This window comes from Salvelinus sp. IW2-2015, linkage group LG4q.1:29 (assembly GCF_002910315.2).
Source record: "Salvelinus sp. IW2-2015 linkage group LG4q.1:29, ASM291031v2, whole genome shotgun sequence".
NCBI lineage: Eukaryota > Metazoa > Chordata > Actinopteri > Salmoniformes > Salmonidae > Salvelinus > Salvelinus sp. IW2-2015.
Window position 1 is genome coordinate 49,131,384 of NC_036842.1, and position 72,089 is coordinate 49,203,472.

The window sequence follows — 72,089 nt, forward strand, 5'->3', positions numbered from 1 at the left end:
GGCAGCGGCGAATCAGCACTAGGAGCTGCCTATACTGTGGCCAGGTTGGTCACTTRGTCTCCACTTGTTCCCTGCGGCCAGCAAAAAGTGACTCGTTAGTTGTGGGGGATATACTCTAACCAAATCGCCAGCCCATCTCCCCTAGACCCTTGCTAGACGGCACCCTTGTGTGGCAGAGCCAAGCTTTTCCTCTGCCTGCCCTTATCGACTCGGGCACCGACGAAGGTTTCCTGGACCGAGGTGTCGTTATCCAGTTGGGCCTGGACACCCCTCGATTCACCCCTTGATGCCAATGCTCTCAACGGACAGCTCCTCGCCCGTGTCTGAGAGAACTGTCCCTGTCATCCTGCGTCTCTCTGGGAATCACCAGGAAAGGATCAGTCTCCACATAATCGACTGCCCTCRCTTCCCTGGAACTTGGCTGCACAATCCACAAATTGACTGGACCACCAGAAAGGTAACCACTTGGAGTTCATTTTGTCACTCAAATTGCCTTTGTTCTGCACTTGCCCCTGCCTTGTCTGTGCCCCAGTCCTTTCCACAACCTCCGGACCTGTCATGAGTTCCTCTCTAGTATCACGATCTAGCTTCTGTGTTCAGCAAGCACCACGCCCTGTCGCTGCCGCCTCATCAGCCGTACAGCTGCGCAATTGACCTCCAGCCTGGAGTTCCTCTCCCCTGTAGCCTGTTGTATAACCTCTCTCGCCCCGAGCAGGAGGCTATGGAGGGGTACATCCAGGCTTCCCTGGCAGTAGGACATATCAGGCCTTCTGCCTCTCCGGTAGGTGCTGGATTTTTCTTTGTAAGGAAAAAGGATGGGACGCTGAGGTTGTGCATATACTTCTGTGGGCTGAATAACATCACTGTGAAGAACAAGTATCCCTTGCCACTCATCAGGTCTGCTTTCCCCCCCCTCAATGGTGCCACGGTGTTCACCAAACTCGCCCTCTGGAATGCCTACCACCTTGTCCGCGAGTGGAAACCGGCGTTCAACACACCACTGAATATTTGGTCATGCCTGTTTTCCAGAGCCTAGTCAATGATGTCCTGAGGGATGTGGTTTGATGCTTCGTTTTTGTGTGGATGACATTTTGATTTTCTTTCTAAGGACTCTGAGGCTCACCAGCAACATGTTTTCTAATGGCTGTTGGAGAATAAGCTTTTTGTTAAAGCTGAAAAATGTGAATTCCATGCTTCCTGTCTTTCCTGGGTTATATTATTGCACAGGGATGGCTATGTATGGATCCCACCAAGGTCAGGGCAGTCAGAGTGGCCTGCACCCTTAATCCTGAAGCAGCTTCAGCATTTCCTGGGGTTTGCACATTTTTATAGATGTTTCATCTGCAACTACAGCCGTCTGGCAGCACCTCTCACCACCACCTCCACTCTGTTCCACTGGACCCCTGAGGCAGAGGCAGCTTTCCTGGAAGTCAAGTGCCGCCTCACTTCCGCTCCGATCCTCACCAAGCCAGACCCAGAACTCCAGTTCACCGTGGAGGTGGATGCCTCCGACACCGGGGTAGGTGCTGTTCTGTCTCCACGTTCCCCCTGTGATCAGAAGCTCCACCCATGTGCATTCTTTTCCCGTAAGCTCTCATCTGCAGAGAAATTATGACATTTGTAACTGGGAACTCCTGGCAGTGAAGCTTGAGGAATGGTGTCACTGGCTGGAGGGTTCTATTCTCCCCTTCATCGTGTGGACGGACCACAAACCTGTCCTTCACTGGAAATGGTCAAAAATAAATWAAAAAAAKCTTCTTAGCAAATAGCAATTTCTCAAGCAATAATTTTACTAGGACTGTCTGGGAGTGGGGAGGGGAAAACTGAATGGTATCTGTTATTGGCAGAGGTTTGGCACTGTCTTTCTTATTGATGTAGCCCAGCAGTTTGCATGTTGGACCAGTAATCGGTAAAGTTTGCTAGTTCAAATCCCCGAGCTGCCAAGGAACAGTCTATCCATCTGCCCTTGAACAAGGCACTTAACCTTTATTGCTCCAGTGTTGCTGTCAATAATGGCTGATCCATGACCCCACTCTCCGAGGGTGTCTCGGGAGGAGTGGGATATGCAAGAAACATATTTCCAGTTGTAAATGTGTGAAACAGGACAACTATAAGGACCCACAATTTGACCTTAATATCATGTTTGCACAATTTTGTGAGTATCTAGCTACATGTCCCATTCACAGCCTGGATTCCACTACTCCCCTTTATAGTATAATCAGTATAATAGAGATGATATAGATATTATAATAATACAGAGATAAGAGGTATAATAGAGAGAATTTTACTGATCATTCTTGTACATGAGGGCACCTTGGTTTGATGGGAGCCGGATATATTTATGTACCGGGCCGGCCTAAATTGCATCATATCTGCTCTACTCTGCCAAAATCAGAGATTATGCCCCTGATAAAAAGGGGATGGGGAAAACAGATTAACGGTTAATCTGCAGGCTACTGAACCATTTCATTTCAATATCCCTTTAGACTCACACAGACTCACAGAACTGAAACATGCATTTCAAACTAGATTCACTCAGCCGAACTGTGTGATAATATTTCAGAACTCTCTTCAAGACACGGGTTAGACTTTGAGGGCAATAACAGCCTGTATCAACAAATGCTGAGGAGAGGAATATCGTGTAAACTATTGGAGAGTGTGGGACTCCCATCTCATCAAAGGCTATTATGTTACAGATAGTCACTGAGCCGGTCAATCTCTATTGTTGTGCTACTTTGTAAGGAGAGCAGCGGTGAGCGAAAGAAGCGGTTTTGAGGTCGGCATTGTTATTCGGATTGTTGACTAGTCAATTATTCAACACAGATCTACAAATGGCTATTTCCTTTGTGAAATCTGATTTTATCATCTAGTTTCTTGACCAAGTTTAAAGGGACGGTGGCTGCCAAGTCGGGTCTGAAAGAAGTGATATCGAGGAGAATCTGCATGGTTCTCTTGGAAGATGCACGCATCAATGCGGAAACGGCAGAGCTATGCTATGCAGTCGTCAACTTTTCTCTCTAGGTTTGAAAAACAACTTTTTAATATAGCATTTGAAAAACGTAATTCAAATAGTCATACCTAAACCACTCATATCCAATTGAATTGTCTACCCTTTATTGGCCTTCCCTACCTTTTCATATGCATGACCCCTCACATCTTAAATGTTAATGTCAACATTAGGATTATTAACAATTCCATAAGTAGACATATTAAAGCCTAATCATCACCATGTATCTGTAAATAATGCCATACAGTGCACTCTTAAAAATAAAGGTGCAAGTTGGAACCAAATAAGGTTCTTGAGAGCGATGCCATAATGGAACCATTTTAGGGTCTCTGAAGAACCATAAATGTGATGGTTCGTTAAAGAATCATACGAAAATCCAAAACCAGAAATGTTTTGGCCCTCCAGGACCAGAATTGAATAGCCCTGCTGTAGGGTTTTAAGCCTTATTTGCATATTTCCCAGGGTGCCTTTTGAGTGAATGGTAGTTACCAGTACCATCCATGACTGTTTGCTAGTGACAGAGATATGGTTGTTGCATTCATTCATTTTAAGTCCTGTGGGCTTCACCAAGTGAGATCCTAACTGAATGTGTTGTTATTCATTTTATTCTTTAAGGGTCTGATTCTGATCAGCAATAAGCACACGTAAATTAAACCTAATTCCCCTTTTATGCACTTTTCTCTATGGGTATTCTGACCTTGAACTTAAGCATGAGGATAGCATGGTATTCACCCGCTATTTGTTCGGGATGGAAATCAAATAAATTAAGGTCTGGTTGAGGTTTGTCTACAGATACACCATATTCTGACCTTGACTTAATTCACTAATAATTCCACCACCTTTAAGCGCAAGGAAACCATGAATAAGGTTTAGCGAATCTACCGGTTCCAAGTGGAAAAAGCATCTACTTTATTTTTTCCAAAAGAAATAACACAATTCTCCATAATTTAGAACTTGACTGTCTTAATGTATTAATGATAGGCTACCCCGACTTTCTCTGTTTCCTACTTATATCATGTTAAATATTAGCCACTATCAGTATCAGCCATCAGTAGGCCTAATAACCACACATATCCAACTGCCAATGTACTGTTAGTCTCCTTCAGTTGGTATAGCCTACATTATCATTTAATTTAATTACATTGTTTAGTTTACCTTCATTTGCTTCCTTTGTAAAAGCCGTCACAGCCGTGTGGTTGTTGCTGAGGATCATTATTAACAGTTGATAATATAAAAAAAGACATGTAGGCTAATTAAATCGTTATGGAGCTGAGATCCAAGCCTTAAGCCTTAACAGTTTTAACCCGACGCATGGCGCAATATTTGACCGTGTCATCGCGCAGTTCCATGGTTAGTGGAGGCAATAGATGAGGGTATTGCCTACTATTGTAACCTATTCGCCCTATTATAATTCTATGAAAACTAATCTTCCAACATTACCATGGGTTGAAGAACTGAATGTGGCAAATTTCTGAATGAATAAAACCACCCTTTCCATTCCCATGTGCTTAAATGCWTCCCTAAACCTAAATAATCAGAGTATTTTTAGAGTTTTTTAAAAATCTACCAATTGGTGATGAAGCAGATATTGAATATGGATACTTGGCTTTCTTTCATTGATGCCTAATATTCTGAACCCGTTCTCTCGATATATTCAAGTCTGTCGATAAAATTCTAACTTAAAAGTACACCGTATTTAAAGGGATGACTTAAGACAAATGTACTGAAAACTCTACTGTATAAAAACTCCACGAGAAAATCTGTTGGCCGGCAAGTGGAAAGGTTTTCTGTGGTTTAATTCAATTTATTCAGTGTGCAAGGTACCCACACCTTCAGAGGGCATTACGCGACTGAATAAGGTAAGGTTGAATACCAAATAGTGTGACGTGCGTAGGAAAGGCGTGTGTAAGAAAGCCGGAATCGGGTCCTAAGACAATAAAATGCATATTTCAAATTTATTTTGAGGACATAGTTTGACCCTAATACAATGGCCTAAAACTCATTGTTTACAGGCCACATCAGGCCTGCAAGTTACGTTATGCTGGCTCTTGCAAAATGATTTGAATTGTAATTCGTATTGGCATCCAGCCATAGTGGGGATATCCAACATTTTTGAATTTTTATTCACCCGCAACCTGCATTCAGAATGTTTGCCAGGTTGGAAAGACTAAGATATGAGACTACCTTAAACATCTAACTGGAACAACCATTTCAGTAACGGGTGCAATAAGAGTAAAAGACTGGAATAGTTTAGAAAAATGTATGAAACAAGATATTGAAACAAACAATTCTTAGAGTCAACCTGCAATAGAGCATGCTGGGAAATATAGATAATGATGGGTGTGGTTTTGGTTAAACTCTGGTGTCAACAACCAGAGTTGAACCAAAACCACACCCGTCATTGTCATACTTCCCTGGGGTTCTTTTACACCACTGAGTGTTAATTTAACTCCTGAATCAACACTATAAATGTTACACTGAAAAATCAACACAAGTTGACAATGGCCAATTTTCTGGGTGAAATGAAAGGGACACATCTGCAGGCTTCCATACATTTCAAGAACCTTTTAGAATTATGAKATATCGTAGATGCCATGTCAAGAACCCCACACTTCACAAATGTTATTTTTTGGGGCAAGAGTTCTCCAAGGAACCTTAAGAGCTGAGGAATAACCATTTAAGAACCTTTCTTTTTTTATGTGTATTATCATAAATTTTATCTAATCAAGGTATAGTTCCCCTTTTGTGCATGCTGCAAGTAAGTGCTCAAATGCCCATTACCAGGCGTTTCCTTTCCTTCTGTGGGATTGACAGGGTCAGTCCCCATGAGTGAATGTGTCACATTAGTCTGAATTATAGCCCACAGAAAGGTGATACTATGCCCTGCCAAGTGCAGCTGCTGCCTCTCCTCTCTTAGCTCCACTCAGGAGTACTGACCTTATGAAACCAGCGTGTAGGAGGAGCATGTTCTGTCGGGATTTGAAAGAGACAAATCGGATGAGATTAGAGTTGATTCTCCAGGCCGTGCCAGGATTGGGAAAGGGAAGAGGTCCTCTTGGCTACAGGATCAGGGCAGGCACTCGTTTGTCACCCCAACCACTGCTGATGCTCCATATACTCTGTCTCTGGCTAGAAGATCTGTCCATGCAGTGTGCACAGAGGCTCCCATAATCAGACTTCCAACACAGGCAGCTGAGTGGAAGCTACGGCCAAATGGGTTCTGCTAGGGAATGTGTGGAGCCAGCAGTGGATCTCTCAACTGCATGTGTCTTGTTTAATGACCAAATAAAGACAGTAAACTTGAGAGAGATGACATCAGCGTTGTTGCTTTGTTCTTTTGTTGGCCTTGTTAATGTTGGGGCCAGGAGGAACAGCTGGGATTCAAAAATGCCAGAAGATGGTCTGGTGTGTAAAGCCTAATATCTTACAGCAGAGAAAGCCTTTGCAGACCTACTGTTTAAGACTGTAGAGAAGAGATGCCACCCAACCCTGTGCATATACTGTGTATCCACCCTCCCTCCCTCGGGACTCTGTCTTTGAACACAAATCTCTCCTTTCCAACAACCTGAATCTGCCTGTTGAGGTCCCTACTCTTTCAACGCTGTCTCTGAACTATACATACTTTGTTTAACCAACAAAAACATATTAGGGACCTAATGCACCCTACAGAGAGCAAAGCTGTGCACCTAGCTTAAGGGTTATTATTGATGTCAATGCAAAAGTTCAAAGGCCTTCCATTTAAAGTCTGAGCACATAATCCTTTTAACTTTAATAATGAGCTTATTTGTCCTCCTAACACACAACAGGCATGGGTCCATATTGATCTTATTTTGTCCTCCTTATACACAATAGGCATGGGTCCAGAGACATGGAATCATCTCTGCTGAAGCCCAAGTTCCACCTGGACCTGTGGGTCAGTTTCACCATCCAGAACTGGCTGCTGGACTTCGGGAGGCCCATTGTCATGGTGAGTGAAATCAAAATCAAAAGTATTATTGACTTGAATGGCAYTGTCCGGTCTAGTGATTCTATTTACGTGGTAGACGACCCGACAGACCACAACTCAATTGGTTGTCGGAGGTTGTGCAGTAGCACTTTCATAATATGGCCTATTTCATCTTAAACGTCCAGACTGGTTCTAAAACAGTATGTGGTCACAATGAGTGGTTTATGGTAACTTTGACACAAGAAGTAACTACAGGTACCTAGTATCAAATGTCAAGTAGTGGTGCTTTTTTCAACAACACCCAAGAAACCACAGTAATTATTAGGTCATTATAACAATTACCATGTCATTTCTGAGTATATTCAATGCTTATTACATGTCCCTGTGGTGTATAGTTTTCCCCTCCTCTAACTGATAAACTGTATATCTTCAGATCATCCTCCCTCTAGAGTGGTTCCCCCTGAACAGACCCAGTGCTGGGGACTACTTCCACATGGCTTACAACATCATCACACCCTTCCTGCTTCTCAAGGTAACCAATCATGGCACACAGAGACAGGGTGGTGTTTTTTAGACACACCATAGCGATACGTTTCAAAACTGATACGAAAAGAAGTGTTTCTTGTTGGACAAGTCCGGGTAGTGCATTCCTATTCTAGTTAGTTTTCTTKCTCTTGGTGCCTAATGAACACYAGCCACGACAACCCAGTTGAATGCMACATGATGAGGGCACGCTGCTGTCCCTCCAACATTGGTTTCTCATCAGGCACTCTGGCAGTTTATAAGGGACACTTTGAAGGCATTGACATTAACTTGCTAAAGCAGATGCCAGCTCCACTCAGTCAGGCCAGTAACGGGAAGGTCAGACAGTCATTTACTCGTTTAATGGAACATCACGCTCTCTGTAGCCAATYTGAGTAAGACCTTTAAACAGGTCAACATTCACAAGGCCGCAGGGCCAGACGGATTACTAGGARGTGTACTCGGAGCATGCGCTGACCAACTGGTAAGGTAAGTGTCTTCACTGACATTTTCAAACTTTCCCTGACTGAGTCTGTAATACCTACATGTTTCAAGCACCATATTCCCTGTGCCCAAGAACGCRAAAGTGACTTSCKTAAATGACTACCYACCCGTAGCACTCATGTCTGTAGAAATGAAGTGCTTTGAAAGGCTGGTCATGGCTCACATCAACACCCTCATCTGAGAAACCCTAGACCCACCCAAATTTGCATACCGCCCCAACAGATCCACACATGACACAATCTCTATTGCACTCCACATGGCCCTTTCCCACCTGGACAAAAGGAACACCTACGCGAGAATGCTGTTCATTGACTACAGTTCAGCATTCAACACCATAGTGCCCTATGGGCCCTATGGGCTCTGGGACTAAACACCTCCCTCTACAACTGTATCCTGGACTTCCTGACGGGCCACCCCCAGGTGGTAAGGGTAGGCAACAACACATCTGCCATGCTGATTCTCAACAAGGGCCACCTCAGTGATGCATGCTCAGTCCTGTACTCTCTGTTTACCCATGACTGTGTGGCCAAGAATGACTCCAACACCATCATTAAGTTTGCCGACGACACAACAGTGGTAGGCCTGATCGCCGACAATGATGAGACAGCCTATAGCCTGTACAGCCTATAACCTGTCAGTGTGGTGCCAGATCAACAACCTCTCCCTCAACGTGATCAAGACAAAGGAGCTGATCGTGGACTATAGGAAAAGAAGGGCCGAGCACGCCCCCCTTCACATCAACGGGGCTGTAGTGGACCGGGTCAAGAGCTGGTGTCCACATCACCAGCAAACTATTATGGTCCAAACACACCAAGACAGTCATGAAGAGGGCAAGACAACYCCTATTCCCCCTCAGGAGGACAAGACAKCTATTCCCCCTCAGAAGATTTGGCATGGGWCCTCAGATCCTCAAAAAGTTCTACAGCTGCACAGTCGATAGCARCCTGACTGGTTGCATCAACACCTGGTATGGCAATCGCTCGGCATCCGACTGCAAGGCGCTACAAAGTGTGGTGCGAACGACCCAGTTCATCACTGGGGCCAAGCTTCCTGCCATCCAGYACCTCTATACCTGGCGGTGTCAGAGGAAGMCCCTAAAAATTGTCAAAGACTCCAGCCACCCCAGTCATAGACTGTTCTCTCTACTACCACACGGCAAGCGGTACTAGAGTGCCAAGTCTGGGACCAAAAATCTCCTGAATAGCTTCTACCCCCAGCCATAAAACTGCTGAACACTTAATCAAATGGCTACTCTGACTATTTGCATTGACCCCCTTTTTTGTAACGCTGCTGCTACTCGCTGTTTATTATCTATGCATAGTCACTTTACCCCTACCTACATTACATGTATATACCTCGATTAACCCGTACCCCGGCACATTGACTTGGTACCGGTACCCCCTGTATATAGCCACGTTATTGTTATTTTATTGTGTTACTTTTTTTTTTGCTTTAGTTTATAAAGCAAATATTTTCTTACTCTGTATTGATGGTTAAAGGCTTGTAAGTAAGGATTTCACAGTAAGGTCTATACCTGTTGTATTCAGCACATGAGACAAATACAATTTGATTTGTCRTGTCTCAGATGAAACCCATTCACACGTTGGACTGAGGGAGCTGAAAGATCATAGCTGTCAAGTTGAACAGAGAACATAACCTTTATGTCCCTGCTGGCCTGCCATCTCCCACTAATCCCCTTTTGAAATTGTCTCCAGAAGGAATTTCACTGCCCAATTCTCTCCCATCCCTCTCTAGCTGATCGAGCGTAGCCCCAAGACCCTGCCCCACTCCGCCGTGTACCTGTGCATCATCARCTTTGTGATGGGCGCCAGCATCCACCTGGTGGGTGACTCCATTAACCATCGCCTCCTGTTGAGTGGCTACCAGCTCCACTTGTCTGTCAGAGAGAACCCCATCATCAAGAACCTCCAGCCTGCCTCTCTGGTACTCCACCATGACACCCTCTATACCTCTCTCATACTCAGGAGCACTTGTCTTGACCAGCGGGCAAGCTGGTTTTAATTACACCTATACAACCAGTTTAAGGCTTATGTGGAATGATTATGTAATTTCAATCCGTTTTTCCAGGATGTGATTACAAGGTTGTAACAAAGTCATTTCATCCAGTTTTGACGTAAACCACTGTGTCCTCCTCACCCTTACCCCACACAATAACAAACCATTATCTGCCTACTACATTGTGCATAGTCAATAACACTGTGAAAGCTGAATGTAAAAGCTGTGAAAGTCAAGGACTGCCATACTCCGCTGAATACTGTGATATTGCTATATGGCTATACTGATACTGTGTGTAACTTTTTACATTGTTTTTGCTTATTGGAAAAGGCTTCTTTTTGTATAAAGACCAAATATGAAATTGTAGTACTCATTAGCATGATTTGATTGGATTATATTTAGGTAATTGCAGACATTCTAAACCTCTACTGTCCTCTTTTCCCCACAGATAGATTCATTTGAGCTACTTTACTATTATGATGAAAAGCTTGGCCATTCTATGTGGTAAGGAACACGTTTGCTCGAAAACTACACTACCGTTCAAAAGTTTGGGGTCACTTAGAAATGTCCTTGTTTTTGAAAGAAAAGCACATTCTGTCCATTAAAATAACATCAAATGGATCAGAAATACAGTGTAGACATTGTTAATGTTGTAAATGACTATTGTAGCTGGAAACGGCAGATTTTTTTATGGAATATCTAAATAGGCGTACAGAGGCCCATTATCAGCAACCATCACTCCTGTGTTCCAATGGCACGTTGTGTTAGCTAATCCAAGTTTATCATTTTAAAAGGCTAATTGATCATTAGAAAACCCTTTTGAAATTGTTAGCACAGCTGAAAACTGTCCTAATTAAAGAAGCAATACAACTGGCCTTCTTTAGACTAGTTGAGTATCTGGAATATCAGCATTTGTGGGTTCCATTACAGGCTCAAAATGGCTGGAAACAAATAACTTTTTTCTGAAACTCGTCAGTCTATTCTTGTTCTATTCCATGCGAGAAATTGCCAAGAAACTGAAGATCTTGTACAACGCTATGTACTACTCCCTTCACAGAACACAGAACTGTCTCTAATCAGAATAGAAAGAGGAGTGAGAGGCCCCGGTGCACAACTGAGCAAGAGGACAAGTACATTAGAGTGTCGAGTTTGAGAAACAGACACCTCACAAGTCKRCAACTGGCAGCTTCATTAAATAGTACCCGCAAAACACAAGTCTCAACGTCAACAGTGAAGAGGTGACTCTGGGATGCTGGTCTTATTCCTTAAGAAATCAGCCATTTCCAGCTGCAATAGTCATTTACAACCTTAACAATGTCTACACTGTATTTCTGATCAATTTGATGTTATTTTAATGGACAAAGAATGTGCTTTTCTTTCAAAAACAAGGACATTTCTAAGTGATCCCAAACTTTTGAACAGTAGTGTATCTTTACTGTACTGTACTGAATGACTGAATCAGATGAAAAAAAGTAATTTCCCCTTGCCCATAGCTATACATAAATTTATACCATTCAAACTGTGAATGTCATATGAGATTACATCGACGTGAAGACTGTCATAGATACATTGACATGATGTGCAGTGTTTGCAGCTTACCAGCATTTTAATCACTTTCAATTGTTTAATCTTCCCTGGGAAAAACACAATTGAACATGATTGAAAATGTGCCATTTTTCCTTCTCTTCCACAGGTATGTTCCCTTCTTCCTCATCCTCTTCCTCTACTTCACTGGTTGCTTCACACACATCAAGGAGGAGAAGAGGATGCCGCTCGCTGCTTGGTTTCTTCTCGCTCCCAGCGCCGTCTACTATTGGTCAGCCTCTTTAGTGTCACATCATACCATCACAGCCTGTAATGCTAGAATGTTTGTTTTGTTTCTGTCCGAATCCACTGTGGTTGAACACAATGACTTAGCCCTGGGCAAAGGGCAGGACACGTCAGTGTATCGTGTGTATGTGTGTTTTGAGGGAGGAAGGGAGGGAGCGAAGGAACTAAGGCTGCACTGTACGTTCTGATTCCAATGGACTCTTGTCCATTATTCACCACAGCAAAACTGACTCCCTGAGACCCTCTATCTGTAGAGTTCGTCATGGGCTGCGTTCACAAGGTCACACAGGTTTACAGAGTTACAGTATTTCCCTTCAGAGGTCTCCTTAATGCTACTAAAATGTAACATGCTGGAAGAGTTATCAGGTCAAATTAAAAGCACTGAAAGTTTTTAGGCAACATTTTGAATTCCTTTTTATCCTTCATTTCAACTGTATGGGATGGTTTCGCAGTCACAGATCATGCCTAGTCCTCGACTAAAAAGCAAGCTCAGTGGAGAATCTCTATTGAAAGTTCTTTTTAGTGCAAGGCTTAATATGTGTTGGGGAAACCTCCCCTATGTGAGAATATGAAATGTAGGAGTTGACAGGAAATGATTTCATCCATTGTTTTCAAAGTGGTTTGATACTTTGGGTCCATTTCAATGAACAAGGCAAAGAGAAAGTATGGCCCAATCCCAAATCGACCTGTAGACTTGTGGAGATCTGAGAGGATTTGACTGGTTTAAGCAATATAATAATAGATCCGCCTTGTACTCTGATAAGATAGGTGGAAGTGTCCCCATGCTTATATCAATTAAATACTCTCAGATCTCTACAAGTGCATTGATCTTAGGGTATAGGTGTCAATTGAGACAGATACCAAAAAAGGCAGCAGCATAAGACCTCCATTTCCCTCAACTGTTCTGCATAGGTACCATGACTGCGTCATGTGCAAGGCACCAAACGGATGAAAACTGTAACAGGGAGGGACGTAAGTAACCCAATTTTTGTTTTCCATTACATGCACTAAATGAACACAGCTCTACTCTGTACAGGTACCTGATCACAGAGGGACAGATCTTCATCCTCTTCATCTTCACCTTCTTCGCCATGACGGCCACAGTGATGCACCAGAAACGTAAAGGCTTTGTCCCCGATAGCAATGGGCTCTTCCTGCTCTACAGGTATAATAATAATAATAATAATACTGTTTCCTACATTGTTTGTTCCTTTAAGAATATTTGGGGTGGTTTCGTGGACACAGATTAAGCCTACTCCTAGGCTAAAAACCATGGACTAGGACTAGGATTAATCTGTGTCTGGGAAACCACCCCTTTATTTAAAGTGAATTGAGACCTGAGCAAAATGCATTTTAAAATAAACTTGACTTGACAGTTTCTCCATCGCCCTGGGTCTGGTCAGCGTCTGGGTGGCTTGTCTCTGGAGCGACCAGGTCCTCCGCAAGAAATACCGCGGGGTCATCTATATACCGGAGCCTTGGGCCTTCTACACTCTGCACATCAGAGACAAGAGGGCATCAGCTTGAGCAAGGCGAATTGCAGAATCGGTAATCTTGATCACATAATGAGTAGCTACTTTGGATGCAGGTGCACAGCAGAGACAATCAGCGTGTTGGATGGAATCAGTTTGAGCAAGCGAGGCACAGAATCACTCATCTTGATCACCCATAATATAATGAGTAGCTATCTGGGATGCGAGGTGATTTGTAGATTCTTCCCATTCCGACTGCAATGCAGTCGATCTCCAACACGCACAATCACTAGCTGCTCAAATGACTCACTCTAGTCATGTGTGCTGGGAGGAAAAGAAAGAGGGATAGAGCACGAGTTTACCTACTATGCAACAAAAATACAAAAGTAAGAGATGTTGAGAGGTACTGTACTCTTGGGACTGTGTCAAGAACTTGAATTATCTTTTTCTTTTTTTCTTCTTTTTTTTTTTACGGTTTAAGTTACCTAAGATAAATGAACTTGATTGCGTATGCAGATACAGATATGCAATTCCTCCATTGCTTATTTGTACAGAGAAGTYATGTGGTGTAATCAATGCAAGCCCTGTTGATTGTGTCATACGTCTCAGAACAGTAGAAAGAGCTGAGCCAGCACCATCTGGCAACACTGAATGGAGACTGGAGAAACTGAATGTATGATTCTCCTGGGATTCCTGCAGAGATGCTTTTTTGATCACACACACTCACCAGGGTTGGGGTCAATTCCATTTTGGGGTCAATGCCCTTTCCAGTCAATTCAGGAAGTACACTGATTTTCCTTGTTGAAAAGCTACAGAATAGAATTGACCCACACTCTGTCACTCACTCTATGCCCTTTATCAGGATTGAAAAGATCATTATAGTTTTATCAATGTCATTATCATTTTATCAATGATATCAATTTATCAAGTCATCTTAGCTTTTATTATGATGTGCACCACCAACACTGTGAGGAAATTTTAGCTGACAATGTTTTATTATGGCTTGACTAATATAAAATGTTTACCTTGATCTTTTCCACCTTGTTTCATACTGTGTGCTTGTAGAATGTAAAGGTACACTCAGCTAAATGACAGCACCAGAGTTGAGCGAGATGCAATACTTTGCTCTCACTGTCACACACAGTATCTGCGCACGTGCACGGGTTCAGTTCACACTGTTCACAGTGTGGTAGCCTGGGCACCAAAACAGCCGAAGTTGAGCCTCATCGCTTTTAGTTGTTTGCAGAAATTGACCCACTATGCTGTTTAATTTCTGCATCTACATCATATCGCTGAGTCTACCTTTAATAGAGGAAAATATTGCCTAATTATTTTCCTATATTCCAATGTATATATTCTATACTGTCCTTGTCCAAACTGTTGTTGTAGCCTATATAAAGCCATAAATATTGAATTATGTTTAGTTTGTGTTGTATGCTCACTCACACAAGTACAGATTGTAAGGTCTGAAATGTCCCAATGCGGCAACCTCAAACTGTTAGACATAGCTGTTATTATAACCTGGGTGGTTTGAGCCCTGAATGCTGATTGGCTGACAGCTGTGTTATATCAGAACGTATACCACGGGTATGACAAAACATTTATGTTTACTGCTCTAACTACATTGGTCACCAGTTTATAATAGCAATAAGGCAACTCGTGGGTTTGTGGTATATGGCTAATATACCACGGCTAAGGGCTGTATCCAGGCACTCTGCGTTGCGCTTAAGAACAGCCCTTAGCCGCGGTATATTGGCCATATACCACACCCCCTCGGGCCTTATTGTTTAATTATAGCCCTTCGGCCGCAAGATGGCGTTACTGTATTATTCCTTTTACGTTGTTTGTCATCTTATCTCCAAATTGAATGTGCACAGCCGACAATTCAATTTCCCCCAAGGACCGGCTCGTAAATAAAGCATCCACCATTCAGGCTACAATGGCATCAGTTTCCTCCTTAAATCAATGTAATGGCTCGTCTATGGAAAGAAACAGAAAATATGTATACTGTCTTAATAAAACACAATTTTCCACCACTATGCTAGAGTGGCTAATGCTACAACGGGATGTTGCTTACCACATTCAGCCAATCATGTTGAAGCAGTCTGTTTTCACCCCTGGTCTGTTTAAAAAATAAAGGTGGTGCTTACTAGTCAGAAGTTGGATCAAAGATAAACATTTATATGGATCTTATTAATGTTTTTTTTATCTACAATTATATTAAATTAGAAATTGATTTTAACATCTTTGTCCGTATTTGAAAAGACAATCAAGTCCTCCTTCAGAACACATTCAGCAAACTGGGAAAAGAAATTGATGGGCATTTCAGTTTTCCCCAACAAAATTGTGACACTTAAGATTCTAATTCGCAAGTATACAACAACACAGCTAAAATATAATTTGACAGTTCTGTTTTGCCTTTTAGTCAGTATACTTTCAGTAGGTTAATTGTACATTACTTATACTCTCATACTTACTTTCAAGGCAAAGACCCCACAAGAAGTAACATCTTGTTGGCATGGGTGAGGAAGGTACCACACGCCCATCTGGAGATATTACACCCCTTCTCTCTCAGGAATGATCTGAACATTATATGTTAATAACAGTACAACATTTTGAAAAACTTCCTTGATTACAATATAGAGATTAATAACAGAGGGGAATCTGAGAATACAGGGATTCCAGCAGGATGTGAGTTGAAGTAGTCAAATCTGGAGCTGACAAGGCTCTGATTTAGCATATTGGGGGATGGTGTGTTGTGTGGAGGAAGAAGCAGAACATTCAGGTTAGGGCTGGAATGTAAATGACATGTGATCATCTTGGATTATCTAACATCTGAGAATGGACAGGCATTCCCTCGAATGAAGAGCATCTTCGTCTTGCTGATTATGTGCTGTCATCCAGGTGGAAATGTCACCTGCATATCTGATGTAGGAAAAGAGATAAATTGAGTGTCCTGTGAATATGTTTATGTACATGTACATGTGTGTGTGTGTGTGTGGGGGGGGGTACAGTGGTTTGCGAAAGTATTCACCCCCCCTTGGCATTTTTCCTATTTTGTTGCCTTACAACCTGGAATGAAAATAGATTTTTGGGGGGTTTGTATCATTTGATTTAAACATGCCTACCACTTTGAAGATGCAAAATAAAAGAAATTGTGAAACAAACAAGAAATAAGACCAAAAAAATGAAAACTTGAGCATGCATAACTATTCACCCCCCCAAAGTCAATACTTTGTAGAGCCACCTTACTTGGGGTATGTCTCTTGGGGTATGTCTCTATAAGCTTGGCACTGGGATTTTTGCCCATTATTCAAGGAAAAACTTCTCCAGCTCCTTCAAGTTGGATGGGTTCCGTTGGTGTACAGCAATCTTTAAGTCATACCACAGATTCTCAAATGGATTGAGGTCTGAGCTTTGACTAGGCCATTCCAAGATATTTAAATATTTCCCCTTAAACCACTCAAGTGTTGCTTTAGCAGTATGCTTAGGGTCATTTGTCCTGCTGGAAGGTGAACCTTCGTCCCAGTCTCAAATCTCCGGAAGACTGAAACAGGATTCCCTCAAGAATTTGCCTGTATTAGGCCAATCCATCATTCCTTCAATTCTGACCAGTTTCCCAGTCCCTGCCAATGAAAAACATCCCCACAGCATGATGCTGCCACCACCATGCTTCACTGTGGGGATGGTGTTCTCGGGGTGATGAGAGGTGTTGGGTTTGCACCAGACATAGCGTTTTRCTTGATGGCCCAAAAGCTCGATTTTAGTCTCATCTGATCAGAGTACCTTCTTCTATATGTTTGAGGAGTCTCCCACATGCCTTTTTATTTTTTTATWWAAAAAAAAAAATTATCCCCTTTTCTCCCCAATTTTCGTGGTATCCAATCGCTAGTAATTACAATCTTGTCTCATCGCTACAACTCCCGTACGGGCTCGGGAGAGACGAAGGTCGAAAGCCGTGCGTCCTCCGAAGCCCAACCCAACCAAGCCGCACTGCTTCTTAACACAGCGCGCCTCCAACCCGGAAGCCAGCCACTCCAATGTGTCGGAGGAAACACTGTGCCCCCTTCGTTAGCGCGCACTGCGCCCGGCCCGCCACAGGAGTCACTGGAGCGCGATGAGACAAGGATATCCCTACCGGCCAAACCCTCCCTAACCCGGGCGACGCTAGGCCAATTGTGCGTCGCCCCACGGACCCCCCGGTCGCGACCGGCTGCGACAGAGCCTGGGCGCYAACCCAGAGACTCTGGTGGCGCAGCTAGCACTGCGATGCAGTGCCCTAGACCACTGCGCCACCCGGGAGGCCCTCCCACATGCCTTTTGGRGAACACCAAACATGTTTGCTTATTTTTTTCTGGACACTCTTCCGTAAAGCCCAGCTCTGTGGAGTGTACGGCCAAAAGTAGTCCTATGGACAGATACTCCAATCTTCGCTGTGGAGCTTTACAGCTCCTTTAGGGTTATCTTTGGTCTCTTTGCTGCCTCTCTGATTAATGCCCTCCTTGCCCGGTCTGTGAGTTTTGGTGGGCGGCCCTCTCTTGGCAGATTTGTTGTGGTGCCATATTCTTCCCATTTTGAAATAAATGGTGCTCCGTGGGATGTTCAAAGTTTCTGATTTTTTTTTTTATAACCCAACCCTGATCTGTACCTCTCTACAACTTTGTCTCTGACCTGTTTGGAGAGCTTTTTGGTCATCATAGTGCCGCTTGCTTGGTGGTGCCCCTTGCTTAGTGGTGTTGCAGACTCTGGGGCCTTTCAGAACAGGTGTATATATACTGAGATCATGTGACAGATCATGTGACACTTAAATAAAGTCCACCCGTGTGCAATCTAACTAATTATGTGACTTCTGAAGGTAATTGGTTGCACCAGATCTTATTTAGGGGCTTCATAGCAAAAGGGGTGAATACATATGCACGCACCACTTTTCATTTCACTTCACCAATTTTGACTATTTTGTGTATGTCTATTACATGAAATCCAAATAAAAATCAATTTAAATTACAGATTGTAATGCAACAAAATAGGAAAAACGCCAAGGGGGGAACACTTTTATATATATATATCTTGGTATATTTTTTTCAATTATTATTATTGTGTTTTGTGGATGAGGGGTGGGGGGAGGTTGATGGGGATAGTGGAGGTGATGGGGGTGTCCTATTGAGGGCAAAGGGACCTATTGGGGAGGATATTCTTCATGGAGGCACATTCAGTCATAGTTTTGTTTATTATAAATGTATTTATATTTTACTTTTTTTCCTATTATTATAACAGTTTACTGTAATTATGGATATATGCACTCATGTTGACTTATATATAGATATTTCTTTTTCACCCAGAGTACAATTTTTTATTTATTATTATTTTATTTTTTATTATTACTGTACCTACATTCTTAAATTAAAACAGATAAAGTGTAATTTAAAGGAAAAATCATAAGAGGGAAAAGCACGATGGGATGGTGGATTGAGGGATAAGGTAGAGAGAACAGTAGAGGGCTCTAAAAACTATTATTGCTGAAATAACCACTTCCTTTTGTGACTAGAGTCGAATACTTAATGTGGCACACATCAGAGATAGGTCACCAAAATTAGCATGACCTATAGCATGATAGGTCACCAAAATTATTCTGAAGTGTGTCAGGCCTTGCAGTCCCAAAATAGAAGGGGTGGGGGGTAATTTCGGCAGGCAAGAAAATGGCCTTGCCGACCCCCCCCCCCCCATTCTAATTTCCTTAATTTTGTACCTAGAGTCAAATACTTTCTGTGGCACACACTACTGGTTAACACAGAGGGCATGATAGGTCACCAAAATTATTCTGAAGTGTGCCAGGCCTTGCAGTCCCAAGATAGAAGGGGGGAGAGAATTTTGGCAGGCAATAAAATGGCCTTGTCGACCCCCCCCCCACCCCCCCTTCTAATTTCCTTAATTTTGTGGCTTGAGTCAAATACTTTCTATAGAACAAACTTCACGTCAGGATAGGCAACCGAAATTATTAATTCATGTAGGTGTGTTATATTAAACATAGAGAGAGAAAAATGTAGGCAAGCAATAAACATTTCAGAACAACTACTTGTCGAATAAGACATGGGAGAGATGACACATTTTTGCAAAGATATTTATTTATAGACTAATAGACTTGAAACACATAGCCAAACCGAAAACTGCAGACATTACTTGTGCCTCCCTCGCGATCGAACCGACAAAAATAAAATGAAACGCAGCCTAACTTGATCAGAAATCTCAACAAGCAAGCAAGTCGCAGCAATGAAGATTTTAGGGAGGGAGAATTTTGTCAGGGGGAGCTTTTCGGCACAACACCTGTTCTCGCCTACACATACTGTATTTTCCCAGTTTTATTTTCCTACGACGATCAATTAAATCGAGTTAAGGAGGAAACGGACACATTTTCAGCCTGAATGCAGGATGTTTTATTTACGAGCCGGTCCACGGCGGACACCAGTGTATTACCGGCTGTGCACATAGAAGTCGGACGTAAAATTAAAAACGATGTAAAACGAATAGCCTAATACTGCCATCTTGCTGCTGGTTGGGCTACTATTATTACTGATTTATAAACAATCTATAGTCCATAAACTACTTATGAATCCTTTGTCTTTTAAACTTTTAACGTAATATTGTTTGGTTACAAACTATATAAAAACGTGATGCCATTCTGCATCCATAGCTTCTTCCAGTTACGAATTTGAGTGTAACGTTAGCAGGCTAGGCTACATTTATCCAGCCCTACAGCAAACCAAGTGGTGGGTATTTCGGCGAAAACATAAATTAAGGATTGTGCCTTTATTGTGACAGACCGTTTCATGGTGATCGGAGATAAATAGCATAGTAGCCTATAGTTGGTGTGGGGTCTAGTTCACCATGTGCTCATGGCAACACTGTATCAATAATGCAAACTTCTAAATAAAGGTTACTCACGCAGGTAAAACAAGCGGACCTGACACGTCGAGTGTGTCTAGGAGCACTGACTGAGCGCAACCACGATGGTAAGCAAGTTATTCCAGTGAAATCGTTGTTATGTACAATAGTTGGCTCATAGTTAGATGTAGCATCCACTATAAATAGTTAGTTGCATATAAAAGTGACGTGCTTCTCTTGTTTTGTTACAGGCAAAGTTCCTGACTCAAGACCAAATAAATGGTAAGACGCGTTAGACTGTGTGCACATATTGCGCACGCTATGTTGAATTGGATAAAGGTGATCATTTTAGGCGAGTACGGCACAAGGCAGGATTGTTTATCACATGTCAAATTAATCGTGGGTATTCATTTAATTGAATTCCTGGTATGCACAACCTGTTTATAATCGTTTAATTTTGCGTTACTGTCTGAGAATGTCCACTATCTTGATGATTGCAGTTTGGATAGTCTCTGATCAATACTCAAGAAATTGGCGAATAAAATGAAAACTACTACATGTTCACAGAAGCCTACATTCCAGGACTACTTCTTATTGCTTGATGTTGATATGAACAGACTTTCAGTCCACGTAATTTTCCGTGTGCCTGCCACAACACAATGCACCCTATTTGTGTCAACGTTCCTGTTGAGAAGACACACACAATGCATCACTTATATCACCAGTCTTTTGATAGTTTCTTCTTTTGTTGTCAAATGTAGATCATTAAACTGTTCAACAATATTTTGAATAGGATGTTACAGACTGTGGAGGACTAGTTTACGTATACCAATATATAGCCTACTAATATACAATAATATGTCTGATTGGTGCTATCATGCATGCACCTAGCCCAAGATGTACTCTTAAGGTTCCTAACGTTACCTTTAGGTCCAAGGACATGTTATTTTCAGAGGTAGACTGACTCTGCCAGCCAAATACTCCATCTAAACGTGAATTGATTCTTGATTGCAATACGGTTCTAGAAACATCTCACATTAAACTGATTTCACAAATGCAAAATATACACTTACTGTTTTAACCAGCTTCATCACAGTTGCAGCCAACAGTATTTTTCAGTGACAACCCGTTTCTGGCGGCCTACTTCCGTTACACACAGGTGTTCCGAGCATGCTAGATAGCTAGTTAGCACAGGTGGTCCCTCTGTCTTCCGTAAACATGCGCTGTAACATGAATATATGGCCGTGTGGGAACACTAACCCTAACCTTATAAAAGGTGTGTATTAATTTCACCTTATTTAAAAAAACATGTTTTGCTGATATGAAAGATAAGGTCCGATAAGGTCTTTATGCTTCCAAAACCATACCGCAAGCAATTAGTGTTAATGTTCAGACCCAGACTTGGGGCTCTTAACAAAACTCCCCTGTACAGAAGACGCCTTCGTCCAATGACTCTTATGTATAATGTAATGGACCTGAGAGTCATGATCAAGGGCTAGTATACAGTGCACCATGCAACCCATATATATTTCTATGGCCCTTCTGTTTGCCTTTCAGTAGGCAGCCTGTGCTCTCCTCTGTGTGATTGAAGCAGATCCTGACGGCTGTAATCCTTCAAAGATTAATGAGCGGTGACTGCAGATACTGCCTCGATTAAGACTGACCTGTATCTCCCATTGAAGAGTATAATGCTCTAGTTCAGTTTAAGCCAGCAGATCCAATTTGCTTGCTTACAACTGCGCTAAGGTTGGACAGGCGTCCTGTGTAGATTAAGACAAAATATGGCTCCGAATACATACCTCAATCCAGGTATGAGAACTGCGTTGTACTCTGAATTGTCCCATTATCACAACTGTTACACAGAGAAGATTGAACAACTCTTATCTGCTAGCTAGCATGATCATTTTCTCAGTGTAACAGTTGGGATAATGGGACAATTCGGAGTACAACACATTTCTCACCCCTGGATTGAGGTCCGTTTTTCGAGCCTTGTCTCACGCTGGCTCCGTGGTGTCTTAATCTACACAGGAAGCTTGGGGATCTGTTGGCTAGTTCAGTCTGTGAGATGAACGGGCCTTATGCTTAACACAGTGAGTTTAACAGCATGCCTTGCCCTTAACTGCACACACAACTAACACCAACAACATGCATGATAGTCAATTTCTCTTTAACCTTCAACCATGAAAGACTACTTCCCTTCTAGTCTTTTTAAGAAACATTTGTATGTTGAAAATGCCTAACCACTTGTGTAATCTATTTGCATACACTTCAAAACAGACATACATACCCCACCAGACACGCCATGATTGGTTTCATCACGGTACCCAAACCAAAAACAGATTTAACTTAAAAAGAACAGATAAACATATTCCATCACAGCGCCTCTCCTCTTTCTAAATATTTCATTTAACTGTACTGTGTATAAGAACATGAATCTGTACAGTGACCTCCAAAAGTATTGGGACAGTGAGACATTTTTTGTTGTTTTGGCTCTGTACCCCAGCATTTGAAATGCACAGTGACTCTGGGTTTGGACTGTCAAGTGCAATTTGAGGATATTTTCATCCATATAGGTTGAACCGTTTCGAAATTACAGCACTTTTTGTACATAGTCCCTTCATTTTAGGGGACCAAAAGTATTGGGACAAGTTCACTTATATGTGTATTAAAGTAGTAAAAAGTTAAGTATTTGATCCCTTATTCACGCAATAACTACATCAAGCTTGTGACTTTACACATTTGTTTGATGCATTTGCTGTTTGTTTTGGTTGCGTTTCAGATGATTTTGTGCCTAATAGAAATTAATGGTAAATAATGTATTGTGTCATTTTGGAGCCACTTTTATTGTAAATAAGAATAGAATATGTTTCCAAAGAACTAAATAATAGGTCTTATAGCCTTTAGCCGTACCCTTATCCTTCTCCTCCTCTGTTCCTCTGGTGATGTAGAGGTTCATCCAGGCCCTGCAGCGCCTAGCTCCACTCCCATTCTCCAGGCACTCTCATTTGTTGACTTCTCTAACCGTAAAAGCCTTGGTTTCATGCAAGTTAACATTAGAAGCCTCCTCCCTAAGTTTGTTTTATTCACTGCTTTAGCACACTCCGCCAACTCGGATGTCCTAGCCGTGTCTGAATCCTGGTTTGGGAAGGCCACCAAAAATCCTGAAATCTCCATCCCTAACTATAACATTTTCCGACAAGATAAAACGGCCAAAGGGTGTGGAGTTGCAATCTGCTGCAGAGTTCTGTCATACTATCCAGGTCTGTGCCCAAACAATTCGAGCTTCTACTTGAAAAAAATCCACCTTTCCAGAAACAAGTCTCTCACCGTTGCCGCTTGCTATAGACCACCTTCAGCCCCCAGCTGTGCCCTGGACACCATATGTGAATAGATTGCCCCCCATCTATCTCCAGAGCTCGTACTGTTAGGTGACCTAAACTTGGACATGCTTAACACCCCGGCCGTCCTACAATCTAAGCTAGATGCCCTCAATCTCACACAAATTATCAATGAACCTACCAGGAACAACCCCTAATCAGTAAACACAGGCACACGCATAGATATCATCCTGACCAACCTGCCCTCCAAATACACCTCTGCTGTCTTCAACCAGGATCTCAGCGATCACTGCCTCATTGCCTGTGTCCGTAATGGATCTGCGGTCAAACGACCACCCCTCATCACTGTCAAACACTCCCTAAAACACTTCAGCAAGCAGGCCTTTCTAATCAAACTGGCCCGGGTATCCTGGAAGGATATTGACCTCATTCCGTCAGTAGAGGATGCCGGGTTTTTTTTTAAAGTGCTTTCCTCACCATCTTAAATAAGCATGCCCCATTCAAAAAAATGTAGAACCAGGAACAGATATAGCCCTTGGTTCACTCCAGACCTGACTGCCCTTGACCAGCACAAAAACATCCTGTGGCGTTCTGCATTAGCATCGAATAGCCCCCYCYATATGKAACTTTTCATGGAAGTTAGGAACCAATGTACACAGGCAGTTAGGAAAGCAAAGGATAGCTTTTTCAAACAGAAATTTGCATGCTGTAGAACAAACTCCAAAAAGTTCTGGGACACTGTAAAGCCAATGGAGAATAAGAGCACCTACTCCCAGCTTCCCACGGGACTGAGGCTAGGAAACATTGTCGTGACCGATAAATCCACGATAATTGAGAATTTCAATAAGCATTTTTCTATGGCTGGCCATGCTTTCCACCTGGCTACCCCTACCCCAGTCAACAGCTCTGCACCCCCCACAGCAACTTGCCCAAGCCTCCCCCATTTCTCCTTCACCCAAATCCAGATAGCTGATGTTCTGAAAGAGCTGCAAAATCTGGACCCCTACAAATCAGCTGGGCTAGACAATCTGGACCCTCTCTTTCTAAAATTATCCGCCACAATTGTTGCAACCCCTATTACTAGCTTGTTCAACCTCTCTTATCATCTGAGATCCCTAAAGTTTGGAAAGCTGCCGCGGTCATCCCCCTCTTCAAAAGGGGGAGACACTCTAGACCCAAACTGTTACAGACCTATATCTATACTACCCTGCCTTTCTAAAGTCTTCGAAAGCCAAGTTTACAAACAGATCACCGACCATTTAGAATATCACCGTACCTTCTCCGCTATGCAATCTGGTTTCCAAGCTGGTCATGGGTGCACCTCAGCCATTTCTCAAGGTCCTAAACGATATCATAACCGCCATCGATAAAAGACAATACTGTGCAGCCGTATTCATCGACCTGGCCAAGGCTTTCGACTCTGTCAATCACCACATTCTTATCGGCAGACTCAATAGCCTTCCTTTCTCAAATGACTGCCTCGCCTGGTTCACCTACTACTTCTCAGACAGAGTTCAGTGTGTCAAATCGGAGGGCCTGTTGTCCGGACCTCTAGCAGTCTCTATGGGGGTGCCACAGGGTTCAATTCTCTGGCCGACTCTTTTRTCTGTATACATCAATGATGTCGCTCTTGCTGCTGGTGATTCTCTGATCCACCCCTACGCAGACGACACCATTCTGTATACTTCTGGCCCTTCTTTGGACACTGTGTTAACTAACCTCCAGGCGAGCTTCAATGCCATACAACTCTCCTTCCGTGGCCTCCAACTGCTCTTAAATGAAAGTAAAACTAAATGCAGGCTCTTCAACCGATTGCTGCCCGCACCTGCCCACCCGTCCAGCATCACTACTCTGGATGGTTCTGACTTAGAATATGTGGACAACTACAAATACCTAAGTGTCTGGTTAGACTGTAAACTCTCCTTCCAGACTCACATTAAGCATCTCCAATCCAAAATTAAATCTATAACCGGCTTCCTATTTCGCAACAAAGCATCCTTCACTCATGCTGCCAAACATACCCTCGTAAAACTAACTATCCTACCGATCCTTGACTTCGGCGATGTCATTTACAAAATAGCCTCCAACACTCTACTCAGCAAATTGGATGCAGTCTATTACAGTGCCACCCGTTTTGTCACCAAAGCCCCATATACTACCCACCATTGCGACATGTATGCTCTCGTTGGCTGGCCCTCGCTTCATATTCGTCGCCAAACCCACTGGCTCCAGGTCATCTATAAGTCTTTGCTAGGTAAACCCCCACCTTATCTCAGCACACTGGTCACCATAGCAGCACCCACCCGTAGTACGCGCTCCAGCAGGTATATTTCACTGGTCACCCCCAAAGCCAATTCCTCCTTTGGCCACCTTTCCTTACAGTTCTCTGCTGCCAATGAKTGGAACGTATTGCAAAAATCACTGAAGCTGGAGACTCATATCTCCCAAACTAACTTTAAGCACCAACTGTCAGAGCAGCTTACAGATAACTGCACCTGTACATAGCCCATCTGTAAATAGCCCATCCAACTACCTCATCCCCACATTGTTATTATTTTTTTTGCTCCTTTGCACCCCAGTATCTCTACTTGCACATTCATCTTCTACACATCTATCACTCCAGTGTTTAATTGCAATTACTTCGCCACTACTGCCTATTTATTGCTTTACCTCCCTAATCTTACCTCATTTGCACACACTGTATATGGACTTTTCTATTGCATTGACTGTACGTTTGTTTATTCCATGTATAACTCTGTGTTGTTGTTTGTGTCGCACTGCTTTGCTTTATCTTGGCCAGGCCGCAGTTGTAAATGAGAACTTGTTCTCAACTAGCCTACCTGGTTAAATAAAGGTCAATTTAAAAAWWAAWAATAATAATAATAATAAAATAAAAAAAACTTCTCCATTAACGTGGATGTTATGCCACCACGATTACGAATAATACTGAATGGATCATAAATAATGCTGAATGAGAAAGTTAGACAAATATCATACCCCCAAGACATGCTAACCTCTCACCATTACAATAACAGGGGAGGTTTGCATTTTTGGGGGGGGGGGGGGGGGGGTTGATATTTGTACATCTGTAACTTTCTCACTCATCATTATTCACATTTCATTCAGGATTATCCGTAATCATGGTAGCATCCACATTAGTGTTAAAGTATTTAGAAACATATTCTATTCTTATTTACAATAAAAGTGACTCCAGAATAACACAATACATTATTTACCATTAATTTCTATTGGGCACAAAATCATCTGAAACACAACCAAAATGACACAATACATTATTTACCATTAATTTCTCAATATTAGAAAGATGTTCTTAATGTCTAACTTCTATTTTTTATTTAAAATGTAATATCTTATGTTGTTCTTGTCTATAACTGTTCTGTACTTACAGTGCATTTGGAAAGTATTCAGACGCCTTTTTCCACATTTTGTTACATTACAGCCTTTTTCTAAAATGAATGAAATTATTTTGTTTTCCTCATTAATCTATACACAATACCCCATAATGACAAAGTGAAAAAAGGTTTGATATTTTTACTTATTATTAAAAATAAAAAACAGAAATACCTTATTTACATGAGTTTTCAGACCCTTTGCMATGAGACTTGAAATTGAGCTCAGGTGCATCCTGTTTCCATTGATCATCCTTGAAATGTATCTACAACTTGATTGGAGTCCACCTGTGGTATATTCAATTGATTGGACATGATTTGGAAAGGCACACACCTGTCTATATAAGGCCCCACAGTTGACAGTGCATGTCAGAGCAAAAACCAAGCCATGAGGTCGAAGGAATTGTCTGTAGAGCTCCGAGACAGAATTGTGTTGAGGCACAGATCTGGGGAAGGGTACCAAAAYAATTATTCAGCATTGAAGGTCCCCAAGAACACAGTGGCCACCATCATTAAATGGAAGAAGTTTGGAACCACCAACTCTTCCTAGAGCTGGCCCCTTGGCCAAACTGAGCAATCAGGGGAGAAGGGCCTTGGTCAGGGAGGTGATCAAGAACCTGAAGGTCACTCTGACAGAGCTCAAGAGTTCCTCTGTGGAGATGGGAGAACCTTCCAGAAGGACAACCATCTCTGCAGCACTCCACAAATCAGGCCTTTATGGTAGAGTGGCCAGACGGAAGCCAATCCTCAGTAAAGGGCACATTGCAGCCTGCTTGGAGTTTGCCAAAAGGCAGCTAAAGGACTCTCAGACCATGAGAAGCAATATTAGAATCGAATCAAATTTGGTCACATACGCCGAATAAAACAGGTGTAGATCTTACCGTGAAATGCTTACTTACAAGCCCTTAACCAACAGTTCAAGAAATAGAGTTAATAAAATATTTACTAAATAAACTAAAGTGGGAAAAAAAATCAAATTAATCAAAAAGTAACACAAGAAATGTACATAACAATAACGAGGCTATTTACAAGGGGTATCGGTACTGAGTCAATGTGCAGGGGTACAGGTTAGTCAAGGTAATTTGTAAAGTCATGCATAGATAATAAACAGCGTGTAGCAGCAGTATAAAAACAAAGGGGGGATCAATGTAAATAGTCTGGGTGGCCATTTGATTAGTTGTTCAGCAGTCTTATGGCTTGGGGGTAGAAGCTGTTGAGAAGCCTTTTGGTCCTAGACCTGGCACTCCAGTACCACTTGCCGTGCGGTAGCAGAGAGAACAGTCTATGACTTGGGTGAATGGAGTCTGACAATTTTTTGGGGCCTTCTTCTGACACCGCCTAGTATATAGGTCCTGGATGTCAGGAAGCTTGGCCCCAGTGATGTACTGGGCCATACGCACAACCCTCTGTAGCGCCTTACGGTCAGATGCCGAGCAGTTGCCATACCAGGCAGTGATGCAAGCGGTCAGGATGCTCTCGAGGGTGCAGCTGTAGAACTTTTTGAGGATCTAGGGACCCATGCCAAGTCTTTTCAGTCTCCTGAGGTGGAAAATGTGTTGTCTTGCCCTCTTCACAACTGTCTTGGTGTGTGTGGACCATGATAGTTTGTTGGTGATGTGGACACCAAGGAACTTGAAACTCTCAAACCGCTCCAATTCAGTCCCGTCGATGTTAATGGGGGCGTGTTCGGCCGTCCTTTTCCTATAGTCCACGATCAGCTCCTTTCAGCTCACATTGAGAGAGAGGTTGTTGTCCTGGCACCCCACTGCCAGGTCTCTGACCTCAGTGTAGGCTGTCTCATCGTTGTCGGTGATCAGGCCTACCACTGTTGTCGTCAGCAATGTGCAGTAGCTAATCGTGATCTTAATAAACTAAACCTATTGAATTAGAGGGATTAGAACGCTCTTGAAACCTCTGACCATGGAAATTTGACAGGTAAACTCATGGGTACACAAAACATGTCTGACAGTCCATCTATTATGGCATAATTGACCTGTAGGGGGATGTCTGTTCTATTCATTCTATTTCTATGGTTTGACCTCAGGGGAATAACCATTAGAAGCCTACATAGACATACCTAGAAGAGCTGAGGAAATGTGACAACCTCTTCTTTCTCACAGAATTCAAGGAATGCTTTTCACTCTATGACAAGAAGCACAAGGGTAAAATTGAGGCCAAGGACCTGATTATAGTCATGCGCTGCCTGGGGGTCAGCCCCACTTTCATTGAGGTGGACAGACACCTGCAAATCTCCAAGATTGGTACGCATGTCTGTCTGTCTGTCTGTCTGTCTGTCAGTCAGTCTATGTGTCTGTCTGTCTGTCTGTCTGCCCGTCCGCCCACTTGTCTGTCTGCATGCCTGCATGCCTGCATGTCTGTCTTTCAATATCTTGTCATTGCTAAACTATCCCTTTCAATAAATACATTTTCTAATCAACAAATCATTTCATCGATCATTCAATCAATCACTCTCCCTCCGTAACACTAGATAAGTGCGGAGAGCTGGACTTCTCCACCTTCCTGACCATGATGCACCAGCAGATCCAGCAGGAGGACCCCAGAGCAGAGATTCTGGAGGCCATGAGGATGACGGACAAGCAGAAGAAGGGCTACATCCTGTCCTCGGAGCTCCGGGCCAAGCTCACCGGGCTGGGAGAGAAGCTCACTGATAAAGAAGGTAAGGGTCATAAAACACACATGCATACAAGAGTGTAGAGTGTATGTATGTGCATTTTGTTTGTTTGTTCAAACCCGCACATCCAGAATCACAAGTGTGCATTATTGTACCAATTTAACATTTCTATGGTAGTAAATGTAATTGAATTACTTTGTTACTTTATTACACTGATACTGTATATTCTGTTTGAACACTTGAACATTTGACATACAGTACCAGTCAAAAGTGTGGACACACCTACTCATTCCAGGGTTTGTCTTTATTTTTACTATTTTCTACATTGTAGAATATTAGTGGAGACATCAAACTATGAATGGAATCATGTAGTAACAAATCAAAATATATTTTATATTTGAGATTCTTCAAAGTAGCCACCCTTTGCCTTGATGACATCTTTGCACACTCTTGGCATTCTCTCAACCAGCTTCATGAGGTAGTCACCTGGAATGCATTTCAATTAACAGGTGTGCCTTGTTTAAAAGTTAATTTGTGGAATATATTTCCTTCTTAATGCATTTGATCCAATCAGTTGTGTTGTGACAAGGAAGGGGTGGTATACAGAAGATAGCCCTATTTGGTAAAAGACCAAGTCCATATTATGGCAAGAACAGCTCAAAGAGAAACGACAGTCCATCACTACTTTAAGACATGAAGGTCAGTCGATCCGGAAAATGAAGAACTTTGAAACTTTCTTCAAGTGCAGTCGCAAAAACCATCAAGCGCTGTGATGAAACTGGCTCTCATGAGGACCGCCACAGGAAAGGAAGACCCAGAGTTACCTCTGCTGCAGCGGATAAGTTCATTAGAGTTACCAGCCTCAGAAATTGCAGCCCAAAGACACCTCAGGCCTTCATGGTCGAATTGCTGCAAAGAAACCACTACTATAGGACTCCAATAAGAAGAAAAGACTTGCTTGGGCCAAGAAACACGAGCAATGGACATTAGACCGGCGGAGTCCAAATTTGTGATTTTTGGTTCCAACCGCAGAGTAAGTGAACGGAGGATCTCCGCATGTGTGGTTCCCACCGTAAAACATGGAGGAGGTGTGATGGTGTGAGTGCTTTTCTGGTTACACTGTGTGATTTATTTAGAATTCAAGGCACACTTAACCAGCATGACTACCACAGCATTCTGCTGAGATACGCCATCCCATCTGGTTTGCGTTTAGTGGGTCTATCATTTGTTTTTCAACAGGACAATGACCCAACACACCTCCAGGCTGTGTAAGAGCTATTTGACCAAGAAAGAGAGTGATGGAGTGCTGCATCAGATGACCTGGCCTCCACAATCCYTCGACCTCAACCCAATTGAGATGGTTTGGGATGAGCTGGACTGCAGAGTGAAGGAAAAGCAGCCAATAAGTGCTCAGCATATGTGGGAACTCCTTCAAGACTGTTGGAAAAGCTAGTTGAGTGAATGCCAAGTGTGCAAAGATGTCATCAAAGCAAATGGTGGCTACTTTGAAGAATCTAAAATATATTTTGATTTGTTTAACACTTTTGGGTACTACATGATTCCATATGTGTTATTTCATAGTTTGTTTTTACTATTATTCTGCAATGTGTCAACTTTTGACTGGTACTTTGTGTGGCAGAGATTGTATGACCGATGATTGTATGATTTTATGACCAGTAGTCATAAAACATTCAAAGACCAGTGATGAAATTACTAGATTTGATGAGTTATAATTAAGTTGTGTGGGTGTCATCTTCTCACTTCCCTGCAGTTGACGAGCTGCTGAAAGAGACTGGCGTGGGACCAGACGGATGTGTCCACTACGAGGAGTTTGCCAAAACAATGACCCTTCCTTCTACAAACTGCTGAGCAGCCATCAGGCCGGACACGATCATACTGTACCACAAAAGTGCACTGATTCAAAGCATCTGCATGCGGGCTGCCCACTAACAACATGTTGAGATGAGAAGTTATTTTTTTCTTTATTAGCTTTGAGGTATGTGTTTCTATTGTTATTACGTTTTCCTTATATTCCCATGATATAGATTTGTATGTTGAAGGAAGCAATGGTGTGCCTGGTTGAAACGTCTGCTCTTTAAATATTTAGCTAATACTAACTGGCATTGTTATAGGTTATCACTTTTACCAAGTAATCATTAAAAAGCCCACTGACATCACAAAGTAATGACATTGTTCTTATTGATACAAGAGCAACTTGATTTCTTGATAATAAATGGACCAATCATTTTGGGTCCAAACGTGCTGTAAAATTGTTTTTATGTAAATGTGAATACCCTTTGTAGGTTTGGATCAAACAATCTCTCATGGAGAAAATTTGTAAACCAGAGGTAGTTTACATGGTGTGTCAAAATGAATACGCCTTTTCTGGGGCCTGGAGTTTTTCCTGAGCTCATGTCCTGGTCAGCTAAAACTCTGGGTCCTATTCGTAGGATATGACAAAATAGCATTATTATAGATAGCTTCCCTTTTCGTCTGTGCTATGACTATAGGGCTAGGTTTGTTCTTGTCAGGTCATGTGAATTGGAAACACTCCTGGCCTAAAGTGGACCTTTCAAACTACCACAAATCMTATTATTCATTCCGAATCTGATATCAAAAGAGCCAGAGACTACAACTTCAATGGACAACATACTCTGTAGTTTAGTGAACTATTATAGCAGGGCTGAGCGTAATGCTTACAATGTCTTTAAATATTATAATATCTATACACACACAATGTTAACTCTTAAGTATCCTTTCACTTTTTTCAATTTTTGCCTGAAATGACATATCCAAATCTAACTGCCTATAGCTCAGGCCCTGAAGCAAGGATATGCATATTCTTGGTACCATTTGAAAGGAAACACTTTGAAGTTTGTGTAAATGTGAAAGGAATGTAGGAAAATATAACACAATAGATCTGGTAAAAGATAAAACCAACCGTTTTTTWAAATTGTATTGTACCATCATCTTTGAAAAATCAAGAGAAAGGCCAAAATGCATTTTTCCAGCCCAGCTGCAATTTAGATTTTGGCCACTAGATGGCAGCAGTATATGTGCAAAGTTGAGACTGATCCAATGAACCATTGCATTTCTGTTCAACATTTTGTGTCAAGACTGCCCAAATATGCCTAATTTGTTAATAACTTTGTTAAAAATTGTGCACTCTCCTCAAACAATAGCATGGTATTCTTTCACTGTAATAGCTACTGTAAATTGGACAGTGCAGTTAGATTAACAAGAATTTAAGCTTTCTGCCAATATCAGATATGTCTATGTCCTGGGACATTTTCTTGTTACTTACCTCATGCTAATCACATTAGCCTAKATTAGTTCAACTGTCCCGTGGACGGGACACCGATCCTGAAGAAGTTTTAAGCAGTGGACTTAAAAGAAAAAAGACAGGTTTCAATGTAGAAAACGATTTACATTTTGTCAACCTATTATTTGTTCATCTGACTGCAGTGCTCATCTGAAATGTATTCTGTGAGCTTTATGTAAGGCAGGGTTACATTATAATCCTACAGACGTAGAACCATTGKAGTGCTTTTTGAAAGAAATGGATTTTATGAATCATAAAAGTATGGAAAATACTGTAAGTATTAAATCAAAAACTAGCAACTATAATTGAAAGAGAGAACTATGATGAAATTATCTTTCAATAATTACACCTTTGATGTCATATACAGATAAAAAAAAGATCAATATTTGACTATCAGAATTTTTCTCACACATATATGGTTGTTCGTTGCAAGGGTTAATTTAACACTATACACCAGATTTCATCAACTAGATTCAGCTGCGGGATATTTTCTTGAGCAGATGATCGGGGGTCCGGAACATAATTACAAATCATTTATAGACAGCAAATTGACCTCAAGAAGCCGAAATCAATATAATGTTAAACATTTCAAACCTTGCTTACATTTGTATACAATCACATTTTTCTCTTTATTATGCGTGGGAATACTTGGGAATAAATGTCTTTAGTTAAAATCACTTGGAGCTGATTTCCTGATTTTTTGTCTATTATGTCAAGCAAATAACAACAACACCAATTAGGGAACCCTGCTTTACACAGTAGACTTTGTTACACTTTTTATTGAACCTTTATTTAATTAGGCAAGTCAGTTAAAAACAAATTCTTATTTACAATGATGGCCTATTGTGCACCTCCCTATGGGACTCCCAATCACAGCCAGATGTGATACAGCCTGGATTTGAACCAGGGACTGTAGTGACACCTCTTCGCAGTGCCTTAGACCGCTGCYCCACTCAGGAGCCCGAGTGACTTTAAATCATAAAACCAGTAACCTTGTGTTGTTGTCCTGGCCTCCATCTGGCCCACCAGATGGTTGGTTCTCTGGCACTCACTGTAGGAACTGATTACCTGTCAAATCCATATATTCAATCATTAAATCAACTACTTTCAACATTTTKATTGAAAATAATATCCCCCTTTTCATGAAGTAGATTTTATTGAATGCCACTTATTCTGTTGTACTATATTCCAACCAAACCTGCATTACCAGTTCATATCAGTAGGTGACACTATGCACTASCTAGTRMAAAAAGKCTGATGCCATGATGGCTGCCTGTCTCTGTGTTTGTAAAAGATGGTAGTGCTAGAATCCATAAATGGTTTCTTTCTGCATTAGCCATTTATCTGTTATGGTTGGACAAACGTGTAAATATTGTCTGTTTAGACTGCTCCGTGGTGGAATTTGTAGATGCATTACTTTTAAGACAGTGATATTTTCACCACAAACATTTGTGAATAATCACCAGCAGTGGAAATAAAATAATATGCCAACATTACTGGATCAACAAACTGGCTGACTAACCTTTTCAAGAACTTCAGAATCCCTTGTCTTTTGGTAGCAGCAACAGATCGTTTCATCTTCTTTACCCTGTGCCAAAAACATTTATTAAGAATCTAGATTTCCATCCAATTGGRGACATGTGCATATTAAAAACAATATGCACATTTTCCCACCAGAGATGTTTCCATCAAATTGACTTGTTGCAGATAAGACTGTGTGATGACATAGTGCACATAAAACCTTACAGTTAAATTCCCAAACGTACTGAATAAAAAATAAAAGTTAAATTGGTTTCCATTGCATTTTCAACTCTGCTGATGGTTRTCTCAAAATAAATGTGTTATATACATGTAGTGAGCTCACTCTGGTATTGGCACTTGCACTCGAGCCAGCAGCGGCAGATACATGAGATTATTATGGACTAAAGAGCAAGATCATTTTTATTTGTCAAACGGCCACCAAGCATCGACGGTCATGTCACTCGAATAAAACCCTTGAGCTTGATGCTCGTTCCAATAAATATCATCACCTTGCACTTTCACCACCCTGTGAAGTTCATCATCATTTATTTAATCTGTAGCCTAATAAACTGCATGCTTTCCTGGGGCTCCAAGTTAACTTCGATATGATGGTTATTAAATAAATATTTAGTCATAAAAGCACTTCCATCGACATTTCTCACATTATTAATTTTAGCAACACAAAAAGATCCGACCTTGTTTAAAGTATTTTGTTTTCTCGAGAATTTTAAAGTTGACCGAATTTTTTTCCCGTAAGGCCTTTCATAGCGTTTTTTAAACCGACATGTACTTTACCCACATAAAAAGGTTGGATGTATACCTGGTTAGAGAGTCAAAATTATAAACAAACTCCTGGTGGCATGATTGCATCAACCTAGCTAGCTAATGTTAGCTATCTAGCTAAGCTACTTAAATTACATTTGTAGTCTAGTTAGCTAGCTACAGATTGGATCATTCTAGCTCATTTTAGAGGACGACTAAACTGCTTTAATAAAGAGATACTTCAGGATTTTGCAATGTTGCCCTTTATCTACTTCCCCAGAGTCAGGTGAACTTGTGGATACCATTTTATGCTACCAGATACCCATAGACTTCCAGGCACTGCGCTAACGCTAGTTAGCATTGGCTTGTGAAAGTACCTCTAACTTTCTTCATACTGGACGAAGAAACATAAACATGGTATCCACGAGTTCATCTGACTCTGGGGAAGTATATAAAGTACCTCATTGCCAAAACCCTGAAGTATCCCTTCAACACATACCTTGTTTTCCATGAAAATTTGTGTTCGCTCTATCATGAGGCAGGCAACCAGGCAGGCAGGAGAGGAGCTGGTGCAAATGTAGTTGTTGACAGCTCTGGTTGATAAGGCGCTGTAGCTAAGAGACCCCTGTGACTGACAAGTGAATCCACCTGTCACATTGAGCATGGGGATTAATGCGTGAGTATATATGCGTTCAGTATATAAAACAAATGGGCTGAAATTGGGGAAGGTACTATGTCAACTTGGCCAATAAATAACACCTGCTTTCTTTTCCGATGCTAATCATTTTTCTATGTTTTCTATGACATGAACTAAGAATATGTCTGAAAAACGCTTTTACCAGACATACTCAGGCAAATGCTGTTTCGCCACACGTTTTCCGGCGGCTCTGACGTAAACATAAATGGTATCGTAGATTTCATTTGATACAACGTGATGCGTGAGATAACGAGCAGCATTAGTTCAAGTGCTTTGGACAAATCACAATTTTGCAGGTGTTAGCATCTTTCGATTTAAGGAAGAGTAGGAAAAATTTGGCCCATAAACTTGCCCGTAACTTGCAAAGAGGGAGTTGGAGCTCTTTGTTCCAGTTCCGATCCTCATTCGATCTCTTCTCTTAACATGTATGGACCCAGAATTTAAATCGAGCATCTGACCAATTACGCAAGACTTTAGTTCTGGGTTAACTGAGATTAAGCAAACATAGATTTGTATTGTGATGAAATCTTGTGGCTAACTATATTATAAACTCAGCAAAAAAGAAACGTCCTCTCACTGTGTAAATATTTGTATGAACATAACAAGATTCAACAACTGAGACATAAACTGAACAAGTTCCAAAGACATGTGACTAACAGAAATGGAATAATGTATCCCTGAACAAAGGGGGGGTCAAAATCAAAAGTAACAGTCAGTATCTGGTGTGGCCACCAGCTGCATTACATACTYCAGTGCATCTCCTCATGGACTGCACCAAATTTGACAGTTCTTGCTGTGAGATGTTACCCCACTCTTCCACCAAGGCACCTGCAAGTTCCCAGACATTTCTGGGGGGAATGGCCCTAGCCCTCACCCTCCGATCCAACAGGTCACAGACGTGCTCAATGGGATTGAGATCTGGGCTCTTCGCTGGCCATGGCAGAACACTGACATTCCTGTCTTGCAGGAAATCATGCACAGAATTAGCAGTATGGCTGGTGGCATTGTCATGCTGGAGAGTCATGTCAGGATGAGCCTGCAGGAAGGGTACCACATGAGGGAGGAGGATGTCTTCCCTGTAACGCACAGCGTTGAGATTGCCTGCAATGACAACAAGCTCAATCCGATGATGCTGTGACACACTGCCCCAGACCATGACGGACCCTCCACCTCCAAATTGATCCCGCTCCAGAGTACAGGGCTCGGTGTAACGCTCATTCCTTTGACGATAAACGCGAATCCAACCATCACCCCTGGTGAGACAAAACCGCGACTTGTCAGAGAAGAGCACTTTTTGCCAGTCCTGTCTGGTCCAGCGACGGTGGGTTTGTGCCCGTAGGCGACATTGTTGCCAGTGATGTCTGGTGAGGACCTGCCTTACAACAGGCTTACAAGCCCTCAGTCTAGCTTCTCTCAGCCTATTGCGGACAGTCTGAGCATTGATTGAGGGATTGTGCATCCTGGTGTAACTGGCAGTTGTTGTTGCCATCCTGTACCTGTCCCGCAGGTGTGATGTTCAGATGTACCGATCCTGTGCAGGTGTTGTTACACGTGGTCTGCCACTGCGAGGACGATCAGCTGTCCATCCTGTCACCTTGTAGCGCTGTCTTAGGCGTCTCACAGTACGGACATTGTAATTTATTGCCCTAGCCACATCTGCAATCCTCATGCCTCCTTGCAGCATGCCTAAGGCACGTTCACGCAGATGAGCAGGGACCCTGGGCAACTTTCTTTTGGTGTTTTTCAGTCAGTAGAAAGGCCTCTTTAGTGTCCTAAGTTTTCATAACTGTGACCTTAATTGCCTACCGTGTCTTAACGACCGTTCCACATGTGCATGTTCATTAATTGTTTATGGTTCATTGAACAAGCATGGGAAACAGTGTTTAAACCCTTTACAATGAAGATCTGTGAAGTTATTTGGATTTTTACGAATTATCTTTGAAAGACCGGGTCCTGAAAAAGGGGGCGTTTCTTTTTTTAACTGAATTTAGGTGTATTTGGATTTCATAACCACCCAAACAGATACATTAACTTGAGGCAGAAAGAGGTCAGTATTGCAACTGTTTACCTAATCTTATTAGGTAATATGACTGTAAAATTAACTTTCACAAATTGATGAAAATAAAGGCAGATAAGAAATGGCTTCAGTTACTATTATTGTACAACTATAGCCATTCCTTACTTAGATGTTCCTTTTGCAATTGTGAATACAGCTGAGTAAATGGTCAAAAAAAATTATTGGCAATATAATTTATTTGCCTTACAACATTGAGACATTGAGACCCAGAGTCTCTTTTTCAAGGGAGACCTGGCCAAGAAGGCAGCAACAATCAATACATTACATAATTAAAATATACTATCATGACACAAGGCGAGATCCAGATGCAGACACAGGAGGCAGATGGTTGGAGTTTTACAATGTAGGCAAGAGAACAATGTAGGCAAGAGAATAGTCGTGAACAGGCAAAAGGTCAAAACCAGATCAGAGTTCAGGAGGTACAGAGTAGCAGAAAGGCTCGTGGTCAAGACAGGCAGAATGGTCAGGTAGACGGGTACAGAGTCCAGAACAGGCAAGGGTCAAAACCGGGAGGGCTAGAAAAAAGAGAATAGCAAAGGCAGGCGTACAGGAAAACCGCTGGTTGACTTGGAACATACAAGACAAACTGGCACAGAGACAGGAAACACAGGGATAAATACACGGGGGAAGACAAGCGACACCTGAAGGGGGTGGAGACAATAATGAGGACAGGTAGAACAGATCAGGGTGTGACACATACAACAATACAACAACATGATCCAGTCTAAAAAACAGCATTTACACTCCTCTGTAACAGAGTCTCCCATCAATATTTTAAATTCATTCAGTGGCACTAACATATCTAGATGAAGCATGGATTGTAGACTATTCCATGCGTCTGGTGCACAAGAAGAGAAGGCAGTCTTGCCTAATACTGTGAATGTCCTGGGGACTTTATGTAGCAACCACCTAGCAGACTGGGTATGGTAACTACTGGTGGTGAAGGAGACCAGACTACAGAGGTAAAGAGAGAGTTTACCCGAAAGGGCTCTGTAGATGAACACATACAAATGTAGCTTTCTGCGCATATAAACTGAGGTCCAACCTATCATTTGGTACAATGGTGGTTGAGTGACTTGGCATTTGTAATAATGCGCAAGGATGCATGATAAACAGAGACCGGTCTTTGTAAGACAGAGGAGGTTGCATGCATATATAACAAGTCATCATAATCAATTACAGAGAGAAAAGTGGCCTGAACAAGCTTCTTTCTAGCCATAAGCGGGAAGCAAGTCTTATTACGAAAATAAAAACCCAATTTCAATTTAAGCTTTGTCACAAGATTATCCACATGAACTTTAAAGGACAGCTTGTCATCCAACCAAATATCTAGGTATTTGTAGGATGACACTTTTTTCAAGGGATAAGCCACCAGATGTGACAATGCTAAAAGTTCTAGCTCTGGTAAAGGTCATAAATTTTGTTTTTTTGTACATTCAAGACCAGTTTGAGACCATAAAGGGAGGCCTGCAGTGACTGAAAAGCAGTCTGGAGCTCTTCAACAGCCTGAACCAGAGAAGGAGCACATGAATATATGACTGTATCATAATTTTGCCGGTTGCATCCCATTTCCCAAATCATTCATAGAAATTGAGATCACAGGAGCTAACATGGAACCCTGGGGCCCACCTTTATTAATCTCAAGAAAGCTAGACTTGTGATTGTCAGTATATACACATTTTGTTCTGTCAGAAAGATAGTTCCTAAACCAATTTACTGCCCCTTCACTGACACCAATGTTTCTGAGTCTAGCTAGCAACAATTCATGGTTAACAGAATCAAAGGCCTTTGATAAATCCACAAACAGAGCAGCACAATATTGCTTTTTATCTAGTGCATTAATGATGTCTTTTGCCACTGCCATAGCTGCAGTTATGGTGCTGTGCCCCGATCTAAAGCCAGACTGAACCTCGCTCAGTATATCATTTTCAATTAAGAAGTGTTTTAACTGTGAGGTCACTAGCGATTCATAGACTTTGGCCAGGAGTTTAGAGATAGGACGATAGTTATTAACATCTGAGGGATCACCAACCTTTAGCAGTGGGAGGACATAAGCTCAAGTTGAAAATATGAGTCACAGGTTCAGTAATAATATAATCTGCTATCTTTAAGAGGTAGGGCTCTGGACCTGCAGATTGTTTTGTGTCCATAGCCTTTAGTGCTTTATAGACCTCAGTATAAGAAACAGGCTCAAAGTTAAAATGGTTCACACGAGGGCCTATATCATAGTTGACTATAGCCGAGCTTACATTAGAGGCTTGGGCCCCACCATTAACAGAAATAGAACCAGCAGATATGAAGTGCTTGTTAAAAACCTCTACAATATTGGCTTTATCCTTCACTTCATTAGAATCCATCATTAAATGGTCAGGAAGGCCAGAGGATACATTAGAACCTGACACTGATTTGATTATCTTCCAGAACTTGGTAGGGTTGTTTAGGTTCTCTGTGACTGCATTTAAATAGTAATCTGATTTGGACTTCCTGATCAATCCTGTGCATGTCACGCCCTGATCTTAGAGATCATTTTTATGTCTCTATTTTGGTTTGGTCAGGGCGTGAGTTGGGGTGGGCATTCTATGTTTTGTGTTCTATGTTTTCTATTTCTGTGTGTTTGGCCGGGTGTGGTTCTCAATCAGAGGCAGCTGTCTATTGTTGTCTCTGATTGAGAACCATACTTAGGTAGCCTTTTCCCACCTGTGTTTTGTGGGTAGTTGTTTTCTGTTTTTGTGTCTGCACCAGACAGAACTGTTTTGGTTTCGTTCGTTCTCTTTGTTTTTTTGTTACTTAGTGTTCAGTTTTATTAATAAATCATGAACACTTACCARGCTGCGCTTTGGTCCACTTCATGCAACGATGGCCGTTACAGTGCATTTGTTTCTTAGCGCTCTGAAGGAGGCCCAGTCAACAGGAGCGTTTATATGTCTAACTTGAGCTAGATATTTATTTTCGAATTAATTCTGCCAAGTTTTCTGAACCAGGGATTGTCCCTTCCACTGATTCCAAATTTCTTCAGAGGCATGCTTATCACAAATCGACACAAATGTATTATAATAATAGTCCCAGGCAGTGTCAACATCAAGAATCAGACTTACTCTGTCAATAGTATGGTACAGATCATGTAAGAACGCTTGCTCGTCAAACGGTCTAAAATATATTTTAAAAATATAACGTGGTTTGGCTTTGGTCATTTTTGTATTTCTAACACAAGCAATTGCACAGTGATCACTGACATCATTACAGAATATCCCAGTCGATGTGTATTTGTAAGGGGTATTCGTTAAAATAATGTCCAATAGCGCTGATTTGTTAGGTGGTCAGGGATTCGGTCTTGTAGGCGCATGAATTAATTGATCGAGATTCAGAGTCACACAGTTCTTTTAAAAGAATCCAATACAGATGTAAGCATGTCCAGGTCAAATCTCCTAAAATAATGAATTCAGAGTCATTTAACTTGTGCAAGACATCAGAAAGATGTGCGTCTCCCGAAGCCGAGGGCGGTCTGTAGCAGCAGACTACACTGATGTGGGAGTCCTTATATACGTTCACTTTAACCGCAAGCAATRACAAATGTTTGGCTTTGGTAATCGAGAGAATTTCAGAGGTGTTAAACTCGGATTTAACATAAATTGCAACCCCTCCTACTTTACTCTTCCAACCCGTTCTAAAAACCGTGTACCCATCAATAGAAATCCAGTTATTTGACACAGATTTATTTAGCCAAGTTTCTGATAAAACCATTACACCTACATTTGTCGTTTTGGCCCATATTCTAATCGTGTCTATTTTTGGAAATAGACTTCTGACATTAACACGCAAGAGGCCAAAACCTGCTCTGTTTTTAAAATCATAGGGAGTCGGTAGAGATTGCATAGTATCTACCGGCCCAGGGTTTGGTTGCACTTTACCAGAGACCAACAATAAAAGCATAACAATATATATGTTGCCCAATGCGTGAGGACTTGGTGGAGCAGCACCATTGTCAATAAAACGAACTGAGTTTTTCGACACAGAAAAAAAGAAATTCAATAGTTTGAGATTTTGGTAGTATGCCATCAAGTGTAGGTCCAGTTGCGTTTGAGAATGGTAGAAATGTAATTGCAGAGAGACCAAGTTCCTGGTGGTATTGACATGATGGTCTCGTCAGAGTGTTTGCAAATTGTAGGGCATAAGGCGAAGATAATTCACTCAACCATTGATCATTCAGCCTATTTAATCCAGGGTGGCATTGAGTAAAGAGGAGGCACAGTAACATATGCCGGTTTTTATAGGTATTTCAGCACAGGTGTCCAACGATCAGTAGACGTTGTGTAGAACAACCTAGATTTTCCCACCGCCCACGGTCCATCAGGTTTTCCAATCTGGTAAGCGCTTCTCCGCTCCGAGCCTTCAGTGCGCACCTGCGCTCGCGTAGCAGGCCTTGCGCGCAGACAGACGCTCCTGACTCGGTGAGCTCCAACTCCAGAAAGGTGTATAAAAAAGAAATGCCTTCTCAATCCAAAATGTAAAATAGAGACTGAGATCTAAAAATAATAGTTGTTATATACAGCATCCGCCTTCACATAAAAAGTATTTGCTTCTGTAAACAGGATCAGGGTAAGTAAAACATTTAAACTCTGATCTCAAGGATCACATATACAAACGGACAGACTGATTGGCTACCATCTTGGATTTGCCTTTCCACTGAGTATTGTTTACTCCTAGGCAATGCAAACTAGCATATTCAGACTTGGAGATGGCAGTAAATGAGCTATGAAATTGAAACCTATAGAGAAATTTCAGCGGACTTGGTACACTGAGTGTGTACACAGTGATGTTACAGTAATGTGCCTTGAGCAGTACAATAGTGTGTGTGTGTAGCCCTGAGGATCTCTATGGCCCTTAATAATCTCATAAAAGGTTGTCAATAGTTTCATGATCTCCCCCATTACTCCATTTCACGAATACCATAGGAATTTATATGGCATATACTTTATAGCCCCTCAGCCACGTAGACCCTTTCAGTGATTCTGTCTAATGTGAATCGACAGAGGCAGGTACACTGGTGTGTGGTAGATTATTAAAGTTATGGCGTTTGACTTTGTAGAGATTGACAGGTTATAAAAAGGGTTATAAAATGTGAAGTCATTTGTAAGAGATCAGGAGAACCTTAACTTGGAACACAACACCCATGTGGGTTGAAACTGGAAATAACCTGTTGTGACTTGCTTTTTTGTTTATTTTAGAATATTCATAACACATCATGTATAGCCCAATAATTCCCTTGGTTTTCTCCTAAATATTTAGCCGGTTTTGTTGTCTTGTCAAGTACACGTTGAGATTCAATGAATTATTTATTGACTATAGTGGCCCCTCCGTGGACATACTGGGTTAAGAGCTACACTTCATTTGACTATACTCCAGCATTTTGGATTTGAGATAAAATATTTCATATGAGGCGACAATATAGAATGTCACCGTTTATTTGCGGGTATTTTAATACAAATCTCTTTTTACCTAGTGGTGGAAAAAGTACTCAATTCTCATACTTGATTAAAAGTAAAGACGCCTTAATAGAAAGTGACTCAAGTAAAAGTGAATGTCACCCAGTAAAATATTACTTGAGTAAAAGTCTAAAAGTATTTGGTTTTAAATATACTTAAGTGTCAAAAGTAAATGTAATTGCTAAAATATACTTAAGTATCAAAAGTAAAAGTAAAAATCTGAATAATCAAAAAATATTTTTTAAGCAAACCAGACAATTGTATTTTATTTACGGATAGCCAGGGTCACACTTCAACACTCAGACATAATTTAAAAACAAAGCATTTGTGTTAAGTGAGTCTGACAGATCAGAGGCAGTAGGGATGACCAGGAAAGTTTTCTTGATTAGTGTGTGAATTGAACCAGTTTCTGTCCTACTAAGCATTCAAAATGTAACGAGTACTTTTGGGTGTCAGGGGAAATGTATGGAGTAAAAAGTGCATAATGTTCTTTAGGAATGTAGTGAAGTAAAAGTAAAAGTTGTCAAAAATATAAATAGTAAAGTACATATCCCCATAAAAACTACTTAAGTAGTACTTTAAAGTATTTTTACTTAAAAATACTTTACATCACTGCTTTAATCATTCAAAAATGAAAGCACATTATGTATCTAGTCCCTCCTTTTGAAGAAGTCATAAGTATTTGGACAAATTCACTTATTGTATATTAGCTCCTGCCAGTTCTGTCTTACTCTTGGCACTGATGTTTTTCCAAAATGTGTAATTTTTATTGTGTTGAGGATTTTCCACTTATTTTTGTTTAGTGCCAAACTTGTTAACATCACTGCTAAATTAGACAAAAATGGCCATGAGAAATAATTGTATTATGCAAATGTATTGGTTGACATATCAGTCGTTACATTTGTTTAGCGAAGAGTACACGTATTTCACAGGCATCAGTCACAGAAACTTTTATAATATTTACATCACACATGTTTCCAAAGGTCTCCTTGTAGTTCATAATAAAATAAGCCAATGATGTTCATAAACCCTGGCCATTGAGAGGCTTTGAAGCCACCGGTTGGCCATATTGGCACTCCCCAGTAGGAGCAGTCCTCCACAGGAATTAATGTAATTATACAGTATTTCAATTAAATGTTTCCAGGACACAATTACAGGCCCTGAATCAAGGATTTGAATATTCTTGGTACCATTTGATAGGAAACACTTTGAAGTTTGTGGAAATGTGAAAGGAATGTAGGAGAATATATCACAATAGATCTGATTTAAAGATAATACAAAGAAACAAACAAATGTTCTTTTGAAAAACAAATTGTACCATCATCTTTGAAATGCAAGAGAAAGGCCATAATGTATTATTCCAGCCCAGGTGCAATTTTGATTTTGTCCACTAGATGGCAGCAGTGTATGTGCAACGCTTTAGACTTATCCAATGAACCATTGCATTTCTGTTCAAATTTTTTTTACGACTGCCCAAATGTGCCTAATTTGTTTATTAATAACTTTTCATGTTCAAAATGGTGCASTCTTCTCAATAGCATGGTATTCTTTCACTGTAATAGTTACTGTAAATTAGACAGTGCAGTTAGATTAACAAGAATTTAAACTTTCTGCCAATATCAGATATGTCTATGTCCTGGGAAATTGTCTTGTTACTTACAACCTCATGCTAATCGCATTAGCCTACGTTAGCTCAACCATCCCATGGACAGGACACCAATCCCAAAGATCGGTGTCTTCGGGATCTTTTTTTTTTTTTGTAGTGGGGACAGCAACATTAACAATCTCAAAAGATGTATACTTTAAGGGGGGAAAAGTAAATATTTTTTCATTTTGTATACATCAAGTTGTCTGTAATACAATAAATGTGGCAAAAACAAATGTAGACATTAATAAATGCATTGCTATAGCTTCCAAAATATTTTTTTTACAACGGTGGGGGAGTTCCAAGATGGAGGCACAGTGGCTTCAACACAGCGCCACCAAAAAAGTAATCTAGTGTATAGACTATATAAATCCTTGGAATAGGCATAGGCTACAGTCACAACTAAGTAGTAACATGTGTAACCTGTTTACCCTCTTTATATGCCCAGAAAAAATGTCATGACAAGACCCGGGAAAATAGCCTATAAAAATTTTCCAATGTCGCACTATTGAAATTCCACAAAATACACAACATGCAGATTAGCGAAAAAATGAAAAACACATTATCCGAACAGGTTGTCACATGGAAGCCTTTAGCCTAGGTATTTACTTCACACAAAGTTGCCATAAATTCAAAGCACACACATAATTGACACCGCTACCCTCCTTTAAAGGTTTTCACTCCAACTCCAGTTGTAACTAATCTGATTCTTATCAACTAGATAATTATTAGAATCAGGTGCGCTAGATTAGGATTAAAGTGAAAACATACAGGATGGTGGCTCTCCGGGGAGGAGAGCTCTGCCCTACAGGAAACCCCTACAACAGAGCCTGTAAAATAACGTGTGCCTATTTGAGCTGTCATTGTGGCTCTCCAGACAGTCACAAATTTGATAGGCCTTTGCACAATTCCCTATATAGGCATCTCTGTCACAGTCTGTTAACAATTCAGAGAGGCATGAGTGAAAATTCTACTGTATAGTTGCTGCCCAGATGAGAGCTTCGGTATGCGTGATCAACAGACCGTATGAAAGTAGATATGGATATTTTTAGAGTTGGTCCCTGTTAAGATACCTTGATATTTTAAACTATTTATACTCTTAAATCTCCCTGTTGTTAATGACCTGATATTCTATCTGTATAATCAGCAACTTGATTTTGCCAAATATAGAATATATTATGTCATTAGTTGAAGGTTATCTAGCAAGCTTAGCAAGTTTGCATGATTCGACAACACTATACTCGGGGTGCGCTCTGTGCGTCCTGAGCGCGCTCTGTGTCGAGATATGCACTACATTCATTGAGGAACATGATAATGCTCGGAATGTATGGCTTTAATTCACAACAGTGTCATTGGCGATCAAAGATAGTTCATTACTAAATATCATTTTTTTGCTCTGAAATCTTTACATAGTGGTGCAGCCCAGTCGACAAGGTGGCACAGCGCCCTTATTATTAGGGGAGAACCCTGACATAGTGGCCATATCTTGGTTTTAAACGCTTTGAATTGGGCACTTCCGATTTTTTGCCGTACTTTCTGGGACTCAAGTGATACATATGAAGTATTCCCTGTACTGAAAGTTGGAAAGTTTCCCGGAAAATATTCATCCCTAGTCACAAAGTTACAAAGCATATGTTAATGAAATACTGTGAATTACTGAAAATTACTGACACTTGCATTTTACTTTGCAAAATGGAAATAACAATATTTTTCTCAAAATACACCTAGGCCTATACCACACTGACTATACCACACTTACACACTTACTACAACCAATAGCCATGGAAATCACCCCAGGTGTTCAGGCAGTAGCCAACGTTTTTGTTCGATTTAAAAACTGTCCAAAAGCGCAATGTAACGACAATATAGCATTGATTTAGCAAGGTCAATGGCTTTTCAATCATCTGTATTTCTGAAGCTTTACACATTCTGCAACAGAAATGTAAGGTAATTTCCGATTGAGCCGACATATACTGCGTTTACTATGAATGCAGGCTGCTAATGCGGGAATATTAAAAATTTCAATCAAGCTGTAACGCTGAACTTCCGCGATACAGATTCAATAGATCCCCAAGTAGGCCTAAACTTAAATTATGTTAGGTAGTACGCTATGTACATAGGTAGAAATCATTTTGAAGTCACATAGGGGCTGAGYCCAGTCACGGAGACAAATATTTGCTTGGCGCAGCTGGCATCTTATGCGCAATTTGGTAGGCTACATGACAGAATATCATTATTTATAAACTTAAATACTGTTCATTAAGAAAAGTTAATGTTCTCATCTTAGTCCTATGCATTGAGTCGAGGATAATACATTTGGTAATATGTGACTCTTTTGAACAGTAAAAAAACTAATTGTTTTACGAAGCGGCTTAGAGCTCTGGTTTTACGCATTAAGTTACCTTTATGGTTGGCTGTCCTCCGCTAATGCGTCACATTGACCATTTACAATGGACAGTGGACAGAGGTCGGTGTCTATGACATTCAAAGGTATTTGGGTGTCACCGTGGACAGAGGCTTTTAGAGTTGCAGAAAAGGGACGTATTTGGCAGCTGTTCGCAGGTGAGGAAACCCGCCAGAATAAATCCTTCAGCATTTTCCTGAACTCTCTTCGCATGAGACAATATAAAATTGGGTTCAAGCAACTATTGGCATGTGCCAGGCACACGGTCACAGGGAAAACATAGGTGTGAACCATATAATAAGACTTGTCCCAGTTCACCACATTAAATTTGACCAGGACGCCCCAGAAAGTGATGGCGTGATTTGGCATCCAACACAAAAAGAATGAAAGAACCACAATGGTAACGGATCTAGTGACTCTGTTACTCCGTTTAGGATGGTTGTTGTTCATACTCCTCAGGCGAACGAATCGTAGGAGCATCAAATAGCAAATGGTTACTATGAGCATGGGGAAAACAAAGGCAATTATGATTTTTTGTAAGTGATATAAAGCCAGCCAGTGCTGGCCCTCCGGGAACCGCAAAAGGCAGAGCTTCTCCCCAGCGATGTTTGTCATATTGGAGAAAATAGCCGTTGGCGCGGTGGCCACAGTGGCAGAGACCCAGAGACCTGCGCTTACCCATCTCACCGAACAATATCTGTGTCTAGTGCGGTCCTTTAGAGCCGAGGCAACGGACCAGTAGCGCGTGACACTCATAGCAGTGAGGAAGAACACACTCGCGTACATGTTCATAACAGTGACGGAGAGAATGATCTTGCACATCGCGTTCCCAAACGGCCAGCTGAAGTCCAGAGCAGTGTCCACCGCCCAGAAAGGCAGGGTCAGGACAAACTGGAAGTCCGTCATCGCCAGATTAAGAACAAAAAAGTGTATGGTGGACCTTTTTCTTCCTCGTCTCACTTTCATTAAGAAAACGACTAACAAATTCCCCACCAAACCCGCTGCGCAAACCACAGAATACACGATTGATATCATGATTCGAAGCGCTGGACTGCCGTCGGCGGTCATATCTATGTCCTCCAGGCTGCTGAAGCGGTCTGGGTCCGTAGAGGACCGGTTATAAGAGCTGATGTTATGGTTCCAAGTGTCCCCCATTCTTGGCAAGGCAGGTGCTTTTACGAGCAGCAAGTTAAGTGCCGTTTGCATATCCACTATTTCGTTCCAGACGTAAAATATATTCAAAAACAATTAAAGATACATAGTTGCAAACATGGTATGGTAGCATAAACTTTTCATATGTTCAAAACCGATTTCTGAAAGTCTCCATCTTCTCATGTAATGATGGTCCGTGCGCTCTGACCGCAAACTGGCTTTTAAATAGCCTACTGTGCCAGTGGAAGCGTCACCCCATAGGCAACGATTGGTTAACGTTCCTCTGATTGCTGATTGACATGGGTGTTTCAAGCCTGCTAAGGTAAAGGAACAGCAAGGAACACAACGTATCACAAGGGACTGGGGGAAATTCAACCAGGTAGCCTAGCAAAAAAGCGTTGGGCCAGTAACCGGAAGGTCGTTTGTTCGAGACCCCCGAGATTACTTAGTGAAAGATATGTCCATGTGCCTTTGAGCAAGGCACTTAACCCCCACCTAACTAAAATGTAAACCCCGGTTCATGGATAAAATTACAGGGAAAGCCCCCCCCACACACACAACCTATGTGTTGTGATAATTGCTTGTTTGATCTATAACCTGTTACTTCATATGCCTTGCGACCGTTATCTAAACGCCGAGATAATAAGAAGACACAGTGGCAGAATAAATTCAACCACACCTTTGTTTTATCACAACACCGGATAGCAAACTCTGTCCAGTGAAGTCCACAAAGCATATTGCATGTACAGTAACAAACAATTACATGACCTAGAGCATAGTCAAGCAAGTTCACGTTTCCGACATTTTCAGACCACTAAACAACTATTGATTTAGAACTACAGAGAGTTACCGCAAGTCTCAAAGAAAACAGCAGCTGCCTCCACTATTCCAGCACCATTTCAACTTCAACATTTCAACTTCATGAAATAACCCCTGCCAAGTCTAATACAGTGACAACTAAAAGATACCAAAAACTATTTAGTGCAAGCAAGGTATGCTAAATATGATGTGGCTGTCCATGTTTCTGATTTCTGTCTGCGTGTCCAGGGGCTCAACTTTGATTTTAGAAGTGGGTGGACACAGTATATTTTACAATTGTTATCTTTTGTTTGTTTTTTAGTCCCATCTTTCAGCTCCACTCAACCCCTCCCATCTATCTCTGAACACCATCCAGTTTTGATTTGCTATATATTTCTCAACTGTGCTGTTAAGTTTCACAAAAGTTCTGAACCTTTCTATTCTCATAGATTCTACATATTGTAAATTAAAAATAAACATTTTTAGTTAAGAGTGTTATTATATTATCGATCAATTGACTATACACCTATAACCAATAGCCTAACAAATGAACAACTCTTACAAATAAAGTACAAAGACAACTTTTGATTGTCTTTAAGACATCCTCAATATCAAATTTCAGCAAAACCGAGCCGCCTACACGCCCGACCCCTACCAGTCTAGTCTATAACTAAACTCTCTCCCCAACACAACTTCCTTCCCATGTTTTTATTTATGTCTCAAGCAGGGCCGTAATTAGAATGTATATTAGGGGGGGACATCCCCATCAAATACGCTCAAAATGTCCCTCCCCAATATATTGATATAAAAAATATTGGCTTTGGGGATGACCAGTGAGATATACCTGCTGGAGCGCGTGCTACGGGTGGGTGTTGTTATCGTGACCAGTGAGCGGAGAAAATCAGAGCTTTACCTAGCAAAGACTTATAGATGACCTGAAGCCAGTGGGCCTGGCGACGCATATGTAGCGAGGGCCAGCCGATTAGAGCATACAGGTCGCAGTGGGGTATATGGGGCTTTGGTGACAAAACGGATGGCACTGTGATAGACTGCATCCAGTTTGCTGAGTAGAGTGTTGGAGGCTATTTTGTAAATGACATCGCCAAAGTCGAGGATCGGTAGGATAGTCAGTTTTACTAGGGTATGTTTGGCGGTGTGAGTGAAGGAGGCTTTATGTCTGTGTGTATAACAGAACTGATATGGCAAACCCAGAGGACAAACCATCCCCCCAAAGAAAAATTCAGCCTACCACTGTTTTCAATGGCTGTCACTTTTATTATAAGGCGAAATCCTCCCAGCTTGCAGTTCCTAGGGCTTCCACTAGATGTCAACAGTCTTTAGAAAGAGTTTCAGGCTGGTATTTGGAAAAATGAGCCAGAAATAGTTGTTTTTATAGGTGGCTCCCATTTTGGCTGTAGTGTTTCCAAGCGCGCGGCAGAGAGCGCGTTCTTTGGTATTTTTCTCCGGTAAAGACAATAACGATTCTCCGTCTTAAATTTGATTGTTTATTTACGTATTAGGGTACCTAAGGTTTGATTATAAACGTTGTTTGTCTTGTTTGGAAAAGTTTATTAGTAACGTTTGTGATTCCTTTTGTATGCATTTTGATGGAGGGAAACTGGGTGGATTATTGACTGAAGCGCGCCAGCTAAACTGAGTTTTTATGGATATAAAGAAGGACATTATCGAACAAAAGGACAATTTGTGATGTAACTTGGACCTTTTGGAGTGCCAACAGAAGAAGATCATCAAAGGTATGACATTTATTGTATCGCTATTTCTGACTTTTGTGTCGCACCTGCCTGGTTGAAATATGTTTTTCATGCTTTTGTATGCGGGGCGCTGTCCTCAGATAATCGCATGGTGTACTTTTTCCGTAAAGCCTTTTTGAAATATGACACAGCGGCTGGATTAACAAGAATTTAAGCTATATTTTGATGTATTACACTTGTGATTTTATGAAAGTTAAATATTTATAATTCTGTAGTTTGAATTTCTCGCTCTGCAATTTCACCGGATGTTGGCCAGGTGGGACGCTACCGGAAATTTAGTGCGCATAAAGACAGCCAGTGTCACAAATTAGCTGCGATGACTCAGATTCAGGAGCCAAAGCCTGTTAATGTGCAACTTTCACMTGAGCTTGAAAGACGGCAGCAACAAGCGAGGAGAAATCTTATGAAGATTGTTGGGGTGTGAAGTACTTGGCACGGCAAGGTCAGGCTTTTCGAAGCGTTGATAAGGAGAGTGGGAACTTCAGCCAGCTTCTAAAGTACAAGGCAGAGGGCAATGCAGAGCTGACCACCTGGCTGAAAGGTAACTTAGATTTCATCAGTCCCCAAATGCAAAACTACATTTTGAAGCTGGTGGGAAATACAATCGTCAAAGAAATTGTGTCAGAAATAACATCAATGCCAGTGGTTCGGTTCGCACTTATCATTGATGGCACCCAATATATATCAGGAGTTGAGCAGGAGTCAATATGTTTGATGGCAACCAGGATATATCAGGAGTCAATATGTTTGTGCTTTGTAGATGCAGATCTACAACCGATGGAAGAATTCATGGACTTTACGAAGTGTCATCAACGACAGGGCAAAATATAGCCAAGATGGCATGTGATGTGATGATGCGGCTAGGGCTCCCTCTGTCCCAAGTTAGAGGACAAACCTATGAATGTGCCGCAAACATGGCAGCACGATTGCAGGGGTTGCAAGCCATTTTAAGGAAAGAACGACCGCTGGCTATGTATTGTCACTGTGGTCCAGACTGTGTGAACTTAGTTACGCAGGCTGCCTGTGTAGCCTCTCCACTAGTAAGAGATTCAATGGGTCTGGTTCATGAATTGGGGGGCTTCTTTAATCAATCTGGCAAGTTCAAGTTGTTTTTCCAAGAAATCGCTAAATCAAAGCAAGGTTTCACCTCGTTCAAACCTCTCTGTCCCACCAGGTGGACTGTTCGCACCTCTGCCATCCGCTCAGTTCTCAGCCAGTATGAGTCAGTGCTGGCAGTCGTTGAAGAACTAAGGATAATGGTCTTCATGGAACATTTCTAAAAGGGAACACTGTGCTCGGCCTTGTAATGGCTGAAGACCTGATGGGGGATTTGGAGTGCCTGAACACCCTGCAGCTTAGGAAACAGACCTTTTTAGGCATGTTGGAGGCTGTGGATCATGTCAAAACAAGCATGCAGGACAAGCGAACGGAGGAGCACTTTGATGTCTTGTTCGCAAAAGCAACTGCTATGGCAACAAAGTTGGACCTACAACCTATTCAGATGCCTCATATCCGCAAACCTACAAAGCGCTACACCGGTCAGGCTACAGCCCATATCCATCCGGATTTTTTTTTCAAATTTCATTTGCAGGTGGGATCCCCCTGCAGATTTGCCCCCCCCCCCCCCAATGTTGACTCCATGGCTACAGCCTTGGTCTCAAGGGACAGGTTTGGAAAACAAAAGTTGAATTAAAACACACATACACCTACACAATAACACACAGAAACAGTACACCCTCCATATAATTCATATCATAGGCCTAATAGTACTGTAGAGTTCTTTTTACTTTCACAATATAGCTGGGTCACCCAGTCCTGCCCCTGGGGGTCCACGGCCCTGTAGCGCCACAACACAACACACCCCACTCAGCTTTAGGATCTTAGTGAAACATTCATTATTGGTTTCAGGTGTGTTAGGCCAAGCCAGAGTGACAACAGTACAGCAGACCGCCAGGGCCAGGACTGAGCAGCCCAGCAGATAGGGATTGTCTAAATAGGTATCTCTCATGGGCATGTTTTCAATACAGACTCCTTTTGRCGTACAGTATTCCATATAAGGCATTCAGCCAGACCTTATTAAAGTTGCATAGCATACCATTAATCTAAAAACAAAGTGATACTGGTGATACTGTACATAACTTGACATTTCTTCAAAGCATTGTGGGAGGATGACCAACCTTCCAATTAATGGCAATGCATTTATTAGCCACTATAAATGCTAGGTTACACAGTTTCTTCTGATAACAGTCTCCAGTATCAACATTTCCAAGCAAACAAAAACAGGGAAAAAGGAGAATCTGTAGACATGTTGAGATAAAATAATATATTCTTTGTCAGAGTACAGCCAGCCTTCACAAGACCACAACATATGCAAATGTTCCTCCAGCAGAATAATACAAATTCTGAGTGCATGATATTCTGTTCCACTGGCATATAGTACATTCTATGGATGGTCTTAAACTGCATTAATTCATGTCTGAGATTATATGAACATGACTGGGCATTTTAATAATATGTGTATCCATTCATCATCATCAATAGCGTCTCTCAGGTCTTCCTCACATTTTGTTTTACATGTTTTGTGTCATTGGGAAAAGCCTCTATCAACCCTTGATACAGTTTGGAAATAAACATTGGAGGTTTGTCAGACGGCCTTAAAACAGCATCTGGTTTGTCCATTGTTTGGTGGACAGAGAGAATAAAGTGTTGCATCTGCATTAATTCACCTCAGTCACAGACTGGTTTTCCCTGGCTGCCTGACCCTGCGGAGATCCCTGTCACCATCTGATCCTTCTAAAATGAGGCATGACAAAGAATTACCTTGGTGTACAATTATACATTATATTATCCAAGTATAGAATCAATGGTTAAATAATTGAAATGACCATTATTCTCAGATCCCTGACTGTAGCTTTAAGCTTAAGCTGCTATCCTGTAGCTACTTTAGGTCTACCCATCAATTCAAGATGGAACTTTGTGTCATTCACTGAACATACTGCAAAATTCACCTGAGCTATGTAGACTAGTCTTCCCTGGCTGTCTGACCCCTGTCACCATCTGATCCTTCTAAAACACGATGAGCATAGTGTTGTGTACTGACTGCAGTAGAGGGCTGCATTCCCACGGGATGCCTGCGAGACCTGCGGGTCTCGACAGAGATCATTCAGTCTTCATTTTTCATGCCACAGGCGGGAGCGGGCGGTCGGTCGGACGGACAATGAAAATATTTTTGTTGTCCCACAGATTATTTTGAAACGGTCCTCTTTCTGCTTTGTATGCATTAGCCTACCTATTGCATTATTCACACACTCAGAATTCACTGCTTCAACTTCAGTAGCCTAACTCTCCTAGTTGGGCATGAGAGTGTGCCTAATACTGTATGTGTGGTCTCATTGAAATAGAGTAGCCTGCCTACACGATACAGATAATCACGACGTGGCAGTTAATTAACTTGAATATTAAATTAACTTAAATATGATGAAACTGTAGTTTACCACAGTGCCTGTAAATAAATATAGATAATGAAAGGAAGTGGAGGCCGCTCAAGCAACGTGAGTCGAAGTGGAATCAATTTTTTTAATCACTATTGAAAAGGAAAAGGCACAACGCGCACATACAGTGCATTCAGAAAGTAATTTTCCACATTTTGTCACGTTACAGCCTTATTCTAAAATGGATATAAAAAAATATAAAAAATCAATCTACACACAATACCCCATAATGACAAGCAAAAACAGGTTTGTGGTAATGTTGACAAATTTATTTAAAATAAAAAACAGAAATGCCTTATTTACATAATGTGACGACCCTCCCACTCTGTCTTCCGTATTCTCTCTTTGTTCTTGTTTCCTTATTAGGATGCCGGTGGGCGGAGTTGGGAGGGTCGTCAGCTACATAGGAAACACCTGGGCCCGCTGTGTGATAGGATAAATACACCACTTCCCCAGTCATGGAAGAGACTCTCTCCATGCAGACACCTTTACAGATTTTGTTGTGTATCTTGGTGGTTTTTGGTTGTTTGCTTTAGCACCTTTCAACACCCTGCATTATCACATTCATGCATGCAAAACACTCACTTACACTACTGATTACTGATTACACACACCATTGTATATTGTACTTAGTTAATAAATATATTTTGTTATTCCTTATCTCCACGTTGTCTCCCTTTTATTACGGGCTTTGAGCAGGTTCGTGACAATAAGTATTCAGACCCTTTGCTATGAGACTTGAAATTGAGCTCAGGTGCATCCTGTTTCGATTAATCATTCTTAAGACTTTTTGACAACTTGATTGGAGACCACCTGTGGTAAAATCAAATGATTGGACATGAGGCACACACCTGTCTATATAAGGTCCCAAAGTTGACAGTGCATGTCAGAGCAAAAACCAAGCCATGAGGTCGAAGGAATTGTCCATAGAGCTCCGAGACAGGATTGTATCGAGGCACAGATCTGGGGAAGGGTACCCAAAAATATCTGCAGCATTAAAGTTGTACTCGTCTGGAGGATACCTGGCACCATCCCTACGGTGAAGCARGGTGGTGGCAGCATCATGCTGTGGGGATTTTTTTCAGCGGCAGGGACTGGGAGACTAGTCAGGATCGAGGGAAAGATGAAGGGACAAAGTACAGAGAGATCCTTGATGAAAACCTACTCTAGAGCACTCAGGACCTCAGACTGGTGCGAAGGTTCACCTTCCAACAGGACTACGGCCCCTCAGTATAAACCTTACTGTCTGTCTCTCCAACATTTGCAACATTGTTTCAATATTCAAATTCGATCTCCAGCTGCCCATAGTAATGAACGTGTAGGGGTCATGAATTAGCTGGCATAATTTTTATGGATATATACAAAGAAATGTCAATTGAAAAAAGGTAAAATGAAACGAAGTGCAGCTAGTTTGCAGTCTTTGCAGCTTCAGTTTGAAGTGATTGTGTTAGCTGTGTTGTCGGCTAGCTCCTCTGCACAACAGTATCCTGACGAGGGAGCATATTTTCTCTGCCAGGCGAAATCGTGCCTCATTAGCTCATTGTGATGGATGTATCCAAATATATGTCACAAAAAAACAGCTTAACCAAATGCAAATGTTGCTACTGTTGTTATTTATTTTTATACGTTTAACGTGACTGTAAGTTAGCCGTAGTTGGCTAGCTAGCAAGCAAGGGATAAAACGTTGACTGAACGACTGGGTCGCATCTCTGGCAACCGTTCCAATAGAATGAATGACCAGCCGGCTTGGGTAGCAACCCTGGATTTGTGTTGGGACTATAAATTGTGGAAGGATGAAATAGTATGAATAAATTAATCATAATAAAACATTTTATGAAAATATGTCAATCATTATTTGAATATATTGGTAACCCATTGTATAAAAGTGATTATGCCCTCGAAGCTGATGTTTGGAGGATATATTGGCAGGTTTGCCGGCCCTCGACGAACAACATGTGTCAATATATCCTCCAAACACGAGTTCTCGGGCATTATCACTTAAGGTAACTACTGTTTAACTGAACAGAAAAAAAACGAAACTATTGTTTATTTGTAGTGCTGAGCTAGTATTGTAACTAACATGTAATGTTAGCTAAGGTTTCATCCCCTCTCAACTGAGGTGAATGAATACGCTACACTAGTGAGTAGCTACAACAGCCAGGTCAGCTCTGGCCTCTAGTTATCTGTSAGATAGTAATAATAGCCACCTGATATCGCTATCTAACAGTAGTTGTTTGTATGGACATGTTTGTAACCTTTGTTTTGTCCCGTTTCAGAAGTAAATGAACTTGGCAAGCTTTCGCCAGTTGATGAACCGTTATAGCGAGAGCTGGCCAAAAGTTGGCTTACATTAGCTACAGTGGTGGAAAAAGTACCCAATTGTCATACTTGTCGACATTAATACATTAATGGAAAATGACTTAAGTAAAAGTGAAAGTCACCCAGTAAAGTGCTACTTGAGTAAAAGGCAAAAAGTATTCCGTTTTAAATATACTTAAGTGTCAAAAGTAGACGTATTTGCAAAAAATATATTTAAGTATCAAAAGTATAAATAATTTCAAATTACTTCTATTAGGCAATCCAAGCAGCGCAATATTCTTGTTTTTTATTTTATTTATGGATAGTCAAGGGTACACTCCAACACTTAGACATTATTTAAAAATTAAGCATATGTGTTCAGTGAATCCGTCAGATCAGATCCAGTGTTGAAAACTGAATGTTAGTCTAAACTAAATGTGAGATAATGTCTAGAAGCTTTTTATAGTGGAGATCAAGTGTATAATTTGCCTGGCTGGGCTGATGAGACAGTGGATTGCGCATTTAACCAATCAGCATTCAGGATTAGACCCACCCGTTGTATAATGCCAGCTACATCAGTCAACTAAAGAGTAGCCAGTTTTCGTTCTGGTTCCTTTAACAACTTGGTGAAAGAGCGCAACATGTACACACTATGTTTAACTCTCCCATGCTGCTCCAGTCAGCCTTCCAGAAGCTTTGCCTTCACACAGCCTGTCAGCCCACTCTGCGGTGTCCATGTGTCCTAAATCCAGTCAGGTAAACATTCCAAACAACCCACCCGACTGCTCGGCAGCGTCCGCATGGTCCTAAAGCACGCCGTTGCTGAATTTTGTATCACATTCCAATGATAAAACTGGGGGTGTCAAAAATGTCAGGGGATTGTGTGTGTGTGTGTGTGTGTGTGTGTGTGTGTGTGTGTGTGTGTGTGTATGCGAGTTTGTGCAAGTAGAAAAACGTTTTGACTCACCCTACTTGTAGAGAAACACCAATGCCATCCTCATCTCTTTCATGTTGACGAAACAGTCTATCACTCTTTCATACAGTACACACATTAATCTTTTGTTGTCCTAGGCTACCTGGCTAAAATGCGTTAGCTAGTTAACATTAGCCTTCTACATCCTAAGTACATATTGAACTTCCATCATCTCAAGACAGGGGCACAACATTTGTATGAATTAATGGTTGGATCAAAATCGCCATTATAATCATTGGCCAGGGCCTCCCAAGTGGCGCAGCGGTCTAAGGCACTGCATAATTTAGCATTTAATCAGGGTCCAAACGGTATCAACTAACATGAGGAGATGCATGACGTGGAGTTGAAAATGATGTATGGATCAACTGTGTTACAAACGATAAAGAAAATAGCTTGCAAAGTGAATAAACCAGCTCCTTGATGGCATGATTTCCCTCTTGTAGTCACGCTCAGGTGCTGAAAGGACAGCGCATGTACACATCAACATTCCACCACAAAGCAGCTTCAAAATGTTTTTGATTTCGTGCACCAGACAGTGAGGATGTTATAGGCTTATAAAACAGGCTAAATCTTTTCACAAAGGATGGTAGGCCTTTATTGCAGAGTGCATTTTAAGTGTTCTAATAATCGGATTAGCCTAATAACCAATCATACGTTTGTTAATTGTGTATTTTTAAGTTATTGAGAAGTCAGATCTGTACTCCTATGCACATATACTTGAGTAAAAAAGTAAATAAGGGATTGTGGGAAAATAATGTATTTGAAGAAAAAAAACACCAACACTTTTTTTGTGCAGAAGCATAATCTATTTTCTGATTTATGAAAGTCCATACTTCGTTAGTGCAGCCGTAGAAGGTGGATTGTGTAGCTTATTATAGTCTTTCCAATGGGTATGCTATCTCCAGTTTCAATTTCACAGTAATATTTCACTGCCTACGTGAAAGACTAGACATGCAAATATACCAGCTGTCACATGTTGGCGTTATGCAAACATTAGCCCCCATTGTAACCAGGATCTTTCGCCGATGACAGATACAGTCGGGGGTAGGCGAACATATCCCATATCCCCTGATGTATAGCTGCTGTAGTATAGCTGCCATTTAGTTGATGGATTCCTTCAACCTGTTTCAAACATGTTATTTCTGTTAGTTATTTTCCTAGACAGTGGCATTGTAGAGTCAGTGAATATACATTTAGGGTACAGGAACGGGCCCAGGATTTAATGGCCCAGGTAGTATTGCACTTTCCCCGTAACCACAGGGTCTCGCCCTGGCAGTTCTCTCTTAATCGCTACATTGGTGGGAGTAGTGGGATAGTCCTCTCTCAGGCCGTGTTACCTTGTTTGCATTGGTTGTTGTGCATGGAACTCTTCTAGGGAGAGGGATAAAAGTGTAGCTTTCTTGTACATGTGTTCAGCCTACCATTGCCTTAGCCATGAGACCTGTGTTTTTATGGTACAGTATTACACTTACCCCTTATCCATAGGGTCACTGGTTCAAGGCCTGTGTCATCCTCAATAACTACAATAGTTCTGCACCTCAACTGTTGGATTTGGGGCTTGCGAGAAAGACTTTAAACTTTCCACGTCAGGTGCACTGAACTCGAAACTCTGGGTTTCTCTGCCCTTTAAACATTTTAAGCTACTGATAATCTTTTAATTCAACTTTTTTATTTTCCTTTCCCTAAAACAGTCGGAACACTAAGTATTTTAATGAGAAAATAATATTAATCAAGTGCATCATGTTCCAATCCTGATACCCAATGCAGCTGATAAACAAGCCTTTGGAAAATGTGAATTTGTTAACAGCTCATGCCTCACATGACTTCCTCCATTGCTTTGTCAAGGCTACAAAAGGAACAAGCTGTTACCACTAGTTCTTAGTACTTAGCCTGCTACGTGAGAATTATGTAGTGAATGCTTACGTGTGTGCCACCTTTATGAAAGCACAACAAGCTAAATGGCATTTGTGTGATAAGAAAAAGATAACACAATTCAAATAGAGGCCATGGTGCTCCCCTTTCATAATCCTGTTTGTTACTTTGTGTCTGTAACGCAGATTCAGGGAGTCAGGAAGCAAGTGCAGTTGGGGAGATTAATAACAAGGAACATGAAGATATACAAAACAAGAGAAGCGTACTGGACATGAAAACAAAACCAATACTGCCTGAAGACTGAGGCTACTGAGGGCTAAATAAAGGGAACGTAATAAAGGTGATGAGGAAGTCCAGGTGTGCGTAACGATGGGGAGCAGATGTGCTTAATGATGGTTGCCAGGTGTGCGTAATGCAGTGGCGTGCCGTGGGCCTGGGGCCTGGGCCTTCAGTGAGGTACTACACAGTCCCACCCGAATTAATCCACCACTTATTACCATCATTATGATGACATGGCTCTAGATACTATACATTTAGACAGAAACGCAGTATAACCAGGCGTTGCGTCACCTTGAAATTGACAAATTGACATTTTTGGGTAAACAGTGTTTACCCAAAAACATGACACAATCAATGAGTCTTTTCAATATTTCCCTTCACCTTTTCATTGTGCAGCTCCGTTGCTCCGTTGCCCTGCGCGCTTGTTAGTTGAGCTGCAGATCCACTCCGGTGTCCCCAAAAGTTTTCAAAAGCACAATTGCTTGTAAGTGCCCAGCCGTACTTTGGTGTCTCGTTGCTGCCTTGGTTAGACAACTCAAGTGTGCAAAGCCAGTGTGGCTCCAAACACCCAATCGATCACTTGCAAATAATAGGCATTCCCAGCAGTACAGTTTGCAGTGCTTCTCGGAGCCTGTGAGCCATTGACAGCGCWCGTAGTTGAAACTTTGAAAGTGGCTTTCCCGCCTGTGACAGGCTTTGTGGCGTCGGGCGACCTCTCCTTACAATGTCTAACTTTTCTTGAAAAGTTKGTCTTGAGAATGYCGTTATAATTATATCCTCGACCAAATCGATATCTTCTCCTCCTTCCGCCATTGTGGGTTGAAAAAAAAGCTTAGTAGTACGCGAATTAATTCGTTTATCAAATTCAGTTTCCTAGATCTGCATAGACCTGCCCATAGGACCTGCCTCTCAATATTGGTAATCCAATCAAAYGACGTGSACGCKCTACGRCTGCTAGCTGGCTCCTGTGTAACACTGGAGCCAGCRAGCAGGCGTACAATAGCCAACTCTAAAGCTGATTGGTTGACACWAAAMTTTKATTTCCATTCACTATAAGCTACAAGCGCCCGCACTGTTGATTCTGAAGGCCTGAGGGCAGATTTTAGACCCCTGGCAACACATGATGGCTGAATATGATTGGATAAAAGATCTAACATAAAGACCAGCACTCCAAATCTCAACCTGGGGCTGGAAGCAGTGCAACCAAGAGGAAAGCTATGAAATGAAGAGTATAACTCTTACTCTGGGGAATAATTTAATACATATTTGTGGGAAAATATATTTTAAAAAAAATTGTATATTCTGATGATGTTTAGGCCAGCAGAGAAGGCCTTGCAGGCCCTGACGGCCCACCACTGGCGTAATGTGGGTTGCCAGGACCGGTGGTTAGTAGACCAGCGACATCATAGGCGTGACAGTGTCCTTGAGAGCTTTTCAGATGCCATGTTATCTTACTTCTTACATAAATACAAACCATAAGGAATGCCTACACTTTCCTGAATGACTGAACATCACATCCCAAGGTGAAATGCACTAGTTCCCTTTTTGCACCTGCATTGTGCTCTCCTCTTTGTGATGAGGACATATTTAGGTTATGACAAGGAAAACATTGTACTGTTAAAAAATTACCCATAATTTCAAACGAAGGTTATGTATGTAACCACAGTTATGTGAGCCACTCGGCAGGATACGTTTCGAGTAAGAATTTCAGAGTAGTCCTTTGTACCGGGTAGCGCTGTGGCTAACCCCTTTAAATAGCAGCCGCAACACTACTCCCACCTTGTGTCCTTTTCGATGCGCCGTAGATCACGGACAAAGAGGATTGGAGTGATCCAAAAGCTCACATAACCGCGGTTACATATGTAACCTTCGTTAGGTAGCACTGTTTTGAATCATTCCAATATGGTAGCACAATACCAGATTKATCTGTGAACTAGGCATGGCCAGACAAGAGCAACATACCGTAGGACTGAGCTCAGGGCAGTCATGGTTGCTGTGTCCCTCCATCCCCTCCAGGGAAGTGGAGGCAACACCCAACACGGCAGTCCCGACCTGGTTGGCGGCAGCAACATTGACTCGATAGTACCTAGCATAAGTGCTAGACGACGCCCAACTGGCCGAGGCGCAAATTTCATCAAGGGGAACTCTTCCAAGTAGAGCCCACGATGTAGCTACTCCCACGATGTAGCTATTCTACTCTAGTAGAATGCGCCACCACAGCAGACGGCGAAGGCCGTCCGGCCAGCTGATATGCTGTAGTAAGTGTTCACAATCCAATGTGAGAGTCTCTGTATCGATAGGCTCTTCCCCAGACCTCTCTGACCATAACACACAAACAGCTGATCCGACTGTCGTATTATCTTAGTCCGTGTAACGTAAATGTCTAGTGCCCTCATCGGGCACCGCACGCGTCGGGAAAAACCAAGCCCACTCGCAGCCATTGGAGGTGCGTATGCGGACAAATGTAAGGGTTGATTCACATGTCTGTCAGACAGGACCTTCGGGAAGAAAAAGGGGTTAGGCCAGAGGATAACACTCCCCTTGTCTGCACCCATTCGGGAAACATTCAGCGCTCAATGAAAGAGCATGAATTTCTGTAACCCTCTTAGTAGAGGTAATAGCCAAGAGGAATACCACCTTCATGGATAGGTGCTTCAAAGACGCTAAACCCAGGGGCTCGAAGGATGGCCTAGAAGGGCACCACTTCAAGGACCCAGTTTGGCACCGTACAGGCTTTTGCTAACGCAGACGTCTAACTGCCTTCATAAACTTGGAGAGCAATGGGTGGCCACCCATGGGTCCTTCTGGGCCATCGTCATGGCACACCGAAATTGCTGCCAAATACACTCTCAAAGTAGTTGCCGCTCGGGCCGGGATCAAGCAGTGATTGTAAAAAGTGTAAAACCGTTTGTACATCACACAACTCGGGGGAAGGAAGTACCAGTGACTTGCTCAATACGGGCCAATTCTCGAAAGCATGTCCGCTGCCCAGTTCAAGACCCCAAGAATGTGCACGGCCCACAGTGACGCTAAGCGGGTCTGAGCCCACAGCAACAGCTCCCAAGCCATCTCGTGGAGGTGCCGTGATCTCAGTCAACCCTGGTGATTGATATACATCACTTAGTAAGAGCTCTGTGTTAGAGTGTGTAAGCGCAGAAGTATACCCGCAGCTAGCTAGCATCTCCATCTGGGTGCTCTGCTGTCCCCCCACTCAGTTTGGATTGTGCCATCTCGTGTGGGTTTTGTCCTTGTATTTAATTACTTGTGACAGTGTATCAACCTGGGCAATACTCAGTCTGGTTGGCCAGTATTGTGGRGCTGAGGGTTTGTCCTAGTTGTTTGTGTCTTGTCTGTCAACCGGAACCCTCCCGGTTAACCTTCGMGCTCGGGACCGCTCCTAACCCCGTAAGATAGGGAGTCTGTGTATGTTTTACAGTTCTCCCCGGAGAATGAGTCATGTGTTTCTAGACGCACTACGTTTCATCGCTCACAGGGTGTAACCATCCTGCCTAGACTCTTGTGTGTTCCACGGTGAATGAGCTATGCAGTAGCCAGTTTAACAAGAGCAGACCACTGCAGGACTAAGCACACTCCTTATATCCTGCCAACACACCCACGTATAGTAGAATAAACTATAACGTGGCGTGAGTTAGAGCCGACCCACATGTATAAGCAAAGATTGAGCTAACATGTGTGAGTTTGTGTGCTCCTCCCCCCACGATCAGGCAGTTCACACCATGTTCCCATCTCCTCTCCTTCAGATGAGACTAAGGCTGGTACTGTAGGTCTGTAGTATCTGACTTTTACAGTATTGCGCAGTGTATACTCCCCATACTACTATAGACACGTAGTAATGTCACACTTTTAGCTTGAATTTCACAGAGAAACTACATAACTATTATGGTGTTTCATTATGAGAGATGCGGGGTACCCCTGCTTATGGGGGATGCACACTCTGCCTGCATGACCTGTCTTGGGTTAGATCACGCACGGAGAGGGGTTAGAGAACCCAGTAGTTGTTTGGCCTGCACTGCCTTTGGAAAACGCATGCGTTTAGCATGCCTGGAGGGGATGAGGGCCACAGTACAGTCCTCCCCATCTGATGACTGTAGTCCCCCCTCTGGGGTGATGCATCGTCGTGGCAGCACCCCTTCGGCCGCTGTGGGACCACCCCTTCCAAACTAATTTTGTCTGAGGAGTTGATCCACCTCGAACGTCAGGCGGAAAGCCAGCGGGAGCAAGTTGATGCTTTACGGGGGGGATGATGATGGCGACAACGCCCTCTCTCTCCATGCTGGAGACGAGTTGTAGTTGGATGACAGTGCTTCAGTGTTCCGAGCATATCAGAGATCAACCCAGTCCACAGCGCCATCTGTAGGTGGGAGCACCACTACAGAGGACCCCGGTGGTGACGGAAGCAACACCGGGGGCTACCACTCTTGATATCAAGCTGGAAGAAGCACCGTCTATGGAAGAAGCTGGAAGAAGCACCCATCTGCCCCAAGTTAGCATTAGCTATCCGTGAATACTGGAGCAAGATGGGAGGGCGCTTCCATTGCGACAACCATACCAGGCCGTTGACTCTCCTAATGGATGCAGAGTCCTTGGGGCTAGACCACTATCCGGTGATGGATGCCATGGTGGCTGCCATGATCCTCCCTGACAATGAGATTGTTGGCAAGGTGCCTCACCTCAAACCAGGACCTGAAAGAGTAAGAGATGAACGGCTACAAAGCACTTTCGTGACCCTCTCCATCTCGTGGAGGTGCCGTGATCTCAGTCAACCCTGGTGATTGATATACACCACGGGTGTTGTCTGATCTGACCAGGACATGCTTCCCCTCCAAGCCGGCGAACCGCCCTGAGCTCCAGCACATTAATGTGCTTGCCACTCCATGGGGGGCTCATGCGTCCGCCAGCACCTCAGGAGGACTGACAGGGCCCATCCTTCTTAGCCGCGTGCCGCGGCTTGTAAGGGTGGTCCCGAGCCCGAAGGCTAACCTTGAGGGTTCCGGTTGACAGACAAGACACAGACAAATAGGACAAACCCTTACACACTAACACAGAGCTCCTACCAAGTGACTCCTCTCTGGAATGAGCTGAGAAAAGGAACAGTTGGGTGTAATGGAGCAGCAGCTATTTAATGGGGTCAGCCACAGCACTACCCAGTACATGGGACTAATCTGAAATTATTACACGAAATGTATCCTGCCGAGCAGATGGATACCATATCGGAGGGATCTAATACAGTGATACAATCATGTGAAGTGGCTTTTGCTCTTCAATGGAATCATCACATCCATTTTGAGCAGATTTGTCCGTTGACATGGCTTGATTGCAATCTTATATGTCTGAAGCAGGGTGAAATAGAAATCTCTCATTTGTCAATTTGCGTCTATATTGATTTGCTGTACAAGATTCCAATTTGAGACATCACCATTGGATGTCACCTTGATTTTCTACTTCACAYCATTCCAATTTGAGATATTAATCCTATAAATGCACATAAATAGAATAGCTTGTCACTCACAATAGAGAACTCTGAAGGAAAGTGGTGGGATCATGTAATAACCAAAAAAGTGTTAAACAAATCAAAATATATTTGAGATTTGAGATTCTTCAAAGCAGCCACCCTTTGCCTTGATGACAGCTTTGCAAAGTCTTGGCATTCTCTCAACCGGCTTGTGAGGTAAACACCTGGAATGCATTTCAWTTAACAGGTATGCATTGTTAAAAGTTAATTTGTGGAATATATTTCCTTCTTAATGCGTTTGAGGCAATCAGTTGTGTTGTGGCAAGGTAGGTGTGGTATACAGAAGATAGCCCTATTTGGTAAAAGACCAAGTCCCTATTATGTCAAGGACAGCTGAAATAAGCAAAGAGAAACATCAGTTATGGTAGAAAAATTACTAGATTATGTTTTAGTACTGTTTATGTATTGAATAGCTTTGATGGGTACTCTCTCATCTGTGTCTGTGGGACTGAGTTGGGCCTCTGGGGCTTTGCGCTAGCAATTTAATTATGACGGCTTCGTGATAAAACCTACAGCCTGCATTCCATAAAATGTGTTGGTGTTTGTGTACTATGAGGTACCAGGGAGAAGATGTCTCTGGTGTGGACAGCTGATGGGAGGAACCTTGTCTTAGGGGCCAAACTCTGGTTTCTATACAATTGGAAACCATAAGAACACGTTTTCTTTTCCGACATTCTCGTTGCCAGTGACCAGAAATCCTGCAATAATGACATACACCAGGTTTCTCTTCTACTGAACTAATAATGTTATTGGTTTCACTCGGAACCTGACATCTCTGATAACAGCCGGTTTATTATGCTGATTGATGTCTCTGTCCTGTTGTGACAACATGTCGATGATGTCGCCGTAGTTTTGTCTCTCCCAGTCATTAGTTGCGGAAACAAAAGTTTTTCGCAAATCATCATGTATGGATTGCATCAGCTAATGAATGATTACACTCAATTCCTCCAAAAATGGAGCATCTTCATCTTCCATGTCAGGTAACCCACTGTGTCTAACCACTTCTGCTCTAAACCTTTCTTCAAATTCCACAAATGGTTATTTTGGTTTTTGAACACATTTGGTTATCTCTCCCCAATTGGTGGTTGCATTGGTCAGACCTTTAAGGAAAACATGTATGGCTCTCCATCRWTCGGCCACATCTTGCTCTTCACCACCCACAGCTCTCTTAACCTTTTCTTCAAGAACACCATGTTCACAGTCAAAACAAAGGCTAATAACTGTAACCCGTCATAAGAATGTAGATTGTAGAGTTTCTTATAACGCTTCAAATGATCCCATGTTTTCATACCAACTTCTCGCGGATGTTTCAACATTTTTGAACATTTATCCAACTGTTTTGGAGATGATTTATGTGGGATTACTGTCACCAGAGGTTTGTCTTTATCACCTTTTACAGCCTGTGTTGGCCCAAGACATTGTTCGTCACCGCTGTCAGTATCTGTTGACTCAAAGCCAGGCCATGCTGACCAGATGCTGGAAACCCTTCATCCTTGCACAACTCAGTGTGAGGGTAGATTGAGGGAACAAATGGTCCACAGGTAGGGGTCAAGTATGATTTTACGACCCTTGCCTGTAATTGTTGAATTTCTTCTTTCAAGGTTTTGATCTGTTCACCAAGAGCTTTCAAACTATCCTTATCTCTCTTCAATGTCCTGTCATGATTCTCCAGAAAGAATTTCTCATCKTGTTTTCTTACTTCGGCTAATACAGTTAAAGACCACCGTGTCAAGGAATTAGACATTCTCTGTATTTTTCCCCAAGCTTTTTGTATATCAGACAGATTCCATATTCCATCTTTGTCAACAATGAAGGAATATTTCTTTATTATCTCTTGCCCACACTRCTCTACTTTGAAATGGTTCTTCATATCACTAGACAGTGAATTTAAAATCTATTTTATGCTCACATCCGGAGGAGCTGTTCCACCCCTTTTCCAGAGTGGTTTTTTCACTTAACAATGGCATTACATTAACTTTAAAACTTCTATTTAACCCCAAAATATATCCCCTTTTGAGGACTCAAACCTCTTCTAGAACACATTGTTTCTGTAGGGCCTGGCTACCCATAAAACGTATGTTCACTTCAAAAAGCTTCTTGAAGGCTTACGTTAACCACACGTGTAAAAATTCCTACTCAACTAGCACCTCACTTCTATGCAACAAGAAGGTTTCACAAAAAGAAAGGACTCTAACCTTTTAATAGAGGACTTGAACCCCTATAATAGAGAACAAATCTGTAACAGAGGACTCAAACCACTAACCGAGCAAACAAAGGAAGTTTGTAATAGAACAAAGGACTTGAACCCGTATACATCACAGATACATAACACTCATTGCATGCACTAATTTAAACCTGATTTGTTCTTTTAAAATGATATTGGTCTAGACTCACCCAGCAATTATGCCATCAATAAGGAGATTAAGAGGTGACTCCCTTGGTGGGTTGCGCTCAGCCTTCTCTCTTCTGGATCAACACACAGTTGAGTTTTTTCTTGTTGTTCAGACCAATTCATCCAGGTCACGGCACAAAATGTTAGCAGTTGATGTTATTCTTTAATAACACAGACCCCAAAGCCAATCAGGGGGAGGAAAATAGGTTTATTCAAAGAGGATAAATCATAGATGCTATGCATAGATGTTATGCTGAGAGGTAGATGGAAGATGGTTGTTCCTTCCCRGTCCTCAGTGATTCTCTCCTAGTGATTCTCTCCACAGAACAAAGGGACAGAATGTAGTTTATAACCCAGCCCTAGCTTGTGGTTGACCAATTAGAATTCCTTGCAATAAAACTGGGTTAATGGCCAAACAACAAGTATCCTATTTCAGGCTCACTGCATAGACAAATTCCTGCCATGTCTCTGACCCATTGCGCATTAAGTTTCCATTGATCGCTAGTACTCTATTGACTTCTCGTCCTCTGTCTCTGTATTGTGTATTTATCTTCGAAATATTCTTACACTATAAAATATTGTGTCTCAGTTCTGCTCGGGGAGCTCTCGGCATCACACTTCAGAGCGTGGGATCGACCAGCTTCGTTATTGCAGTAATTCATATTAAATAAAGATGATTGTTTGAAGAAATGACAGTGTCTCTCACTTGATTAGAATATTCCACGACACAGTCCATCATTACTTTAAAATAATGTCTGTGAGTATAACAGAACTGATTCGGCAGGCGAAACCCCGAGGACAAACGATTCAGGGGAAAAAATTATTGAGGTCATAGGATTTTCCAATGGTTTTCTATGGGATACCCTTATTATTAGGAACCTGGTTGTAGTTCTGATGGCTTCCACTAGATGTCAACAGTCTTTAGAAATTGTTTGATGTTTTTCTTTTGAGAAATGAAGAAGTAGTTCTATTCATTGTAAGTGTCACTCCAGGTGGACTCTACTGTTTTGGTGTGTGTGAACAGGAGCGCGCTCCATGTTGTTTTTATCCGGTAATAGAAACAGTTTATTCCGTCTTAAATTTTATCGATTATTTACGTTTTAGGGTACCTGAGGTTGGATTAGGAATGTTGTTTGAAATGTTTGGACAAAGTTTACAGGTAACTTATTAGATACTTTTAGGCATGTTGGGCGAGTTGAAACCGGTGTATTTTTAATCAAACGCGCCAAATAAATATAAATTTTTGGGACATAAAGAAGGACATTATCGAACAAACGGACCATTTGTGATGTTTCTGGGACATTTTGGAGTGCCAACAGAAGAAGATCTTCAAAGGCATTAATTATATCGCTATTTCTGATTTTTGTGTCACACCTGCCTGGTTGAAAAATGATTTTCATGTGTTTGTATGTGGGGCACTGTCCTCAGATAATCGCATGGTGTGCTTTCGCCGTAAAGCCTTTTTGAAATCTGACAAAGCGGCTGGATTAACAAGAAGTTAAGCTTTATTTTGATGAATAACACATATATCTTCAAGAATGTTAAATATTTGAATTTAGTATTTTTGAATTTCGCGCTCTGCAATTTCACCGGATGTTGGCCCATAAGAAGTTCATCTAACTGCACTGTCCAATTTACAGTAGCCATTACAGTGAAAGAATACCATGCTATTATTTGAGGAGAGTACACAATTTTGAACATAAAAAGTTAAACAAATTAGGCATATTTGGGCCGTCTTGATACAAATTTTGAACAGAATGCAATTGTTCATTGGATCAGCAAAAAAATACACTGCTGTCATCTAGTGGCCAACATGTATATTGCACCTGGGCTGGAATAATACATTTTGGCCTTTCTCTTGCATTTCAAAGATGATGGTACAAAAAAAATTCAAGAACTTTGAAAGTTTCTTCAAGTGGAGTGGCAAAAACCATCAAGCGCTATGATGAAACTCGATCTCATGAGGACTGCCACAGGAAAGAAAGACCCAGAGTTACCTCTGCTGCAGAGGCTAAGATCATTAGAGTTAACTGCACCTCATACTGCAGCCCAAATAAATGCTTCACGAGTTCAAGTAACAGACTCATCTCAACATCAACTGTTTAGAGGAGACTGCGTGAGTCAGGCCTTCATGGTTGAATTGCAGCAAAGCAACCACTACTAAAGGACACCAATAAGAGACTTGCTTGGGCCAAGAAACACCAGCAATGGACATTAGACCGGTGGAAATCTGTCCTTTAGTCTGATGAGTCCAAGTTTGAGATTTTTGGTTCCAACCGCTGTGTCTTTGTGAGACGCAGTGTAGGTGAACAGATCACTGCATGTGTGGTTCCCACCATGAAGCATGGAGAGGTGTGATGGTGCTTTGCAGGTGACTGATTTATTTAGAATTCAAGGAACACTTAACCAGCATGGCTACCACAGCATTCTGCAGCGATATGCCATCCCATCTGGTTTGGGTTTAGTGGGACTATTTGTTTTTCAACAGGACAATGACCCAGAATAGTCCTTACACAGCCTGGATGTGTATTTGACCAAGTAGAGTGATGGAGTGCTGCATCAGATGACCTGGCCACAATCACCTGACCTCAACCCAATTGAGATGGTTTGGAATGAGTTGGACTGCAGAGTGAAGGAAAAGCAGCCAACAAGTGCTCAGCATGTGGGAACTCCTTCAAGACTGTTGTCAAAGCCATTCCTCATGAAGCTGGTTGAGAGAATATAAAGTGTCAAAGCACTGGGTTGCTACTTTGAAGATTAAAATATATATTTTTGTTTTACACATGATTTGTGTGTTATGTCATAATTTTGATGTCTTCACTATTATTCTACAATGTAGAAAATAGTAAATAAAGAAAAACCCTTGAATGAGTTGGTGTCCAAACTTGACTGGTACTGTAGATCTATTAATTGACCCTCAGGACAACGGTATATCCATGCAAAAGTTAGAGATTTATTACAGCTTCAGATGGCACTCAGAAAACATAAAGCATGGTACGGCGGTAATACAAAACATACAATTTCTGAGCATCTCCAAGATGTTTTACACTTAGTTACTTAAACCGCTTAGTGATCCCTTCACACGAGAGTCTCACTGTGGTGGCGGTCTGCCTGCTCCTTCTGATGGTGGACGGCGCGTTGGAGTCTCACATGAGCCTCGCGCCACACTTCTTCTGCATGCCTGAACCACTGATCAACCACAGGAGCTTGGGTCTGGCCCGGGGTCCACAGAGCCATAACCACCTGAAAACCCAGAACACACTGGAAGGGAGTCAGCCCGGTGTTGGAGTGACATAACGAATTCTGGGCGTAACCCGCCCATGGAAGGAATCGGGCCCACTCTCCCTGCCAGTGACTCCTCAGGAACCTCCCCAGCTCCTGGTTCATCCTCTCCACCTGCCCATTGGACTGAGGCCTATACCTGGAAGTGAGGCTGACCATGACCCCAAGCTTCTCCATAAAGGCTCTCCATAGCGTGATGTGAATTGGGGGGCCAGGGTTGGAGACCATATCCTCCGGAGGCCATAATGCTGGAAGACCTGCTGGAATAGTGCCTCAGTGACCTAGAGAGCAGTGGGGAGACCAGAGAGGGATGAGACGACAGTATATAGAAAATCTATCAAAATGGTGGTAAAACTGGCAGAAGGGAGATCAGTGACAATGTCTATGGATAGATGAGACCAGGGACACTGAGAAACAGGAATGGGAAGTAGTTTTCCTGCTGGAGTGTGCCGGGGGAGTATTTGGTTTGAGCACATACGGAACTGGAGTTGACGTAGCGATTAATGTCCTGCGCGAAGGTAGACCACCAATACTTTGCGGAGATAGATTGGGTAGTGCGAGAAATACCTGGATGTCCAGTGACGACAGCGGTGTGCGCCCAGGTCAGCAGCCAATCCCTGTGGGAACTTAGATGCGCTCGGGTAGACAGGTAGTGGGTGCGGGRGCCTTCTCCAGAGCCTGTCGCATGTCCACCACAGGGGCTACGACTTAAGGGGAAGGGATTATGGGTGCATTCTGGACAGGACCCTCTCTCGAATCGTAGAGACAGGACAGGGCATT

General features: G+C 42.0%; 3 protein-coding genes across 4 annotated transcripts; 2 read left to right on the top strand and 1 right to left on the bottom strand.

Moving 5' to 3' along the window:
• Positions 1–2,589: 2,589 nt before the first annotated feature.
• Positions 2,590–14,185, top strand: cln6b (CLN6 transmembrane ER protein b). The gene is made up of 8 exons (XM_070440085.1): positions 2,590–3,021; positions 6,860–6,974; positions 7,387–7,485; positions 9,735–9,923; positions 10,444–10,499; positions 11,689–11,811; positions 12,862–12,990; positions 13,202–14,185. Exons 1-8 carry the CDS (start codon positions 2,960–2,962, stop codon positions 13,350–13,352), a joined length of 924 nt encoding a protein of 307 aa, XP_070296186.1. The 5' UTR covers positions 2,590–2,959; the 3' UTR covers positions 13,353–14,185.
• A 5,786-nt stretch (positions 14,186–19,971) lies between these two features.
• On the top strand, positions 19,972–31,818 carry calml4b (calmodulin-like 4b). 2 transcript variants are annotated; one of them, XM_023984898.3, is made up of 6 exons: positions 19,972–20,061; positions 20,241–20,304; positions 20,428–20,458; positions 29,045–29,185; positions 29,413–29,601; positions 31,328–31,818. In XM_023984898.3, exons 2-6 carry the CDS (start codon positions 20,302–20,304, stop codon positions 31,423–31,425), a joined length of 462 nt encoding a protein of 153 aa, XP_023840666.1. In that variant the 5' UTR covers positions 19,972–20,061; positions 20,241–20,301; the 3' UTR covers positions 31,426–31,818. The 2 variants fall into 2 exon arrangements, with proteins under 2 accessions (XP_023840666.1, XP_023840668.1); XM_023984900.3 differs by lacking the exon at positions 29,045–29,185.
• A 15,607-nt stretch (positions 31,819–47,425) lies between these two features.
• On the bottom strand, positions 47,426–48,673 carry LOC111960946 (relaxin-3 receptor 1-like). The gene has a single exon (XM_023983100.2). It carries the CDS (start codon positions 48,671–48,673, stop codon positions 47,468–47,470), a length of 1,206 nt encoding a protein of 401 aa, XP_023838868.2. The 3' UTR covers positions 47,426–47,467.
• Positions 48,674–72,089: the final 23,416 nt, after the last annotated feature.

Bases quoted from the DNA above. Each gene is read 5' to 3' on its own strand.
- calml4b (XM_023984898.3), top strand. The intron at 20,459-29,044 runs GTAAGACGCGTT...TCTTTCTCACAG, and splicing joins GACTCAAGACCAAATAAATG to AATTCAAGGAATGCTTTTCA. The intron at 29,602-31,327 runs GTAAGGGTCATA...ACTTCCCTGCAG, and splicing joins GAAGCTCACTGATAAAGAAG to TTGACGAGCTGCTGAAAGAG.
- LOC111960946 (XM_023983100.2), bottom strand. From the start codon at position 48,673: ATGCAAACGGCACTTAACTTGCTGCTCGTAAAAGCACCTGCCTTGCCA.